The sequence below is a fragment of the Arachis ipaensis genome, chromosome B6 (assembly GCF_059453495.1).
Source record: "Arachis ipaensis isolate K30076 ecotype BB chromosome B6, ASM5945349v1, whole genome shotgun sequence".
In the NCBI taxonomy this organism is placed as follows: domain Eukaryota; kingdom Viridiplantae; phylum Streptophyta; class Magnoliopsida; order Fabales; family Fabaceae; genus Arachis; species Arachis ipaensis.
Window position 1 is genome coordinate 7882764 of NC_142441.1, and position 72089 is coordinate 7954852.

The following is a 72089-nucleotide window of genomic DNA, read 5'->3' on the forward strand; positions in this document are numbered from 1 at the left end:
AAGGTCAGAATTTTCTTGTAGGAGTTTCACGAGCTCCTTCTTTAAATCTGCTTTCATGTTAGCTCCTATGTTGGTGTTTTTCTCGACTTCTTCCCCGATTTGGATTTTTTTCGTCTTCCCTTCAGGTTGTGGCCGTAACTCTTCCCTTCCTCGGACTCCTCCAAGTTTAATGGTATTGACTTCTTTACCTTTACCTTGTAGGTTCAAGCTTTCGTTGTAGCATTTTCTTGCCAGCTTTTGATCTCCTTTGATGGTAGCGATCCCTTCCTTTGTTGAGAATTTCATGTAGAGGTGAGGAGTAGAAACGACGGCTCCCAGTCGATTTAGAGTTGTCCTGCCAATTAGGGCATTGTAGGCTGACGGCACATCCACAACAATATAATCGATACTTATGGTTTTAGACTTCAATACCTTTCCAAAATTAGTATGTAGGGAAATGAACCTTAGTGGCTTAATTGGGGTGTCTCCCAACCCGAAAAGAGTGTTTGGGTAGGATTTCAGCTTTTTTTCGTCCAGCCCTAATTTGTCAAAGGCATGCTTAAATAGTATGTCGACCGAACTTCCTTGGTCCACCAAAGTTCTGTGTAAATTTGTATTGACGAGTATCATGGTGATTACCACAGGGTCATCATGCCCTGGTGTAATTTCCTGCGCGTCCTCTTTTGTGAAGGAGATGGTGGGGAGGTCGGGAAGCTCTTCTCTGATGTGGTAGACTTCTTTCAGATATCTCTTTCGAGACGACTTGGTCACTCCTCCCCCCAGCAAAGCCTCCTGCTATCATATGAATGTGTCGCTCTGAGGTTTGTGGCGGCTGACCCCTTCGGCCAGCTTCTTCGTTATCTCTTTTCCTTTTTTCGTGATTGTCCGACTTTTCTATGAGATATCTATCCAACCGACCTTCCCTGACCAGTTTTTCTATCACATTTTTTAGGTCGTAACAATCATTCGTAGAGTGTCCATAAAGCTTGTGATATTGACAATATTCGCTGCGGCTTTCCCCTTTCTTATTTTTGATCTGCCTCGGAGGGGGAAGCTTCTCGGTGTGATAAATTTCTCTGTAGACATCTACGAGAGAAACTCGTAGCGGGGTGTAGTTACGATACCTCCTAGGTTTTTTTGAGTTGAACTCTTCCTTTTTCTTGGGGTCTTTCTCTTTTTCCCAAGGTTGGAGAGAATTCCCTGGTCGCCAGTTTGGTTCTCGCAGCTTGGCGTTCTCTTCCATATTGATGTATTTTTCAGCTCGTTCATGTACATCGCACAAAGAAGTAGGGTGTCTTTTTGAGATGGACTGGAAAAAGGGTCCTTCTCAAAGGCCATTTACTAGCCCCATTATTACCGCCTCAGTGGGCAGGTCTTAGATTTCCAAACATGCCTTATTGAATCTTTCCATGTAATCTCTCAGGGGTTCGCCGACCTTCTGTTTGACTCCGAGTAGGTTGGGTACATGCTTGACCTTATCCTTCTGAATTGAAAATCACGTAAGGAATTTACGCGCGAGGTCATCGAAACTAGTAACCGACCTAGGTGGCAGGCTATCGAACCACTTCATGGCCGATTTCGTTAAAGTTGTCGGGAAGGCCTTGCAGCGTGTAGCATCCGAGGCGTCATCCAAGTACATCTAACTTTTAAAATTGCTGAGGTGGTGCTTCGGGTCGGTTGTCCCGTCATAAAGATTCATATCGGGGCTTTTAAAGTTTCTAAGAACTTTAGCCCGCATGATATCTTCGATAAAAAGATCTTTTCCTCCCAACGGGGTATCTTCCCGAGTTGTGCTCGAGCTCTTACCCCGGATGTCGGATTCTAGTTTAGATAGCTTTTCTTCCAGCTCTCTCCGTCGCTTGATTTCTTTTCTCAGATTCCTCTCTACTTCTCGCTGCCGCTCTAACTCTTGTTCTAAATGTGCAAGGCGGCCATGGTGTCCATATAGCAGCCCCATGAAGTAGATGGAATGGGATTGTTCTTCCCTGTCCGGGTGGCAAACCTCGAAGGGGATCCTTCTGTGATGCCCTCCTGAGGAGCCTTCTCTGTGGGGTTCCTCCGTTATTGGAGGAGGCACCACAAGAGCTTGGTCATTATTGACCGTGTCTTGGTTCTTAGGGTCTGATTCTGACGCCGTGCGTCCGTCTTCGAGATGATCATCCGCCATGGGTGTTGAATTTCCAGGCCCCCGGTAACGGCGCCAATGTTTTGAGGGTTACCTGAAATTGGGTTGCCTTGGGGTTGGCAAGTAAGGCCCAAATCCTCAATGGAGCGGATTCCGACTTATTCCACGTCTAGTGGCCGTCGTCCGAGTTGTTTGTGAGAAGGTGGGGGTGGTACCTGCAAAATACTCTGATGCTTAAGTTAGTAAATGTCTTAGCAGGTTTTAATGTATTGGAACTTAAGTATACCTGAGGGGTGTCAGTGTATTTATAGGTGATATATGCCAATAACCACCGTTAGAGTAGTTCCACTTCTGATGGTGGATAACCGTCCTTTTATCTTAGGATTGTTAAAATCTCTCTTCTAGAAGTGGGTGAGAGATATTAGGGGTTGGTTATAACTCCTCTAGAAGGGAGTCATCAAGCAGTGCTCTTATCTGACCTCTCAAAAAGTCGGTTACACATTAAATATCTTTTGGGTCAGGCCTATATTTTTGGGCTAGACATAAATAAAAATTATTCTAAAAAATATATATTGTCCTTTCTTGAATATTAAAAATTTGTAAAGATATAAAATCAATTTGATACTTATAAAAATTTTTTATTAGTTTAATGAAATTATCAAATGAATTAAATGATCAAATTGTATAATTAAGTACCATTAGAATTTGAGTAAGTATAATATTTAATTTATGTAGAGGAAACTCCATTAATTAATTACAAGGTAAGAATCAGAATTAGAATCACATCAACTGAAATATTGCTTTAGAATTTGTCCTTGTCTTCCGTCTTCACCCTCCTTCAGTATTAAGTATTAACCACCTCCATGGCGTGGAATCGTTCATATTATTATTTGCTTATAATATAAACTAGCTTTTCCAACCACTTATATTTTCCAATCCGAAAGAAGGTGTCCCATCGTGGTCTCCACAACGTATTGTTCCATGTCATACACAAATTACATGCATCCATGAATTTTCATCTATGACGAGTAATAAAATAGGTATTACCTAATGGTGAATGCTATGGTGCTTAAAAGGTGATGTTTATTTACTAAAAAAGATGAAAAAATAATATTTAATTTAAAAGATATAACAATAAATAATTTTAAAAAAAATCAAAATTTACTACAAAAAATAAGTTAGACAAAATTTAAATACCAATTCATATGCACCATAAAATTGGCCTTACCTAATATACAACAAGTAACAAATTAAAGAAAAATGAATGAAAACATGTAAGCATACATACACAATGTACAGTGAGTGCATCCCTCCTAGCTACTTTCCATAATATATACGGGAGAAATATAGTGAAAGTATATACCCCGTATATATATTGTTTCGAGGCATACTTAAAACGGATTGAATTTATTTTAGTTTACAAAAAAAATGTAAAAAATAGGGATGTTCATGGATCGGATTTGATCTGTATATTTATAGTATTTATTTGAATTTAATTTAAAAATTGTAGATATAGATTCGATCTACAAGACTATCGAATTGGATCGGATCCAATCTACATACTAATCGGATCGGATTGCGGATTTTTTGTAGATATCCGCATATCTGTGTATCCGCAAAAATAAAGAAATAAATAAGTAAATATTCTTTTTTATGTATTATTTCAATTAATAATTATCATATATGTTGTATTATTTTAATTTATTATTTAAGAAAAGTATGTTTAATATTATTTTAAAAGTAAACATATTTAAAAGAATAGAAAAAATGAATTTTATTGATATTTTTTAATAAAAATAAACTTTTAAAAATATTTTTGTGTTTTGCAGATATATCCGATATCCGATCCGATTCGATCCGCAAATTTGCGGATCGGATTGGATCCAAACTTAAAAAACTGCGGATATGAGATCTGATAATTTTAGTGCGGATCGAATCGAAATTTTGGTTCTATCCGATCCGATCCGCGTTCACCCCTACTAAAAGATAATAGTGAGAATTTTAAATGTGTTTTTATGTCAGCTTTAAACGATGATAGGAATACTTATAAATAATTTTAATATTTAAATTAATAAAAGTTCAAACAAGTTTATGCGAATTAAAATTGAATAATATTTAACATTAATATTTAAATTATTAAAAATTCAAACAAGTTTATGCGAATTAAAATTGAATAATATTTTAGTTAAATAGAGTATTTATAGAAAAGAATGGTAATTTATCAAAAAGAAAAGAATGGTAATTTGATCACACTCCTAAAATTTTTTAATATGAATAATAAGTGATTAAAAGTTATTTTTTGATGTATGAAAAATTATTTCGCGTCGTGTAGATATCTTCCTCTATTTTTTATCTATTATATATCATTCAAATCGAGCTTTTCCAATTAATAACATCGTTAACATGTTATGCTTTTTAAGGTATTTTTTTATTTATTTTATTTGATTTATTTAAATGAGTTAATTAATTATTCATTTATTTTATTTGATTGAGATAAATATTAAATTATTTAATATTTTGTTTAATTATATAAATTTTAACTAATCAATTATATTATTATTATTATTATTATTATTATTATTATTATTATTATTATTATTATTATTATTATTATTATTATTATTATCAAAGATAGGAGATTCGAATCCTCAACCTCTTAATTGAGTATGGGAAGACTATGCCATTTGAGTTATAACTCATTGGCAATTAATTATATTAATTATTTGATTTGATTATAATAAATGAATTTATTTTATTTTAATTTATATTAATTTTTTGTCTTGTCTATTTCGATTAGAGTAATACTACACATTCAAATCTTTTTATGAATCATATCCAACTAAGTTAAATAATAAGACTTTAGAATAATGCTAGTTATAACTAATTTTTGTTATATCAAACCAACTTTATTAATAAAAAAACTTGATGTGAGAAAAGTAAGAAGGAAGAAGATGATGGTAGTGGTGGTGGTGAGGTTGGAAAAATATGATTGAGGGTGGTGACGATAGGATGGTGGGAGGACATTAAGAATGAGAAAAAAAAGAAGAGAAAGAATAAAACGACATCATTTAAGTGCAAACAGCAAAACGACGTTATTTAATCGTGCCATATCATTTCTCTGATAACGGAAATGAATGGATAAACCAACTTGAGTCACGTCTTAAAATTTTAAGATACAACTTGAATCAATTAAAAATTGAAAGGTTAAATTGAATCAAGAGTCAAATATTAGAAATTATTTTAAGTAATAACTCAATTTTTACATAACATGTTTATAAGATATTTTTATTTATTTAACTTACTTCATTCAACCAAATCATTATTATTAATTTATTAAATCAATTATTTAATTTATTGAGACCTTAATGTTTAAGTCATTATTTACTAAAAGTTAATCTTCATTTTCTTCTATGATGTTAAATATTTTAATTTTAAATTTTAAATTTTTATTTATTATTCATATTTTTTATTTTAATATTAAATTTAATATTTTTTTTATAATTTATTAGCTAATAGTTCTATGCCTACCATTAATTATATGATTGTGAATAATATTTCTTTAATTTATTAAAAAAACACAATTGTATTTTTTTTATGGGTTTAGCTAACATGTACCTTAAAGGCACGTGATAAAACTACTATTAATAGAATATTTTAAATATTTTTATTTAATAAATAATAATTAGAAAAATAAATGCATTGAAAACTTAATTTTTTTGTGTTTTCAAAATTTTTTTTTTAATTTATTATCTTAACATGTGTTCTTAGATCACACGGTAGATAAATTTTTTTTTATTTTACCTATTTATGTATTTCATAACTTATTCGCTATAAAAAGTCATATATACTATAAGAGATTTTTTTTTCACCAATTGCTCTTTTATTTAGTAATATTTTTTTTCTTATGATGTATTACTTTTACTCTTTAATTTTTTTATGAACTATAAATATTATTATTCGTTATTATACTCTATCTCTTCTATTTCTTTTATTTTGTTTATTTATTTAATTTTTATAATTTTTATTATAAATTTTATCATTTGTATTCCATCCAAATTAATTTATCATAACTTATGTTAAGTCTTCTTAATGTTTAAATTATATTTTTTACTTACTTAATTTCATTTTCAATTTAAAAGATTAGGTGATAAAATAACATCGATGAATATTATTGTGCATCTTCTTCATCTTTTTATTTTTTCTCATTTATTATAGGAATCATAAGTAATTATATGCAATAGTACTTATGCATAAAAAATAAGTATAAATTCTATTATAGTTTTTCTTAGTAAATTTTTTATTATCTATCTTAAAATAAGAAAAAACATTCTAAATTATTTTGACCAATAAATTAGTCATTCTTGTGACAAGATATTGTACATTTTTTCTTATCTTTATCAGTTCTGAAAAATATTTAAACTAACAAAAAAATATAAAATTATTTCTAGGTACAAATACATCAGTTATTTCAACTCAATAATAGATAAATATATTGATAAATTTTAACCGATAACAATGTTTGGTCTTATTATTTTATTCCAAAAATAAATATGATACTAAAATATAAAACAATTTTAGGTAGATTTTAAAAAAAATAATTTTTTATAATAGTTTTTTTTGCTACGATAATAAAAAAAATAATTCAATAATGATAAATTTTATCTCATATTAAGTTGTACTTGCTCATATCAATTTTAACATAAGAGTAAAAAAGTTTGAAATTTTTATTTATAAATCATAAGAAAATATCTATAAATTCAACTACTAATATTATTTAATTTTTTTTAAAAGATAAGATTTAAATATAAATATTTTAATTTAATTATAGATTATATATTACTACTAAGGAGTAATTGTTAAACTCTAAAAACAAAAATAAAATTTATTACCCATTAATTTTATTATATTTAATATTAAAAATAATTAAATTTTAAATTTAATTAACTCTATAAAATTTTTTATAATAAAAATTATTATGCATATTTTTACTTAAAAATAAAAAAATACTTTATATATTTTTATATATTATTATTATGTGCCATACAAAATACGAATACATATACTAATATAAATAATAAATTAATAATAGTTGAGGAAAAAATAACTTATGCCCTTTGGTCTCTACTCTGTCTTGTCTAATGTCTATCTCTCCTAAAATCTTGAGGAGAAAATGGATGTTGTCGAACTCATGAATCATGAGCCAAATGACTCTTTAGAGATGACACATGGCATTGTGGATGATAATGAAATTTGCATAACTGAATTTTGTAACCGCGTATCCATATTTGCAATTTTAAGTATTGGTAGGGGATGAAAAGAGTAATTTCACTTTCTATTGTCTCCTCCAATGAAAAAGTTGTGTTTACTATATAGAGACAATGGACAATTAGAGAGGAACTTCGGTGGCGGTTGTTGTCCACGACTACCATAGCGGCAGCGGCAATAGTTATAGGGAGGATGTTAGTTGGTATTTCTTGATTTTGTATTGCGTGAGTTTGAAAAGTAGGGTACATCATGATGAAGTTATTGCCTATGCAGAATTTGTACCCAGTGTCATACTTCTAGGTTGGGTCTACCCAGCTAACTTTAAGCCAGGTCCAAATAAAAAAGGTTTAGGAGTTTAGCCATGATTCAAAAAATTTACCATAGATGATTAATGAAGTTATCGTCCTTCAATAAATCAAACGATGGGTCTTCTAACTTCGAAGTATCTAGTTGCCTAATTTGAATTGGTGAAAGCAATTTAGCCACCATTGTCACTCTTCTCTTTATGCCACTAAGAGACAACACCATATAAAAATAAACATTGACATCGATAATATAGGTTACATGTTTTTTTATTCGTTAATATTTTCATGATACCGGTATATATAAATTTATTATTATACCGGTATATATATATTTTTCTGTATTTCTGGTGATTAAATTTTGGATAATTAAATATGATTATGTGTTGACTAACTAATAATAAGTTGACATGTGTCACGTACGAAGTATGTTTAATTTGCATATTACACTACAGAGGATTCTTAATTATATCTCTTGTATAGTAAAGAAAAAATATTTTTACTGCATGGCTAGTTGTGAAAAATTATGATAAAGTGGAGGTATATTTGTAACTTGTGTTCACCCAAAATCAAGTGTATGGGGTCACAGTTGCAGGTTGCAAGTATTTGGAAGGAGAGGGGCTATTTTTTTTTATTATTATTATTCAAATCTTACCCGCAACACAAACACACTAATACATAGCTGGGGAAAAACTTTCAACTGCAACTCTTAGACTTGGAATTTCTAGTACCATACTCTTCGATCCAAATTTTGTTAAGTTACTTTTTATTTATACGCTTTCTGCCGTGATGATCCGACACGTGCATTCAAGATCTTTTCACCTTGTTGAATATGATCGAATTGAATGGCATGAGAGGAGAAACAATTCATTCTTCAGCAGTGTGTTTGAGGTCCTGAAACTCAATAATAGTAACAGTATAAAACTTGATCCTAAATTTGAGATTTTTCTCTGTGATCCCAAATCAATCCAGGATACAAAAGTTTATGCTAATGTGCATGTCCTTTCTTGTAATGGTCTTCTTTATTTGAGTTGGTCAAATGATAGAGAAATTTCACTTGTTTGCAACCCAATAACACGTGAGTTCATAAGACTTCCAAAACACCCTCCAACCCCTAAAACCCTACGAATGCCAATTGCCAAATATCTCGAGATTTTGGTTTTTACCCAAAAATAAACCAATACAAGGTAATGAGAATGCATCTTTTTAAACATGATCATCATATGGTTGTTGAAATGCACACAGTTGGAATATAGACAACATAGATAAACATTGAGATAGATTGCCTCAAGAATTTGATATATATGTATGTCGACTTATTCTATTTATTTAAATGGGGGCACATCATTGGATTGGTATGGATGTTGATAGCAATGTGTCAATATGGACTTTCAATTTCGACACGGAGAGGTTCCAATCTTTCTCTATCGCATCCAAGGATCAGGGAACAAAGTTCGCATATTTAAATTCAGGAGTTTTTTTTTTCTTGATATATTTTAATGAGCTGTTTGTCACAACGTGGATGATGAAAAGATATGGAGTTGGAGAATCATGGACTCCCATTATTTAGTATTGTGTAAGTTCTGACAGTAAAACTAATTCTTCCATGATTGTGAAAATAAAGAATTTAGGATTTTTTGGACTCACTATAATTACAACTTTCAAATATTTCGTCTTGTTCCTACTTTTATCCCATTAAAAAATATTATTACCGGATAATCCAAAATTAAGGTTCTGTTATTTAATTTCTACAAAATCATTTCATTAGATATTTTTTTATTAATAGTAAATTTCTGTTTAATTATTTTAGATTGGTTGCTTAACTATTATCTCTAGCTACTCAATAGTCTTTGCAAAATCTTTTTTTTTCTAAACCATTATAATTTAAAATATAATTTAAATTAATTCAATTTAATTTATAATCCTGTTCTAATTTTAAACCACCTTTGACGAACAGTCACCAAAAATATATCCAGTCAGTCACCAAAAATCACCTTTGACGAAACAAAATTTTAAATTTTGAATATTAAAAAATAACGAACAAATTTAAATTCACAAACTGATTTTTTTTAAAAAGCAATTTAATGTTTTTACAATAGTACGCTCCCTACATTAAAAATGAATTCCTATGTATTTATGTATGTAGATAATTTTTTTATTAAATAATCAGTTATCAGAATAATCAAATTTATTTACGGATAGTATAATAAAATTATTTTATAAAATGTAAAATTTGTATTTCTATATAAGATAGTTGATTAGAGACTGATTTTTAGTATATTTATAACATAATTGTATAATTATATATTGACCGCCATTGTTATGACTAACTAATTGACTCATAGTTAGGGTTTATAGGTAAAACAAATAAATTTAAATTTTAAACTCTAATGACTAATTAATTTAACATGAATTTTTTTCAAAAATTAAAAAGAGTGAAGAGGAATATGAGGTAATTACGAATTTACGATCAATTACGTGAATTTATTTAGGGTTTAATAGTTATTAGGTGAACTTAAAATAAACAACTAAGGAACTTAAAATTAAAAAATAACAACTTAAGTAAATAACTTAAAATATAAAAAGTAACAACCTAAGTAAATAACTTAAAATTTAAAAAATAACAACGTAAATAAATAACTTAAAAATAAAAAATAACAAACTAAGCAAATAATAATTTATTATTTATAAATAAAATTTGAAAAATTTTCAATGAACAACCTAAGTAAATAATAATTTATAATTTTAAAAAAATTTTAATGACTGTATCTAAGCAAATAATTAATTCAATAATTTTAAAAACTAAATACTTAACAACCTAAAAAAGCGTATTTAAATTATAAAACGGTAATTGTCAGAAAATTAACTATAGATGAAATCAATTGTAATTAATTAATTAAAACATAAATTTGTTACAAAATAAAATAAAAAATAATATTTTATTATTTTAATCTTTTGAATTTTAAAATTAAAAATAAAAAATGACTTAGTTGACTTATATTACAGAAGCATTTTTGGGATTAGCCTTTTTTGATGGCCCAAACCGATCCTAAAATTTTTAACCAATATTCGAATTTAAATACACTTGTCTTAGCTCGCGCCTAGTTTGGTAAAATTTTTACTTTTTAAAAGTAGCTTATAAAAGCTAACTTTTAAAAGATAACTTTTTAAAAGTTGTAACATTTATGTTTGGTAAATCAAATTAAAAATTGCTTTTAATAATCACAAGCAATAACAATTGCATTTGGTAAAATAGCTTTTAAAATTTTAAAAATACTATAGTAGACATAAATGCAAGCATTAAATTTAAAAATTAGTTAACATATGAGGTTATATTAGACTTTTAAATTTTAAAAAGCACAAGCTAACTTTGAAAAGCTCTATCTTAGGTGCTTTCAAAAGTACCCCGATATTTTAAAAGCTGCAAGCACAATCACATGATCTTTTTTATTTACCAAACACAAAATAAGAAACTTGAGCTTTTAAAAAGCACAAGTACCTCTTCAAAAAGTTTTACCAGACCAAACCTAAATAAGATAACATGAACGGTCTAAACCGATAATCTCTGACTAATATTTGAATTTAAATACCTCCTTTATCTTAGTCAGATAAGATAAGACGAGATAACTATTAAACTACTCTTCCACCTTAACCCATGACAACAATAAAGAAGTCTCGTAGCCCACAAATTCATCCCAATAGAATACATAAATTCAGTTACAATTTTAGTCTTTATTATTTTATCTTATCTTATCTCTAATTGTTCTTATCTTATCTTTATTTACTTTTATCTTTCATAGGACAATGCTCTATATATATTTAGTTTTACCCTTATAATTTACAACAAACTTCAGTTAAATTCAATCAGTCAAGAATCAATAAAAATTATTTTCTCGTCTTTTCACAATTTTATCAATAACTAATATAAAGAAGAGTCAAAGACCCTTCAAATAATCAGGTACGAGATTTCTCCCAATAATCATTATCACGTGAGAGTGATGGTAAAATGATCAAATTCCTCTTCCAATGCTTATTCGCAAGCCGAGTGAGGTAAACTATATTTTGTTTTTCTATGGAGTACAAACAACACCGTAAATTTTTTATTTCTCTTCCTCTAAATTATTTTGTACTTAATTATCAGGAAACTCCAAGTGCGTAGTAGGTCTTGTTTTACCAGTTTTCCAAATGATATAATTACCGACATTTTTGTTAGACTTCCCATGGAGTCTATTCTAATTTGTAGATGTGTTTGTAAGCATTAAAACACGTTGATTTCTGATCTAAACTTTGCCAAGTTATTCTTTACTTATACACCTCTTGCTACCATGATCCGACACTTCCATTCAAAAATCTTTCACCTTATTGAATATGATCGAATTGAATGGCATGAAAGGATAAACAATCCATTATGCTGCAGTGTGTTTGAGGTTCTGGAACCTAATAGTAGTAGCAGCATAAAACTTGATCCTAAATTTGAGATTCCTCTCCCTAATCCTAAGGGTATAAGAACTTATGCTGATGTGCTTTCTTCTAAATCAATCCAAGATACAAGAGCTTATGTTGATGTGCTTTCTTGTAATGGTCTTTTTTACTTGAGTTGTTTAATGAACAGAAATATTTCACTTGTTTGCAACCCAATAACAGGTGAGTTCATAAGACTTCCAAAAATACCTGCAATCCTGAAACCTGCAAGCAAATATCTTAGGGTTTTGGTTTCCACCCAAAAATTAACCAATACAAGGTAATTAGAATACATATTTCTAAACATGATCATCGTATGGTCATTGAAATGCACACAGTTGGAATATCGACATAGATAAATGTTGAGGTAGATTATCCCAAGCATTTGATAGATTTGTTTGATTATTCTACTTATTTAAATGGGGCACTTCATTGGATTGGTATGGATGTTGATGAAAATATCTCGATATGGGCTTTAAATTTCGACACGGAGAGGTTCCAATCCTTCTCTATGGCACCCAAGGATCAAGATCCAAACTTTGCCTTATTTGAATTCAGGGGTTCTCTTTGTTTGATTTATTGTAATGATATGCTGGCCAAAACATGGATGATGAAAAGATATGGAGTTGGAGAATCTTGGGTTCCAATTTTGACCACATCTCAATTACATGGTTGCTTAACCTACCATTATCATCGAAAATAATGTAGAGGTGCAGAATATTTACTCACCGCATAATCCAAATTGAGGAGTTCTACTGTTTGTTAGTTAAAAAAAATTATTTAACTTGATATTTTATGAATAACAAATTTATGTTTAATTGTTTTAGATTCACATTATAATGCTTATATCTTATTTGATTACTTAATTATTGTCTCTAACTACTCAAAAATGTTTGCAAAATTCCTTTTTTTTTAATTAGTATAATTTGAAATATAATTTAAAATTTAATTTATAATCCCTGTTTTAATTTTGTTGGTTTAATCATCTTTGACGAAATAAAATTTTAAATTTTGAATGTTAAAAAATAAATAAATAATTCATTTGGATATATATACACGTACATTTTTTTATTAAATAGTTAGTTACCAGAATAATTAAACTTGTTTATAGCAATATAAAAAAATTGTTTCGTGAGGAAATGCAAAATATGTGTTTATGTATAAAATACTTATTTACAGATTAATTTTTAGTACATTTATAGTATGATTGTATAATTATATGTTGACCGCTATCGTTATAAAATTAAATAAAATATAAAAATATTAAGTGCACATTAAAATTAAATTAATAAAGAATGAGGTAGAAGAAGTTAAGAATAAGAGGATCATTCCTACTTTCCTAGATCAAGAACTAGGCATCAATCTATATAGCTAGATACATATTATTGTAACATTTGCATTATACTAAGTCAAAATAATTAAAAGAAAAATAACAAGATGTATCTTGATAATTGAGTATTAGTATAGCAATAATGGTGGTGCTAATAAGAGATGGCTTAGAGTCATTTTTTTAATAACCGTGATGTAGAAAGAAAGAAAAAAAAGGTTGTTTGTTGTTTATGCCATGACATCTAATCCAATAAAAATGTTAAAAATAATTTTTTATAATAATATTTATTTATTTTCACTTTAAAAATATAACTTATAAAAAAAGTAATGATTTAAAAAAATAATAATGTTTTTAGATAAAAATAAAATTTTTATAACATGTAAAAGTTAAATTTTATAATTTACTATCTAATAATAAAAAATATTTTTATATAAAGATAATTATATAATCTTGATTAAAATATTCACTTTTATTTTATATGCTAGTGTGTATTGCTGCATCACACAATGTAACTTCCTATGTTAGAGAAGATGCTCCTTACTTAGTCTCACTTGACACATGGAGAGGCATTTAATTACATGAAGGTTGAATTTAATGTGATCTGCAATGACAAAATAATTTGTAAAAGAGAATTCTTAAACCAGCAAGGGAAAGATGTAGAAGTTATTTTTCAGGTATAAGCGTTTTTTTATATAACTTATATAAGTTGTTTATATTTACCGTATTTTTATATTTTTTATATTTTTTTTGTGTCTCTTTTTTTTTTTCGTAATTTTTTTCGTTATCAACACTATCTTTTTCTCCTCCTTCTCTTTCTACTTTTTTTTATTGAATTTTTTTTTTATTTTATCATCAGTTATTTCGTTGTTGAAGATAATAAATAATTTAGGTTCAGATTGTCAATTGAATCAAAACAAAATTGATTATTATTTTGAATCTAATTAAGTGGCTAAGGTGTGGTTCAATTTAGAAGAAAAAATATAGCATTAGAGAAAATATTTTTCTACAGCAAATTTGAGTGTAGCACGAAGATATTTGGGTGTAACACGAAGATATTTGAGTGTATCTTAAGCATTTTTTGGTGTATTTTTATTCTCTGCATAATTCAAAACTCTTCCTCTTCATCCTTCTCATCTTTTACTATTTTTTCTTCTTTTTTTTTTATCATTATCACCATTTTCTTCTTTTTTTTTTATTTATCTTTTTTTTTATTTTATCTTCTCAAGTTTTTTCTTATTTTACTCTCTTAACAAGAATAAAAATAAAAAAATCAAACAAAAAAGAAGAAGAAACATATAATGCTGCAGAATTACTTGGAAGATGATGAACTTACATTCATTTAACTAAAAGAAAGAAAGAAATAAGAAAAAAAAAGAAGAAGAAAAAAACGCAACATTAGAGAAAATATTTTTCTGTATTTCCAGCAAATTTGGGTGTAACACGAAGATATTTGGGTATTTTTATTCTAATAAGTTCTGCATAATTCAAAACTCTTCATCTTCCTCCTTTTCATCTTCTATTGTTTCTTAGTTTTTTTTTTATCATCATCACCATCTTTTTCTTTTTTTTTTGTAATTCATCTTTTTTTTTTATTTTACCTTCTCAAGTTTCTTCTTATTTACTCTCTTAACAAGAATAAAAACAAAAAATCAAACAAAAAAGAAGAATAAACACATAATGCTGCAGAATTACTTGGAAGAGGATGAACTTACATTCATTTAACTAAAAGAAAGAAAAAAATAAGGAAAAAAAGAAGAAGAAAAAAACACAGCATTAGAGAAAATATTTTTCTGTATTTATAGCAAATTTGGGTGTAACACGAAGATATTTGGGTGTATTTTAAGAATTTTTAGGTGTATTTTTATTCTGATAAGTTCTGTATAATTCAAAACTCTTCCTTTTCCTCCTCTTCATCTTCTACTGCTTCTTCTTCATTATCATTTTCTTATTTCGTTTTCTTATAATTCTTCTTGGGAGAAAAAATCAAACAAAGAAAAAAAATACATAATGTTGCAAAATCAATAGAAAGAAAAGGAGGAAAAAATGTAGCAACAACAACAATAATAAAAAAACAACGATAAAGATGAAACACGCGAATAAAAAGAAGGAGAAATACAAAAAAGAAGGAGAAGAAGAAGAAGGAAGAGGAGAAGGAGAATGAGGAATGTGAAAAAGAAGAAGTATCTTCCATAATGGTGAGTGAGAGCGCGCTTTAGAAACGGTTGAGTGACGCGCGTGTTATCACGCGTGAATGTAATTTTTGTTAAATTTAGCACAACTTGTAAGACTTGTAAACTAAAAAGACTCGTATGTATAGCATAACTCGAGATGTAATAGCAATGAGAAGGTCTAATGTGACAATTATAACTTAATTTGTCTAAATATTCTTGGGGACTAGTTAGTTTTATAAATAATTTTAGAAACTAATTTATTTAACAATAAATATTTTAGAGGACAAAATTGATTACAATTTGTCAAGATTAATTTATTTTTTTCATAATGTAACACTTAACATTTGACGTAATAATTTAACGTAATACGAACGTAGGATAACTTCATTACGAATTGACAGAATAAAGTAGACTAAAAACTAATACGATTTACTGAATTAAATATTAGAAACTAATGAACTAATTTATTTTAGTTGAAAATTAAAGTATTTAGTCTAAAATTTTTAAAAAATTAAAATGAGTAAATACTCAAAAATAAAATAACAACCCGAATATTTTATGTTTTGCTTATCAACTAGAAACCCGTTAAGTGTTTTGGATAACCACATTAATTACTTTGTGGATTTCTCTAGATTCGTATATTATTATTGACTCATTGAGTCGAATTACCTAACTATTTTACACAAAGTAAATCTGTGACAAGATATGGATCTCTAAGCCCATTCCTCCCCTTAATTAGGCATGAACAATGAGAAGTCTCACAATATCAATATGAAACCAACCGCACACACACACTTTATCATATTCCCTAGCTTCTAGTAATTTCAAGTTGACATTCTCTGTCTTCCCCCTTCATACAGTTTGCTAATATGATGTGTAAGAATCCCTCCTCTTTTGGATAAAGTAAGCTTTCTTGGATATTTTATATATATTCAAGAATTATCCCATCCCTCCCTAAAGTTAATGTGATCACTCATCAGATCAATGCTAGACAAGAGATAATAAAAACCAATGCATCAATAGCAATAATATATATGATATATAATAGAAGTAATTTTAATAAATTATAAAAAAAATTATACGTATATCTAATTATATAATAATAAATTAATAAAAATTATTATTTTTTATATTGACAATACAAATAATTATAAAAAATAGATGTAATTAATAAATGTATAAAATATTTTATATGATCGTCACTAAAATTATAGTTTTAAGAATAAGATCGAATTGATTGGTTTAATCGAATTAATTGAAAATCGATTATCAAATTAATTCGGTCTAAATAAAAAATTAATTGGCAACAAATAGATCAAAGACAAAAAAATTTAATTAGTATATATCAGTTAATCGATCGAATTGGTATCTTTTTAGTAGTTAATCGATTTAAAATAATAAAATACAATTTTTTTTCAAAAACAAATTATATATTTTACATAAAAATATATTATTTTATTATTATCGGTTTGATTTCAATTAAATTTTTAAATTTTTGAATTCTAGCTTTATTAATTTAACAATTTCGTTACGTTACCAACAATATTTCTGCCAACTTCTATCAATTCTAGTTTATAATTGTATTTAATGGAAGTGTCTTTGTGGATGTGTCTAATAAAAATGTCTTTTTTATGACTTGTTTAATAGAAGTGTCTTTATAAATATATTTTCTGGATGTATCTCTTTATACATATGTTTAAAATATAATAATTAATTATTATTGGTAATAAGTTAACAGACTATATGTTAGTACCCTATACTTTTTCTTAATTTAATGATGATCCGTTTTTTAGAACCTTGGTAAAATTAAGCTCTACATAATATGAGTGATTAATTATAGTGTCGTTACATTCACACTCCCCAGTTTCTAAATTTGAAGAATCTTTTTTCCCTCCCCATAACTAAAGGGGCAAATACTCATATCCAAGAATGTCGGACCTAACAACTATTTATGGATTCCGATTCCATGAATCTGATGCAGGGACCAAATATAGATGAGAAAGTAAGAAAAAGTGGAATGGAAAATAAAATAGATAAACTCACTCTTGATGAGTAGTCTTATCTGATCTTCAATTCCTCCACATCACCTTCTCTCTCTTGAAGCCAAGCTAGCAGATAGCTTCATCATGTTCAGAAAACAAATGCATGACACTTGAAGACTTTGTTCAATATAACTGGAATCTAAATTATTATTAGCTCCATAATCATTTGCCCTTTATATAGTTTATGCTTTTTGGGCAGCCCCACTTTTTATTTTGCATCATGCTCTTTTAATTTAGAAGTATAGGCTGTATCTGTAATAACCTTAGAGGATGAAATATGTCATAATTTAACAAAATAATTGCTATAGTGTTTAAAAGATTATGTCTAATTTATTAAAAAAAATTAATATTTAATTTTAAAAATATAAAAATAAATATTTTTAAATGTTTAAAATTTATTATAAAAATAAATTAGATAAAATTTAGACTTCAAATAATAAGTACTGTAGAATTCAAAGTTGAATAATATCTTGGGTTTATCTTTCTTTGGTAGTTATATATCGTTAGTTAGTCGGTTACTTTATGAATACTCATCCTGACACGTATATCATTCTTTTCCTCTGACCTTTCATTTCGTTAATTAATTAATAATATTTATTAATTGTAATCTTTAGTCAATGAATAATAATTTAAATGGTATAGATTCTTCATATTCAATTAAAAGGTTGCGGGTTTGAGTCTCCTATCTTTCTAAATTTTTGCTAATAAATAATAGCTCAAATGGCATAGTCCCCATACTCAATTAAGAGATTGCGAGTTCGAGTTTCCTATCTTTGATAAAATAAAAAAAAAATCTCTAATGCCGATATTTGATTCCATAATTAGTTTAACATATTTAATCGACAGTATATGGCATTGATTTTGTGCCACCTGCCTCTAAGAAGTTTTGCTTATCTAATAATATTATTCTAATTCTGTTGATATATATTATATATAATATACGAGAGTTTTATATGTTGATATTTTTATTAAAATTTTGTCAGTATTTAATTATTAAAAAAATATATAATTTTATAATATTAAATATAATTTTATATTATTAAAAATATTAATAATAATTAATTAATTATTATAAATCACAAAATATATATACTGATCTCTACCACTACTACTGATATAATATATATTTGATGCTAAAAGAGTAGTCTCTTTGGACAAATAAATTAATACACATTGTTTTTATTCCAAGGTTTGATTGCATGTACGGCCATCTATCTATTCCCAAGATAGATTTAAAATTGAATTATTATCACTAACATAGTTAGATGCTAAATGCAACTTGTTCATATAGAATTTGCAGTGTCACCATCGACCAAATGATCACTTAGCAGCATTATTTGATTTATTTCCCTATTCTTATCCAACCAACTATCTGATCTCAAGCAACCCTTTTTCTCTATAATTTATTAATATATGTATGTATGTGTTTCTCTTTCCTATATATCCATTTAACTATACAAACAAAATTAATAAAATAAAATAAAATATAATGCAATAATAACCCACAACCATGCATATGAGTATATGACCAACAACCACTATAAATAAGAGGTGAATGAAATCTCAAAAATCCACCAGCACCAAATAAGCACTTATTTCACAAGTAGCAAGCAAGAAAGAAATCTTGGTTGTAAATGGATAGAGTGAGGGATTTGGCATCAAAGAAGGCAGCAGTAATATTCACAAAGAGTTCATGTTGCATGTGCCACAGCATAAAGCAACTGTTCTATGAGCTAGGAGCAAGCCCAGCAGTGCATGAGATTGATAAGGATTCATATGGAAGGGAAATGGAATGGGCCTTGAGGACTTTGGGTTGTAACCCTTCAGTGCCAGCAGTTTTCATTGGTGGAAACTTTGTTGGTTCATCAAAGGATGTAATATCCCTCCATGTTGATGGAACACTCAAACAAATGCTCATGGATGCTAAGGCCATATGGTTCTAGCTACCTACCTACCTATCATCATCATCATCAAAATTAAACAAATTAAGCTCCTATTATATATACACCAAAAGTGGTGTTATCAAAGGAGCTTTTTGCTTTTTACTTCTTTTTTTTTTTTTTTTCTAGCAGACAATTATCTGGGGCACCCTTTTTCTTTTTCTTGTGTGTGTGTCCTGTTTGTTTGATCACTTATGAAAATCAAACTTGTCTGTATAAAAAAGAATGTCTTTTGTTTTAATTTGGTACCCTTTTTTGTTTTCCTTTAATGATGAGAGTTTAATAAGTACATAGTTCTTTGTGTATGTCTACCAGGGTTATGAATCATGATCATCAATTCATCATCAACATATGATGTTAATGCAAATGTTACACCCAATATAATGTTGCATGCTCTAAAGATACTAAACAATAATACACTCACCACTCCATATACTGTATTGGCATATTGCTATCAACTTTGGTAAGAATAAAGTAGCTAGACAGGGAGAGTATCACTTTCAGGTATCATTCATTTAGTAGTAGATCAGCAGTGGTATTTGTAATTATATACATTTCAGATCTATTTGTGATTATATACCCCCTTTTAATTGACCAACTGACCGAGTTAATATAATTTTTTACCATTAAATGGAATATAAAATTTAAATTCATATTTATTTAATGGTCTAAAAAGTCAAACTCATTATTGTTGTAAATAAATAGTGAATTTAAAGAGTTTTTTTTTTCTCTTTTAATTAGTAATTAATTGTGTTATATATTTAAATTAGTTATCTGTATAAAATTATATATTAAAATATATAGTATATAATAAAAAATAAATAAATCAAATAATATATATATAAAATAATTAATTTAATAGTTAATTTTTGACTTGAACATAACATATTTGTTTGACAATATAGAATCCTAAAGTAGTTAAATAGAAATACCATTTTTGTCAGTAACAAGGAATAAAATGGAGCCATAACAAGTGTGTGACTATAAACAATGCATGACTTTTATTATTCCAAGTGTGTGAAAGATATAAGTAGGGGTTGATTCGTAACCGCTAAATTATTTGGGCATCCGGTCCAAGCTAAGGGATATAAATCATGGCACTAAGCTTTGCTATGTATAAGCCATGTTTTATAATTCAAACTTCATATATAGCTAGGAATGCTTAATTACCTTCATAAGCTTGAGTGTGTGTGAGAGAGAGATTCTACATCTAGCACTTTATGTCTCATTATTATTATTATTATTATTCCTTCATATCCAACAAACTATGCCTGCATATATAAAATTATATAATCCAAAGTTACTATTTCTAAAATAATTTATCTGCATGAGCACTACGTGCAAGTGCAATTGTCAAGCATGCATATTTATTAAGTTGGTGGATACAGTTGAGTTCACACGAAATTGATATCTGAGAGGTATTAGATGAAAATTTAGTCAAATCATCTGACGACTCAGATATTAACTTCACGTAAAATCAATTCCACTTGAATTTTCACCTATTAAGTTACTAAAAAATTTTTAAAGAGAAATTAAGTGAGAGAATAAAAGATGCATGATAAATTTTCATATTCAATTCAAAATTTTAAAGCATCAATTGAATAAATTTTTTATCTTATAAATTTTTTACTTTTTTTATTTTCTTCGATGTGAGACTAATTTTATACACTCTTCACACTTATAAGTTATAACATTAAGATGTAAGTATATACATCCATACCCTTATATATAGGTATAGTATACGTATACTAATTCCATGTATGTGTATGATAAAAAGCTGGTTTGAGTAGTGAGAGAGAATCATACAAGTTGGGTGGGTGGAACATGAAGAATGAAGAATCTCACAGCCACCGAAAGCCAACTCATCCCTTCTGCACAAGGATTCAAAGCTCTTATTAATTATATATGCATCAGAATCGGGTTTAAATTGACCATCCCTATTAACAATAAGCATTTCGAACATTATTCTATTTACATTATGCAAATTCATAAAATTAAATTAAATCATGATGCCAAATTGCATATTATATATCTTTATTCACTCCAGGATATCGTTTTCATTTCATTCGTCCATGCTGAATAAAAATAATCTTATACTATATGGTTGGTGTCATGCATATATAGCCAGAGACTACTATGCAGTATGTATATATATATATATATATAATTATTGAAGGCATATGCGTGTTAATATGTCTTCCCAACTTGCTCAAAACCGAATAGGGATCATTCATCATCATCATCACTAATTAGTTGGGTATCTATAAAGCAAAACCTCTTTTCAGTGTTTGTGTATGTGCCATTGCTCTTATTGCATCAAAGAAAGTGATGGTTCTTATTATAAACTTGTCCCTATAAATAGTCTAGTACATACACCATCTCATTTCAAATAACCTCATCAACCTTCATATATATACATTAAAAAAGAAATTCTATATATATATATATTTCCCAAATTTCCTCCTTTATCACCCCAGAACAAACCATTGGATCGAATTCAAACTCAGTATTGAATTCGGTCTAATGGTTTGGGAGTTCTAAATAAGTCTAAGGTAATCTAAATTCTAAACTCTAAACACTTACATATATAACTTGGATTTTCTTTTTCTTCTTGTATAACATTATGTTTTGTTTTTTTCCTTCTGGAACAGAATTTTGTACATACATAATAGTACTAGCTAGTAGTTGATCATCAAGATTTGAAGATGGAGAAGGTGACAAGGTTGGCATCTGAGAAAGGGGTGGTGATCTTCACAAAAAGCTCATGCTGTTTGTGCTATGCAGTGAACATTCTGTTCCAAGAAATAGGGGTGAGTCCAGTGGTTCATGAGATTGATCAAGACCCTGATGGAAGGGAAATGGAGAAGGCTCTAATGAGGCTAGGTTGCAATGCACCTGTGCCTGCAGTGTTCATTGGAGGGAAGCTAATGGGGTCCACCAATGAAATCATGTCCATGCACCTAAGTGGTTCACTCACTCAACTCCTCAAGCCATACCAAACTTCATTATCTTGAAACAAATGGAAAATTCATGAATGAAGTAGTCCTCATCAGTCATAATAAACTGGCTTGAACTTACTTAATTAGTAGCAGTAGTAGTAGTAGTATTAATTAGTCTCTCTCTCTCTCTCTATGTAGTGTTTTTAATGTATGAAAGTTGTGCTCTCTAGCATTTGATTATTATAGCTATCATGTATCATGTAATCTGATAAATATTATAATTATTCTTAATGAAGTTTGATTTATCCAAAATGCTACAACTTCCCATTTTATTTGATCACTCTTTCTTCAATCTGTTGTTAAGATCAATAACTATGACAAAAGACTAATTAAAAGAATGCAAATCGTTCTCAATGTTCATGCATATGCTATAGCCTCATATGCAGAAACAGGATGAGAAAAAGTGTAATGTAAAATAGAAAAGCATTTCAAGCTTTGACAATTGTTTCAAAGAGAGAATAGAATAGAATAGCATAGTGACTTATCAGGCTACATAATAATAATAATAATAATAATAATAATAATAATAATAATAATAATAATAATAATAATAATAATTAACAATGATATAATAATAAGAAATATTGTTCTGGCATTAACTTTTTGTATCTGATAGCTAGCTTTGTCCACACATTTAAAAGCTTACAGGGAAGTTCTCACCTTTTTGTGGTGTGGTCTTGCAGATTCTTCAACTTTATCCCTCATAAAGAATGGCATTACATTCCTTACCCCCCCTCCCTTTTTTTTAGTTATCATGCATTTGGTTTTATTCTCTTTTTTGCCTTTTTCGTTTTTTCCACTAGCATCAGTCAATATCGAATTCTGGGGAAAGCATTATCTCTGTTCTATGAACTAGTGCTGTGAAAACTAATCCACCATTTTTCCACAAAATTCCTTTCATAATGCTAGTTTATTTATATATTTATGCACATACACACACAAGATTATCTAGTTAAAACATGACATGAAGCACCAAACAATGGCTAATTAATATATATATATATATTTAAGTGAATATTATACACGATACTTTTTTATTGTAAAAATATTTATTGATTTTTCTATACCAATATATATACATACAACAAAAAAAAATGAAACTTTATCTCATTAGTTGGGATTGATTATATAAATTAAATGATATTATTGTATTTTATCAATATGTATCGTTTTACTGTGAAATAATTTAAATTTAAATTTTTTTGTTATAGTCTTTTTTAATTTTTACCACTAGTCTACTTTCAATCTGATATGTTATTTTAATCAAATGCTATGCTTCATTTTTTATTCACATATTATTCAAATTCTTTGAGACAAGATTTTATAATCTTTTTAATAATAATGCTATTCATTTTATGAAATTCTATGATAGATATTAAATTTAAAAATATATCAAGTATTTTAAATATTTTAATAATTTTAATTATTAATCTCAGTTATAAAATATATACAAAATTAAAATTAATGGTTAAAATAACTAGCACACTTGAAAATATCAGAACTCTTCAAATGTTTGCTCTAATTTTTGTTTTTTCTCCTATTTTTGAGTGGTCGATATTATAGACATAATCAATGAAAGAGTAATGCTAAATATTTCTTATTTTTACTTGGCTTGTGTGGGCTTTTTTTTTTTTGTATATTGTATATGGAAATAAAAGTGGTGATATATTTTAATATTGTAATTTTTTGTGTTTTTCAAAAGTGCGAAAGATACACAAATTGGAGGGTCTGATTTCTATACTTTAAATTTTTTAATTTTTTTTAACAGAAATCTCTCGGTCCGATTTCTGTTCTCTCACAAATCCTTCGATCCGATTTCACAAATTTCTCAGTCTGATTTCTGTATCCTCATAAATCGGACGGTCCAATTTCTGTACTTTTCACAAATCGAATAGTTTGATTTTTGTTTATCTAATTAAACGGTTCTACATTTGAGAATAACACCCCATCAAGCCACATTTTGAAAAAACACAGTTTGCTATTCCAATATCAAAAACAAAATCTGGCTTGTGTGTCATAAATAAAGCATACTTTTCCCAACAGTATGGGAAATAGCTGTCAGAATAGTAGCTAAAAAGTAATGGTCTATTTTTTTCTCAGGAGTTAGCTCAATGAGTATAAGAATCAAGGCTACAAGAGTCCGTTACTGTCACTGGCAGATGAATGACTTGTTAGTGAGTGAGAGACAAGTAAAGACTAATAAGAGTGGGGTGTGGATGTGTGATATTCTTCTATCTTTGAAGGCATATGCTTTTGCAGATTGCAACTTTCTGGGTCCATGCATGAGATATTGATTACTGGTCCAACCCCTCCTCCTCTTATTATTGTTTAGAATTTAGTATCTTTGATATTATATAGCACAATATTTCATTTCTGTGGGCTTAAAACAACTGGAATATGTTGGAAATTATTTCCTTATTATGTTACTTTATGTGGATAAAATAAAAAGGAATTGCTTAATAATAGACAATAGTCTAAAATTTTTCCCTTGAAAGCAGATCACCTAATGAAGATTTTATATGCCATGCTCTATTTGGATGTTGAGATTAGGCAACAAAATTATTATGTAAAGCGCAACATTGTAATTTAGTCAATAAAGTTTTATAACATAATTTATTTCAGATGCTATCATAATATCATTTAACTAATAAAAAAAATTAATTTGATATAAAGTTATATATTTCAAAGACCAAATTGTTACGCACATAATTATTTTAAAACTATTTTAATTTGACGAGACTAATTAATAGTGTTAGAGAATCATTAGAATCAATTAGTATCGTCTATATTTATATAGTATATCTGTACATTAATTGTAGAATTCTATGTCTTTATTACTTTGTTTCATTTAGCACCTATAAATACCCCTTGTATATTGTACCTTTCATCACAACTCAATAATACACTTTTCAAATTACTCTCTCAATCTCTTGTCTCTAACATGGTATCAAGAGTTTAGGTCTTTTTTTTTTCAATGAATATTAGTTCATAGCCCCATTATTTTTTCCTTTCCGACATTGTTTTTTGGTCTCTTTTTTTGTTCCCTTTTCGACGCTTTGGTTCGTCACCCATGTAACCATCTTGTTCGTCTTGTCGCCGTGATTCCAACGCAACCAGAACTGCCGCCATCCGCCGCCAGACGTGCCTCCACGCGCTGCCGAAAGACGCTGCCACGACCAGGTTGATCTTTCTTCCAGATTCCACCCGTGCCTCTTTGCTCTCATTTTTCGATCTGTTTCTGACGCTTTGGTTCGTTATCTCCGACATCATCGTGTTCTTCTCTTCGTCAGCTTTCCAACACCGCCGAGATCACCGCCATCAGCCACCGGACGCGCTGTCACGCGCCACCGGAATCCTGCTGCCCGCCTCCATTATTTCTCCTTCAGAAGGTTCAGCAGCCTTTGGATCTCGACACCAATCAGACGATCCTCACGCTGCCACGTGTCAATTGAGCCTCAGACGACCTACGCACGCCCGACCCGACCTGCGCACGCCTGGCCCGACTCGCGCTTCCACCTGGCTACCAGCGTGTCTCTCTCCCTCCTCTCAGGTGCCGCCACGTGTCCTTGTCTCGCTGACGTGGCTGCTGATGTGGCAGACAAGTGGGACCCTCCCTAAGGTTTTTTGGTGAGCTCTTTTCGATTCTGCACTCCGATTTCTCATTTTCTGCTCCGAAATTACCGTTTTCTCTCCTCTCTTTGATCTTTGTGACTGCTATCATGGAAAAGCCAGATGTTTTTACTGCCACCGACAGAAAAGGTAAATTCTGTCGCAACTGTAACCGTTCTGGGCACCTCTTCCTTGAATGTCCTTCTGTTGAATGTCGCACATGCCACCAGAAAGGTCATCTTAGCTACCATTGTTCATAGTTGTTCTGCCGTTACTGCAAGCTCTCGGGATATTTAATTACTGCCTGTCCTACTCGCCCACCACGTTCTAGTCCACTCAACTCGTCTCCTGTCTCTCTTTCTGATATTGCATCTCTTCTTCAGCGTCTTCTCTCTGTTTCTGGTAATACCCTGCTGCTTTTTCCACCTCTCCAGGTAATTCTAAATGGTACTTTGACTCGGGTTGCTTTAATCACATGTCTCTGTTGCGTAATATTTTCTCATCCATGTCTACCACTACAAATGGATCTTCTGTCAATACTGCAAACGGCTCCCTCTTGCACGCAACACACAAGGGTTCTATATCCCAGTCAACTCTTAATCTTCCTGATACTTATTATATTCCCAAATTAAACTTCAATCTTATTTCTGTTGGTCAACTTGTTGATCTGGGTTTTGAAGTCACTTTTTCTGTTTCTGGTTGTCGTGTACAGGATCCTCGGACGGGACAAATCATCGGGACTGGACGTAAGGTCGGAAGGTTGTTTGAACTCGAGAATCTTCATATTCCTCCGGTACCAAATCTCTGTGCTGCTTCTCCCTCTACCCTCCACTTATGGCACCAGCGTCTTGCCCACACCTCCTTAAGAAAACTGCGTCCTCTTGTCTCTCATGGTGTTTTAGGTCAGGTTCCAAATGAATCTTTTGATTGCATTTCTTGTCAAACTGCCAAACAACCTGCTTTATCTTTTCACAATAATTCATCTCTTGCTTGCTCTCCTTTTGATCTCATTCACTCTGATGTTTGGGGCCCCGCTCCCACTGCCTCTATGGGCGGAGCTCGATACTTTGTCGTTTTCATTGATAATTATTCCTGTTTTACTTGGGTTTATTTGATGACTAATCGCCATGAGTTACCTCAGATCTATATCAACTTTGCTACTATGATTAAAACTCAGTTTTCCAAGGTCATTAAGGTTTTCTGACGTGATAATGCTATGGAATACCGTGATTCTAAACTCTTAGCCTTTCTTGCAGAATAGGGTACTTTGTCTGAGTTTTCTTGTCCTGGTACTTTATCATACCTCCCCAGATTATAGTTCTCTTCGAGTTTTCGGTTGTGTATGCTTTGTTCTTCTTCAGCCTCATGAACATAGTAAACTTGAACCTCGGGCTCGTATGTGTTATTTTCTTGGTTATGGCACTGAACACAAGGGTTATTGTTGTTGGGATCCTCTCTCTAAACATATTCGTATATCTCGTCATGTTGTCTTCTAGGAGCACCACATGTTTTCTCGATTCTCATCCTTTGAGTCGATTCCTACTACTCAGTCACCTTTGTTTACTAACCCCAATGTTGATCTTTTTCCTAATGATGATTCTATAGATTCTATCTCGAGTGACCCTCCACAGCCTCCTGTTCTTCCGCCTTCTCCATCTCCCGATGATTCCAGACCGGACGATGATCCTGCTCCTACCGTCATGCCTCCTCCTCCCGCTCGTTCTTCTAGGGTAAGGAATCCACCTCCTCATCTTCTTGATTACCATTGTTTTTCTACTATTCTTCATCAACATGAACCTAAGACATTCAGAGAAGCCTCCTCAAACCCAAATTGGCAACAAGCAATGCAAGAAGAATTACATGCACTTGAAAAAGTACATACTTGGGATCTGGTTGATCCTCTTTCTGATCAGGAAGTTGTGGGCAGTAGATGGGTATACAAGATCAAGACTCACTCTGATGGCTCTATTGACCGTTATAAGGCCCGCTTGGTTGCTCAAGGTTGTACGCAAGAGTATGGTATTGATTATGAAGAGACTTTTGCCCCTGTCGCTCGTCTTATGTCTGTTAGAGCTCTTCTTTCCATTGCCGCGGTTGAAAAATGGTCTCTCAGTCAGATGGATGTGAAGAATGCATTTCTTAATGGGGATTTGAAAAAGAAAGTCTATATGAAACCACTGCCGGGATATCCTTGTCCTTCTAATAAAGTTTGTCTCCTTCGCAAGGCACTTTATGGACTTAAGCAAGCTCCTCGTGAATGGTTTGACAAGTTCAGCACTACCATATGCAGTCTTAGTTTTACTTCTAGCCCTCATGAGAATGCGCTCTTCATTCGTAAAAGCGAACGTGGAGTTGTTCTTCTACTTTTGTATGTTGATGACATGATCATTACTGGGGATGATGTTGATGGTATCTCTGATCTCAAGGCCTCACTTCACCGTACCTTTGAGATGAAAGATCTTGGTTCTCTCAGCTATTTTCTTGGTCTCGAGGTCATCTCCACCGATGACAGCATCTATCTCTCTCAGGCTAAGTATGCTTCAGATCTTCTTGCTCGCGCTGGGATTACAGATAGTCGCACTGAGTCTACTCCTGTTGAGCCTAATGTTCGATTTACCCCTATGGATGGCACTATTTTGGATAATCCGACTCTCTATCGACAGTTAGTTGGCGGTCTCGTCTACTTGACTGTCACCCGACCAGACATCGCCTATCCGGTTCATGTACTTAGCCAGTTCTTGTCAGCTCATCGTACTACTCACTATGCGGCACTTCTACGCATTCTTCGCTACATCAAAGGCACTTTATTTCATGGCCTTTATTTTTCTGCCCATTCCTCTTTGTCTCTTCAGGCTTACTCCGATGCTGATTGGGCTGGTGATCCCACTGATCATCGTTCTACTACTGGTTACTGTTTGTTTCTTGGCGACGCTCTCATTTCTTGGCGTGCTAAGAAGCAAACGTTCACTGCTCGCTCAAGTACAGAAGCTGAGTACCGTGCCCTCGCTGACACCACTGTTGAAGTTATCTCGGTTCGTTGGCTTCTCGAAGATTTGGGTGCTCCTCAGTTGTCCCCTATTGATGTTTTTTGTGATAACCACAATGCTATTCAGATCGCCCATAATGATGTGTTTCATAAACGCACCAAACACATTGAGATTGATTGTCACTTTGTTTGGCAACGTATCCTTATTGATACTGTTCGTCTCATTACTGTTGGAATACTAGATCAGACTGCTGATATCTTCACGAAAGCTCATCACCCAACTCGTTTCCGGACTTTATTATCCAAACTCAAGTTGGTATCCTTAGCTCCCACTTGAGTTTGAGCGGGGATGTTAGAGAATTATTAGAATCAATTTAGATCAATTAGTATCGTCTATATTTATATAATATATCTGTACATTAATTGTAGGATTCTATGTCTTTATTACTTTGATTCATTTAGCACCTATAAATACCCCTTATATATTGTACCTTTCATCACAACTCAATAATACACTTTTCAGATTCTCTCTCACTCTCTTGTTTTTAACAAGTAGTAATAAAGGCAAAATTGTCTTTTGTCCTTAACATATATATTTAAGTGAGTTTTAATTTTATTTTGGTTGCATCAATTCATGATATCTTCTAACCCACTAAATCAAGAACTAATCAAAGTTTATTTGTTGATATAATGAGTATGTATATAATATATTTAGAACATATAAAAGCCACATATCTATACCAATATATAAAGTCAATACTAGAATTTGGTGCTCAATTTTTTAGACACTATTTATCTTTAAATAATTCATTTTACAAACCAAATTTATGAATAAAATAGTAAGAGTACATTTATATTTTTTAATTAAAAATATCATTAATCCATAAAAGAGTTAAATAATTACTGCAATCGTGAGGAAATTAAATAACTGCTTCACTTACAAACATCTATCACTGATCTTTTTTGTGCGTCTTGCTATCTTTTAGTTCTGACATGCATTTATTAAGAAAGGGAGAATTTAACAAATCAATAATTATGTTATCACCAGAGCACAAATGCAACGTCACTTCGCTAGAAGGCGTACAAATCATCACGAGATGATTTGACAAGGGAGTTGATACAACTCCTATGCCAAACATAGGTATTTATATTTTGCCTTTTGAAAAAGAAAAAGTATGAGGAGCCAATGGAATATTTGTACAATGTGAACAATGGATGTTTATGGAGTATTAGAGATATAACCATTAGTGTTACCTTTTTCCATCAGCTGAAACTTTTGGGATGAGTGGTATCATGACATGGTATTAGAGCGCTAGATCCGAAAGGTCAAAAGTTCGATCATTGGTGAACAAGTTCGATCCATGGTGAACCCCAAAATCAGTTTAAGCTTTTGGGAAGATGTTTATTATCCTTAGTATTCGGATGGTTATTCTATATAATATGGGGGATGTTCATTTTGTAACTCAATAGCCCATTATACACATTGTACAAATAGTCTATTGTGAAAAATACAGGGATAGAAACACGATAATAGAACTGGTCCAAAGAATAGACGTTATGATAATATAAGTGGTTGGTATTTTATATTCACGGTTTATTTTATTTTTGAGTACTAATTTTAAATTCAAAAGATAAGTACTTTAAAGTTTGTATTTTTTTTGTATAACTGATCGAGCACTACTGCTCAATATCTCAACAAGTTTCTTATATGAACGAGTTTCAAACAATATATAAAGGCAATACTACAATTTGATGTCCAACTTTTGAAGAAATCATCTGTTTTCAAACAATTCATTTCACAAAATAAATTTAAGGGATAAAATAGTAACAATAATTTTTTTAAATATTTTATCTTTATCATATAATATATAATATTTATTCAAATAATTTTTCGTAATGAATAAATTTAAAGATATATTATAGCGCACTACTATTATATAAAATGCCTAATAAAAAATAAGATTATAAATTTCATAATAAATAATTAAAATAAATAATTAACAAATAATTTTTTTTAAAAATAGACAATACATTCATAATACTAATAATAGTAATTATAATAAAGTTAAATATTTTATATTTTATATTTTTAATTAAAAATAATATTTTAATATAATTTTTTTAATATTATAAAAAATTCATGACATAATAATTGATAATGAATAAAAAATATTTATATTTTTTATATAGTTATACGAGTTATATTTAATTGAGTAAAGTATCGTTTTGGTCCCCAATGTTTGGGGTAAATTCTATTTGTATCCCTAACGTTTAAATCGTCCTATTTGTATCCTTAACATTTGTAAAAGTGATTCAATGTTACCCTGTCGTCAATTACACATCATGAGCGCTTTAGTTTGAGTTTTAAAAATCTCTTCTTGAAGTTAGAATACAAAAGTTTAGGATAGAATCGATGATCCACTCAAAAAAATAGCTCATTAAAAGTTGAAACTAATTCCTACAACATTTACATAATTCACTTTTCTAGGGACATAATTGAATCTAAACACAAATAGTGGGTATAATATTAAAATCGAACACATCCAAGTGAGACCGAATTGAGAATGAATACATCCAAGTGAGAATAATTGAAAAATATAATCTGATTTATTAGTATAATTGATAGTAGGATAACATTGAATCACTTTTATAAACGTTAAGGATACAAATAGGACGATTTAAACGTTAGGGACAAAAATAAGACTTACCCCAAATGTTGTGGACAAAAACGATACTTTACTCTATTTAATTTATTTAAAAATAAAAGAGATTATATTCTCTCATTTCAAGTTATGTGTAAAAAAAAATATTTATTTATTTACCTATAAATATATTCTATATTTTTTAAAATTTATCAATATTTTTTTTGTTACATCATTTAATACGTATTATTAAAACATATGTTTATTAAAGTCGATTAATACTTTTATTTATATATTAATATGTATTAATTTAGAATGACTTTAAAGGACGCATCACATGATAATTGTTGGTATGAACGAAGTACGAGTAGTTGTTAAAAATAATGGGAGTGGCAAGAATAAAAAAAATAATAGAATATTAGACAATAGTTTAATGAATTTTGGATGTGTGGAGAGCAAGTAATAGATACCATGAGATATATATAAAAGGTTTAAACCAAGGTTCTAAAAACCGGACCGGTCATCCAATTACTCTTCCTCAATGCGTTGTAAAATTACCTTATAAAAGGAACTTTTATTTCTTCATTTTTCATTGTATCTCGTAGTTTATTTTTCTCTTCTTCATTTTGATTTTACAATACCACACAATTTAATTCTACTCCTACTGGCTACTACTCTCCTCTTATTTTTCTTTTCTTCACTGTGATTCCTACAATATTACACAACAACACTATCTTCTCTTCATGGCTCATCAAGAGAGTAAATTATCAAAATATTTTTGAGTTATTACACATTGTATATTATATACTCTCACTAAAAAATAATTACTAAGCCTATTATTGATAAAAAAATAATTTAGGTAACAAAAAGACTATTCTCCTCTCTTCATTTTTTATTGTGTTTCTCATTGTTTATTTTTTTCTTCTTCTTTTTGAATTTACAAAGAATGTGCTGAATGTTTTATATTTTTTTAGAAAAATGCCAATACATTATGAGTATAATCCTAATATTTCAAATATTTTTATGTATATACATCACAGACTCCCACCAACAGACCAATTGTTCTTCCTCAATGCATTGTAAAATTACCTTATAAAAGAACTCTCTTCTCTTAGTTTATTTTTCATTATTTCTCATAGTTTATTTTTCTCTTCTTCATTTTGATTTTTATAATACCACACAATTTGATTCCACTCCTACTACTTTTCTCTTATTTTTTTTTTCTTCATTGTGATTCCTACAATACTATACAACAACATTATCTTTTTTTTATGGCTCATCGAGAGAGTAAGTTATCAAAATATTTTTTTGAGTTATTACACATTATATATTATGTACTTTTTATGTACTCTCAGTAAAATATAATTACAATGATAAGCCTATTGTTGATAAAAAAATAATATAAATAACAAAAGGACTATTCTCCTTTCTTCATTTTTTATTGTGTTTCTCATAATTTATTTTTTTCTTCTTCTTTTTGAATTTACATAGCATGTGCTGAATGTTTTATTTTTTTTTTTTAGAAAAATGTTAATACACTAATATTCCAAACATCTTTATATATATACATCACGACTCCCAGCAACAGACCAATTACTCTTCCTCAATGTATTGTAAAATTACCTTATAAAAGGAACTCTCCTTTCTTCATTTTTTATTGTTTCTCAAAATTTATTTTTCTCTTCTTCATTTTGATTCTTACAATACCACACAATTTGATTCCACTCCTACTACTCTCCTCTTATTTTTTTAAGGTATCAAAATATTTTTTAAGTTATTACACCTTATATATTATGTACTCTTACTAAAAAATAATTACTAAGCCTATTATTGATAAAGAAATAATCTAGGTAACAAAAGGACTACTCTCCTCTCTTCATTTTTCATTGTGTTTCTCATAGTTTATTTTTCTCCTTCTTCTTTTTGAATTTACATAGCATGTGCTTAATGTTTTATATTTTTTTTAGAAAAATGCCAATACATTATGAGTATAATCCTAATATTCCAAACATCTTTATATATATACATCACGACTCCAGCAACAGACCAATTACTCTTCCTCAATGCATTGTAAAATTAACTTATAAAAGGAACTCTCCTCTCTTTATTTTTCATTGTTTCTCATAGTTTATTTTTCTCTTTTTCATTTTGATTCTTACAATATCACATAATTTGATTCTACTTCTTCTACTCTCCTCTTATTTTTCTTTTCTTTATTGTGATTCCTACAATACTACACAATACTATCTTCTCTTCATGGCTCATCAAGAGGATAAGTTATCAAAATATTTTTTTTAAATTTAGAAAAATTATAATTTCATAAAATGACCAACAATATATACAATAATGAACCTAATAATAAAATCAACCCTCATCTCTTAAAATCAACCCAAGAATGAAAAGAGAATAAGGTAATATAATAATCGCAACGAGACAATAGTAAAAATGTGTATAAAGAATAATAGGAAGAGAAAAGAATAGTATGTGGTATAAGAAGAGAATATAATAAAAATATAAATTAATAATTTAAAAAATAATAAAACTAAATATAATTTAAAAAATTGAATATAAAATTTAAAAAATAAAATATTTTTTATTTATTAAAAATATGTATGAAGATAAAGACAGCATTGCATAAAAAATTTATTTTTACTTTAAGTTAAATATTGTTGAAAAAATAAATAAATAAATTTAATAATATTTATAAATAATTAATTATAAATAATGTTTGTAAATCTTTATCTTGATTTTATTATATATAATAACAACATAATAAATTTTTTAATATCCTATTTTAATTTAAATTTATAAAATTTATACATTCTAAAAATTAAATAGTGTATAAAATTTTTATATTTATTTTTAAATTTTTATATTCTTAATTTTTTAATTATTTAACAATTTATAAATAAAAATAAAATTATAAAAATTAACCTCTTTAAAACAATAAAAAAAATGGCTAAACAAGCATGATCCCTAGTGTATAAGGGACTACTCATTATTCTTGATAAAGTAACATATAGTTGTCCATAAATAAATCTAATTATACATCATATTTTATATTTTAGTATTTGTATACAAATTTTTAAGATAATTTAAATCAAAATTAAATTTTTATAATGATCAATTAAATAAACTTAAATCACAATCTAATTATAGTTACCACTTATTTTAAGATATGATGTTATTAAATAAAATTATAGGTACTACAATAATTGTTATTGCTAACCAAAATTTTATTATTCAAAAGGTTCAAAGGCTTTTCATATGGTACAATTCTATTGTAAAATCATCAATTGAATATCTCTTAAATTAACAAAAATCATCTATTATTTTTTAACCAAAGAATTAAAACTGAAATTGTACCATTGTGTAATAATATTCTTAAAGGGTACTTTTGAGTATATTAAATTATATACCTAATAAATAAAAAAGATTTATTATCTATAGCCATATCTTAAGTTATGAATCCTTAAATTTCTATCGCTAAACTATATTAATTATATTTAATATTTTAATATTTTTTATAGATATCGATCAGTGATGCAAATTCTCTTTCTTTTAATATCTTTTATAGAAATAATAATTGATATGGTCACCATTAATACAAGCTATAACTCGGCCTCATAACCGTTACTGACCATCACCATAACTCGCCATTTTGCCGTTATTGCTCGGTCCTTATGAGCTATAATTCGGTGGCGTTAATATTACCATAACCGACGTCCCAAACGGAAAGATAAAATCGGTTACGAAACCGATTTTATTACCTACAATGTAACGGACGAACATATTTTTATAAAAGGAAGGTAAAATGTCTTTTCTAGACAGATCTTTTAGCTGAACTTAACACCATAACTGACTTAAGCATTGGAGTGTCTTTGCAGGTACACTCCACTCCCTTTGTATTGCTCGTACCTTCACATCTACAACGAACATAAAGAACTCGGACTTTGAGGAGCGGACGCCTGACCTTGTAGCACATAGCTCGGCTAGTCTCGAGGAGTTGAAGCCGACCTATTTCCCAGGCAAGATCAATTGGCGCCCACCGTGGGGCTGAGGAAATCATATTTTTTCTTTTGGTCCCATCACCTCCATCTGCATCCATGGCTGACGTACCGCCTCCGTCACTGTCCGAACTCATGCGAATGGTAGCTGAGCTACAACAAGCTAATCAACGGATGGCTGACGAGAACCAAATAATGTCTGCTCAAATTGCTGAGCTAAATCATGCTCGGATCGAACACAATGATGCTCACCGCCAACAGGCGGAAGACGAGGAACATCAATCCCAACCGACTCATGTTTCGGAAACCGCTCAACATGAAGAGCAGCAGCCCGAAGACGAGAAAGAAGAATCCGAGGACCTTGTAGGCCCCTTTACAGAAGAAGTAATGAACTTCGAACTGCCGAAGAGGTTCACTCTGCCGTTGACCCTCACGCCTTATGATGGACTCGGAGATCCGAGGAAGTTCATAAAGAAATTCCGATCAATAACGATCGTCAATGGTGCATCAGATACAGTCTTATGTCGTTGTTTTCCGAATTATTTAGACGGTCCTGCACTTGATTGGTTGTGTGCTTTGCCTGCAGGTTCCATTTCACGCTTTCACCAACTGGCGAAGTTATTTGAAGAACATTTCGCCGGATCTGCAATATACTTGCACGACTCCGATTACCTGAACACCATCAAGCAAGGACCAAACGAAAGCCTAAAGGACTATATGACTCGCTTTACCAAAGTCGCAATCAGCATACCAGATCTCCACCCCGAGGTCCATCTGCATGCAATTAAAAGCGGCCTCCGACCCGGGAAATTCCAGGAGACGATCGCAGTGGCAAAACCAAAGACTCTAGCAGAATTTCGAGAGAAAGCAAAAGGACAAATTGACATCGAGGAACTCAGACAAGCTCGGAAATCTGACAAGTCACACTTCCGCGAAGAAGATAAGAACTCAACCACTAAGAAAAGTTTTAAACTAACACCTCGATTTGATTCTTATACGCAGTTTAACACTAAAAGGGAAGACATAATCAAGGAGATCCTGAACTCCAAATTAATCAAGCCACCAAGAAAGGCCGGCACATACCAGGATGCAAAGCATGTAGACAGATCAAAGTACTGCGCTTTCCACCAAAAACACGGCCACAATACCGATGATTGTGTGGTCGCCAAAGATCTCTTAGAACGACTAGCAAGACAAGGCCACCTAGACAAATACATTGGGGGTCACATCCAAAAACGCGGCCCCAGTTCCACAACAAACGACCTCTCTGAACAACACCGAGGAAAAGAAAAGGCATCCTCAAACCAATATGAAAGACCACGAGGTATAATCAATTGTATTTCAGGAGGATACGCAAGTGGGGGATACTCAAACTCGGCAAGGAAAAGGTCATTCAGAGAAATATGCTCGGTAGAAGGACCAAAGGAAGATGTAGCAATCAATAACCCACAACCAGAGGTCACCTTCACACAGGCCGACTTTAACTCCAACATACAAAATTTGGACGACCCTGTGGTAATCACCCTCCAGCTAGGGGATCTGTTAGTGAAAAAAGTACTCCTGGATCCCGGGAGCAGTGCCGATGTTCTGTTTTACTCAACATTTCAAAAGATGAAGCTCAGCGACAACATGCTACAGTCCACAGGAGGAGACTTAGTCGGATTCTCGGGAGAACGCGTTCCAATACTCGGATCAGTGTGGTTACAAACCACACTGGGTGAGCATCCTCTTTCAAAAACTAATGATATTCAATATCTAGTAGTTGACTGTTTCAGCCCATATAACCTTATCCTTGGCCGACCTTTTTTAAATAAGTTCGGCGCCATTGTCTCTACCGTCCATCTCTGTGTAAAGTTTCCATTGCAGGATGATCAGGTTGCAACAATCCATGGAGATCATAAAGAGGCCCGACAGTGTTATAACACCAGCATGAAGTTCCAAAACCGCTCAACACAACAAGTCAACAATGTCGAACTCAAGCAAAACGAAGACACACTAGCTGACCTCGACCCAAGAGCCGATTTTCTCGAGCGACCAAAACCATCCGATGACCTGCAAAAAGTGTATTTTAATAATGACCCTAACAAATTTACATATGTAGGTACATCAATCAACCCAGCTGAGTTACAGGCCATAAAAACGTTTCTACAAGAAAACGCCGAGCTTTTCGCCTGGAAACCTGCAGACATGCCCGGCATCGATCCACAAATCATCAGTCATAAGCTAGCAATAAACTCGGCAGTCCGACCAGTACAGCAGAAGAAACGAAAACTCGGCGAAGAAAAGAGGAGAGCATCCCTAGAAGAAACACAAAAACTCCTCAACGCTGAATTTATCAAAGAGATCAGATTCACTACATGGCTAGCCAATGTGGTAATGGTAAGGAAACAAAACGGTAAGTGGCGCATGTGCGTCGATTTCACCGATTTAAACAAGGCATGCCCAAAGGATTCTTACCCCCTACCATCCGTAGACTCTTTAGTAGACAATGCATCAGGTTACGCTACTTTAAGTTTTATGGATGCGTATTCAGGGTATAATCAAATACTCATGCACCCCTCCGATAAAGATAAAATAGCTTTTATCACTTATTTCGGTAACTATTGTTATAAAGTTATGCCATTTGGATTAAAGAACGCAGGTGCAACTTATCAACGCCTTATGGATAAAGTGTTCGCCAAACAAATCGGCAGAAACATGGAAGTTTATGTCGATGATATGGTCGCCAAAACAAAAACCGGACATAATCACATCAACGACCTTACAGAAATATTCGGCCAGATCCGCCAGTACAACATGGCCTCAACCCCGAGAAATGTGCCTTTGCCGTTCAAGGGGGTAAGTTTTTAGGTTTTTTACTAACGTGCAGGGGAATAGAGGCAAACCCAAACAAATGCCGAGCAGTGCTGGACATGGCCAGCCCCAAAACAGTAAAAGAAGTTCAGCGTCTCACAGGACGCCTTGCCGCACTTTCCAGATTTGTTCCCTGTTTAGCTTCAACTTCTATTCCCTTTTTCCAAACAATTAAAAAGAAAAACAGATTTGAATGGAACGACGATTGTGAGAAAGCATTTTCCAAATTAAAAACAACTCTCTCACAACCGCCAATTTTACAAAAACCCCTACAAGGGGAGGACTTATTTCTATATCTGTCAGTCACTGACTGGGCGATAAGCTCGGCCCTTGTATCAGAAAGAAACAAAGTGCAACATCCGATATACTTCGTCAGCAAAACCCTCCAACATGCCGAGCTCAATTACCCAAGGATTGAGAAGCTCGCACTGGCACTAATATTCTCGGCACGACGTCTCCGACCTTACTTCCAGAGCCACGTTATCTACGTCAGAACAGATCACCCACTAAGACAAGTGTTACACAAACCAGAAATCGCAGGACGACTCATAAAGTGGGCAGTCGAACTGTCTGAGTTCGATATCAGATACCAATCCAGAGGACCGATCAAGTCACAATTTTTAGCAGATTTCATCGCCGAGTTTACTACACCATCCGAAGAAGATCATGCAAAACAATGGATCTTATATGTCGACGGATCTTCCAATAATGGAGGCTGTGGAGTAGGAATACGTCTGGAAGCCGAGGACGGATTCATACTTGAACACTCAATACACTTCGCTTTCAAAGCCAGCAATAACCAATCCGAGTATGAAGCACTGCTCGCTGGACTCCGACTCTGTTTAGATCTCCAAATCTCGACGATCAAGGTATATTGTGATTCTTTGTTAGTAGTACAGCAGGTAAACGACCTTTTCCAGGTAAAAGATCTTCTACTCTCTAAATACCTGCTATTAGTCAAAAAATTATTAAAAAAATTTGTCAAATTTGAAATAGAACATATACCACGCGAACAAAATCAAAGGGCAGATATCTTATCAAAGCTCGGCAGCACACAATCCGAGTTATCCACACTGCAACAATTCACAATAACATCACCCACTGTTACTCTGACAAATGTGTTAAGTGTTACACAGGTAAAAGATTGGAGGGACGACTTTATACACTATTTACAAACAGGTAATATACCAGAAGGGGTCGAGAACGATAAAAAGTTCCGACGGCAAGCATCTTCCTTCACAATACTCAACGGAACATTATATTGACGTGGATATACTCGCCCCCTACTAAAATGCCTCAACAAGCCAGAAGCTGACATAGCATTAGCAGAAGCACATGAAGGAATCTGTGGCACACATACAGGAGCTCGGAGCCTAGCATCAAAAATCCTCCGAGCTGGATTCTTCTGGCCGACGTTGAAACAGGACAGCCAACAAAAAATCAGGACATGCCAGAATTGCCAAAAACACGCACCACTGATACATATACCTGCCGAGCAAATGCATCATTCAGAAATCAGCTGGCCATTTAACCAATAGGGTTTGGATATACTCGGGCCGTTTCCTACGGCACCGGGCCAGGTAAAATTTCTTATTGTCGGCATTGATTATTTCTCCAAATGGGTGGAAGCCCAACCTTTAGCAAGAATAACATCTCAACAAATGATTTCTTTCGTTTGGAAAAACATTATTTGCCGATTTGGCATACCTCAACATATCACAACTGACAACGGTCGCCAGTTTGCCGACCAAAGTTTCAATCTTTCTTGCAGAATCTCAAAATAAACCAACACTTCGCCTCCGTTGAACACCCTCAAACGAACGGACTAGCAGAGGCTGCAAATAAGGTCATCCTGCATGCACTAAAAAAGAAACTAGATGACGCCAAAGGACTCTGGGCCGAACTAATTCCTGAAGTCCTTTGGGGATACAACACCACCCCACAAACATCAACAAAAGAAACGCCATTCAGACTGGTATATGGATCGGAAGCCATGATCCCCCTCGAGATCTCCCAGAACTCAATCCGAACTTACATGGACAACCAAGACGAAGCTCGGAAATCCGAGCTCGACATCATTGAAGAAATCAGAGACATCGCCGCCTTGAAGCAACGCGCGGCGCAGCAAGTAATTGCTCGACAGTACAACAAGTCGGTCAAAAGCAGATCATTCGTGAAAGGAGGCTTAGTCCTCCGCAAGACCGAAACTGCTCGGAAACCACCAAAACATGGAAAGCTCGCAGCCAATTGGGACGGTCCATACCGAGTATCAAACGTACTCGGTCAAGGAGCGTACAAGCTAGAATCCTTAGATGGTAAACTCATGCCTAGTACATGGAATGTGTCTTCCTTAAAGAAATTTTATAGTTAAAAGACAGGGACAGGCTTGTACTCTTTTTCCTACTACCAAGATTTTATCCCAAAGGGTTTTGCTTGGAGAGGTTTTAACGAGGCTAGCCTACCTGCACCTTTGTATTCAAAAGGTTCATAAAACTCCGAATATATAGGAGACAAATATTATCTTCTTTATCAAATAACTATACGACTAGTATTGTCGATCAAATATAACCCTATCAAACACAGCTCAGACAAAGCCCAATACATGTCTAAGCTACAACCTGCCATAATCAGATAACCACACCAACAAAAATAGCAATAAGCTCGGAACACTTTCCGGCAAATATCAAACAGCTTTTATAAAAAGCATCACATTCAAAATTCAAACAAGTCAAATTCAACAAAGTTCAAACAAAACTAACTAACTATCACATATGCAAAATAAATTCAAACATGTTTCTAACAGAACACATTAAACATTATCGGCTTCATCTTCTGCATCGCCATCATCTTCGATCAGTTGACCATCTCGAACTATTTTTCCAGGATCCATACCAGAAAGATCGGCATCTGGAACCAAAAACTTAACCTGCAACCTCGCCCTTTCAAAACCTTCAACAAAAGAATCTAATATCTCATCCGCCTTTTTCTTCTCCATCTCCTTAAATTGAGCAGTAACCTCAATCAAACGAGTTTGTATGTTCACCAGATCACTTTCCTTTTTCTTCAAATCTTCCACATCTCTCGAGTAACTTTCTTTAGTCTCCTTCAACAACTTCTCGGTCTCAGTCAAACGAGCTTGAAGTTCAGCAGCAACACTCTTACTCTTCACCAACTCCTCCTTCAAAACAGAAACCTCTCCTTTCTCTGCAGCAACCCTCTTATTTTTTAACTCTTGGCTACGCCCAAGACTTGCAAGACGAAGACCAACAACCTAAAGAAAGAAATAATACCAAAACTAATAAGACTCCCAGAGGAAGAGCAAAGAAAAAACAAGTAAAATCATTACTTGCATATACTGCCCAATAGCCATGTCCCCGACTTCCTTTGTAAGAGTAACGTCAGCCGACGACTGACAATACTCGTCCACCACAGCCATATAGGGATACTCCTTTCCCCACACCAAAAATGCCTCACTTTGTTCCGAAATTTCATGAAGCCTTTTTTGATTGCCCATAAAAGCCTGTATCTCTTCAAGAGGAACCCCTATCTCCTTATCGTCAGAATCATCCGACAAATCAATAAGGTCGGATTTCTTTCTCTTCTTCGCAATCACCTTCCTCCGACCTTGACGAGGCTGCGTAACCTCGCCGACACCAGCAACTTTCTCAGCATTAGACGACGATACCTCCTTCTCCAGATTCTTATTCTTGAAACGCGTCCTCAAAGACGCAGCTGAAACACCAGGATATTTACCACCTGTGAAAACAACAAACACATCAGACATACGACAAGAAGCAATAAACACCTTATAAAAACCCTATGACTCACCCAAATAGGCTACCACAGCATCTTTATCCTCCTCCCACTTCAGAAGCTCATACATTGAAATTAAGTCTCCCCGACCGATATTTTCAACAAGAAACTCAATCACACAAATGTTCCTCGGGGAAATAACCTCAGGACCGAGTATATTCTGAGGTTCCGAGCACCAATACAATGGGAACTTCTCAGCCAGATTTTCATCCACAAAAAACAGAAAATCTTTTTCCAAAGCCCTAACCTTTAAATACATCTCTTTAAAATCTTTAAAAGAGGATTTGTACAATTTGAAAATGCCAAAACCAGGGGTGCTATTGAAGTTTATCCAACCACCTTTCCACACCCCTTTGGCTTGAAATAAAGAAAAGAAAAGGTCAACAGATGGCACCACTTCCAGAAACTCCATTAAAATTTCAAACGAACGGAGAAACGCCCACCCATTGGGATGAAGCTGCGACGGAGCACAGTTTAACTGCCTCAAGACTTGACATTCGAAATCAGTGAAAGGTAATCTAACTCTCAACTCCTCAAGAACACAGCTGTGCATATAGAAAAATTCAAAGCCTTTGCCCCGGTGATAAACCCTATCATTAACACTACAGGGCAGCAACTCAACCCCAACCCCAGAATTCCGCCTCACCACCCTACTAGCATCTACTTCCTTAACAGCAGCTTCATCACAGAACAATGACACCCGAGACCTCACGTCATCCCCCACCCAGTCATAAGACCAGTCTATTTCACCTTTCTTCTCCTTCTCAAACCCCATTAGAAACAGTAAACAAACATGCAACCAAGAAATACAAAGAGTTGAGAGAAGAAACGAATTAGAAGAACACAAACATGACCATACCTCTCTTGCTCATTCTCCAGACAAGAAGCAGAAAACCAAAAACGCCCAAAATTCCAATCAGCAAAAACAATTAATCACAACCAAAAAACGTTCCAAATATCAAAACTCCCTCAGTCACATCAAACGACGAAAGGAGCATTGGAAAACATCAAAACATTAATGAAGCACCCACTCCTTCTCTCTCCTGAACAAAAAACACGCACAATTTTCCACGTGGCGCAAACGGGAAGTTACTTTAATGAAGTACGTTGAACTGGGGGCTCACTCAGTAACCCACTTAACTGAGTTATAACTCATTACAAAAGCTCAACCTGCTTCATTAAAAAACTTTCCTCAGGCTAAGCTTGGGGGCTATGATATGGTCACCATTAATACAAGCTATAACTCGGCCTCATAACCGTTACTGACCATCACCATAACTCGCCATTTTGCCGTTATTGCTCGGCCCTTATGAGCTATAACTCGGTGGCGTTAATATTACCATAACCGACGTCCCAAACGGAAAGATAAAATCGGTTACGAAACCGATTTTATTACCTACAATATAACGGACGAACATATTTCTATAAAAGGAAGGTAAAATGTCTTTTCTAGACAGATCTTTTAGCTTAACTTAACACCATAACTGACTTAAGCATTGGAGTGTCTTTGCAGGTACACTCCACTCCCTTTGTATTGCTCGTACCTTCACATCTACAACGAACATAAAGAACTCGGACTTTGAGGAGCGGACGCCTGACCTTATAGCACATAGCTCGGCTAGTCTCGAGGAGTTGAAGCCGACCTATTTTCCAGGCAAGATCAATAATCTTTTTTGAGTTGAACTTTAGTTTATATTAGATATCGATCAGTAATACAAATTCTCTTTGTTCTTTTTTTAAAGTTTGAGTTGAAACACAGTTGTAAATGGATTTTCCAAAGAATCACATTGAGAGTAAACTTATGCTCTTAAATTAATCGCTTCAAAGAATCACATTGGCTTATACGAATTTAAACTTTATCTATAGCATATATTATATTTTTCAACTCAATTACTTAAAAATATGTTGTGTTTTTGTTTGTTGCCCTTCTATATGATTTGAATAAAAATAAAATAAAATAAAATAATCCTAAACTCTACTTGTGAATGAATGAACCTTTTAATTTACATGACTATGTTAAATACCAAAAACACTTTAGGTGAAATTCAATTTTTCTTTCGTTTTTTTTATCACCGTTGGATGCATATCTTCAGTGTAGTGTTTTTGGAAAATCCTCACCTTTCATTATGTTGTCCTGTTTTTGGACATATTTGTATTTTATTTTTCAATAATTAATGAAATATAACCTACTATCTTTGAAAAAAAAAAACACTTTAGGTGAAATTCAATTTTAAACTATTACTTATGAACCATTTAATTTAATTTCTATCTGGTAAGGTCTCCAGTACATAGATAATTAAGCTAAGAATACTGCAGGCTAATAAAAAAAACCTTAAACCCTACTTGTGAATTGAAGAACCCTTTAATTTATATGACTAAGTTAAACACTGTAAACACTAACAAATTATTTAGGTGAAATTCAATTTTAAGCCATCATATATCTATTTAATTAAAAAGTTATGATACTTATGATATCTCAGTTCTTGTTATTATAAACAGTAAATTAACCCGAGTAATAACGTATAACATTATTGTTAAATAATGATAATAGTTGTGAAAGAGAGATGAACTTTTTTTTTTTTTTTAATGATCATATCAGAAATGCAATAGAAAGTTTCCCGACCTAAATGAACACGAGTTGCTTAATTTAGTATTTCCTTACAAAATTAGATAGACTCACATGGTCGAAACACGTTAGGTTTTGATCAGCTTCATCAAGTTTGCTAATAATTCAGAAGTAAAAAATGTGACAATAAATTCTCAATATTATATACCACTATATCTACTGATCAAAATATAGCACAAAAACTTGATAATACCAAATCAAGATTCTTGCTCTAATGAACAAAGCTAAAAAAATAGCAAGTTTCAAAAATATCAATAATTTAATAACTATTTAAGGCTTTTTCAACTATCATCATCGATCACCAGCCATAATCTATATCATACATCAAATATATTAAGATTTTCCTAACTGCACGAATCATGACAATGTAGCAACCACGGCCATAAAGAGCAATCATCAGTTAGTTTGCATTTTGCAATATTTTCTCAAAAAAAAAAGGTGAAACTAGCTTCAAATGTACTCAATCGTGTCAAGCTTAAGTAAGTTTTATATCAAGAAAAGCTAAAGAATTTCTTTTATACTATTAGAAACAAAAGATGTTTACTTCGTTTTTTGGGAGTTAGAAAATTAAGTGCACCGAAAAAAAAAATTCAGACTAAGACAGTAATTGAAGGAAACCAAACAAAATTTTGAACACCCACTTATTAAAAAACATGCAATCATGCAGTTAGAAATATAATCACAACTACAAACACCACAACTAAAACACAAGCATAACAATCACGGAAACAATGCATTAAGATTTATTCTCAACCATAAAGGGTTAACCGCAATTACTTAATCAAAATACTATATGATCATAGATGCACTTTGGGGCGTTTGTAAAAGAATTATAAAAGCATAATATCCAAATACATTGATAGAGTAAATAATAAATATCACACAGGAAACCAATTCACAACCTCAACACTATTATATGAGGATAGATTGTAAAGAGAATGTTGCAATTCTAAGTTATTGTTCTTTAAGCATTTATTATTTAGTGATCATGCGAAAGTACAATTCTAACATACCTTGCTAACATTTTTTCCTCCAAGGATCATATATCCACAATAACAAAACTAATCAAACGTCCTTCTATTTATCCAATGACAATACACTCCTTTAGTGGTGAATCTTAGTCCTCACATTGTGACTATCAACAACAAAATCTTATTCATGATTTTATAGTGGAGAGTTACATTTATAACATGCTGGCAGTACGCCAGCACTGCATATATTTCAAGCACTATGTGAAAGACTAAAGGTACTTTGAAAATTGTTCTCAGGATGAAAGTGTATTAGCGTAAATTTGATGCTTCTTTAAAAATAACCTCAATGTCTAAACTTCATATCAAAAATTGCTTCTTATATCCGTTGTTATATAATAGAGCCAGTTATTCGTGACACATAATAAATAGTACCGCACGAATAATATATTTAAAATATTTTAAAATATTTTAATTAATATTAATTTATATATTTTACTGTTTTTTTGAATTGGTAAATTATAGTTTATTTTAATTAAATTTATTTTTTTTAAAAATTATTATTATATAAAAATAAAATCAACTATTGAAATTACTGTTATATAATCATACTTGTCAAAATTTAGAAAAATTATCTCAACTTAATATTCAATATATACCTAATTAATTATTTTTAAATTTAGAATTCTAAGAGCAACTCCTAACAAGTCATCTTTAGGATCAAAATAGGCTAGGATAAAACTTTACTTTCCATTAAACCACCACAAACTTTTTTCAATTTCATATTGTTATTTACAGATAAAATAAACATATATGTGTATTATTTTATACATAATCTCAACAAATTAGACCGACTCTTTTTAGTATGACTTTGTTATAAAAAAATTATATAATTTTAATATTTTTACTATCATTATTTTATTTTTCAAGGACTAAGACCATAAATTAGCCCAAATCTAAGAAAATCAAACCCTAATTTGCTAACCGATTCAATTTTAGTGTTTTATTGAACAGAAAATTCCTTTTGATCCATTTATATCAGATCTCTTGATTTTTTGTTTGAAAATTGAAGTCTTCCATAGAAATTTTCAGTCCGATCATTTAATTACTCAACCAATCAAAATAACAAATATTAGTGAGATAATCAACTTTTCCTAATACAAATAACATTCAAAATGAAGTTGGTTAATATCAAATGCAACTTTTGAGTGCTCTCGTCGATGGATTAATGCTGCAAGTTATATTTAAGATAATTGACAAACTATCACAACAAAATACAAAATAGGACTCTTTTACATATTTTTACATAGAGAAATTTGTGATGAGTAACCATTAATTAGCTATCATCAATATTTTTAATGGTATGAGATGATATCTAATGGTATATGATTACTCATTCTTCTTTTAATGGTTAAGTGTTGGCCAGATTTTAATAAAAATGCTAGTCCCTAAACTTTCTCTTTTCATATATCAAATCACTAACCCTAGTCTTTTGTCGAAAATTGAAATACACCCAGCATTGCCATCCAATTCCCAAAATAATAAATTAATAATTATCTATCCTAATTATATACACCAAAATTAATCTCATTGAAAACATAAATCTATCTAATTTGTATAAAAATTTTAAATATTTTATTTAATAAATATAAATAAATACATTAAAAATTTAAATTTTTTATATTTTCAATAAAAAAGTTTCTTAATTTATAAACTTAACATATTAGCTAAACTCTTTATAAAATTACAGTTATGCTAGGAAGACAAAAAAAATCATAAAAAATTTATCTTATTTAACATTTATTAATTGTTATAATAATTAATAAACATTAAATAAAATAAATTCTTGCCATTTTTTACTAATTTATTTTGGTTACCAAATATTTCCGATAGAATTATAGTTCAATAAATCCGATTGCATAAAAACAAAACTACGATATCTTACCGAGCAGCTTTGATACATGTTCAGGAGGACTTTTTAGTCTATATTTAATTTATTTTGTTGTTAGAATTTATTAAAAAATTTGATTTAGTTTAGTAATATTTTTAAAAAATTTAAATTTAAATCAAATCTGATATAATCCAATAAAAATAAATCTAATTTAAATTAAATTATTTTTAGATATTTAAATTTAAATTAGATATTTATAAAAATTTGACTCATTTTTAGGTTGATCTGTTAATAGCTTATTTAAAGATTCTGTTAATTATTTTGAATTAATTTGTATGAATGACAATTTTTTTGAATTTTTTTTGAAAAATTTAGGTGTAAATAAGTGAGGTAGAATGATTCTCTTAACTGTTGCATCAGAAAATCAAATTAAAGTAGATAATTTTTTTTTTAATTTTTCAGCTTATTTTGAGTTCCATTCCATATCAAACTTGCAAAACAAAACTATGAACATGAGCACCAAATGAACTCAGATGAAGAATATTAAAGTTTAGAAAAGTATGGGGAACCAATATTAATTGTGTAAAACGTGTACAATGAATTAAAAAAATGTAAAATTAAAATTAAAAATTAGATCATTAATTAATTATTTAATTTTAAATTTTAAAATTTGAAAATTAAGATTAGTATTTAAATCTATTCACAATATGTACGGTTATTTCTAATTCACGTCCAAAACTCACCGTCATCTTCTCCTATTTTTACCTCGCGTCACTGAATTTCTCCGACCATACCGAGGCCGCCGCATCCTCCCACCGACACCGTCCTCACCTCCGCCGGTCAGCCCGATGTGCCTCACCCTCCGACGCTCAACCTAACGTTGTTGCCGCTGTTTTCGTGCCTTTCTTCCAAACTGGCTTCGCTTTCTCCCATTCATTCAAGCCTCTTCTCAACAATGATACCACCATGCTCTTCTTCTTCTTCTTCTTCGGATCTAGCTTCTTTCATGATTTGAGCCCTATACTTTACAATAGTGTCGCTTTTGTCATAGTCTTTCAAAATTATGTTTCACTACAATAATAATTTTTTTCTGTTTATTCATCTTCTTCTTCTATTTTAATGGTCAATTTAGGATGGTCATTTTAGTAGGTATGCGAATGGTTATTTTATTTTGATGTAGATGATTGTTTTGATTGGATTGAGTTTAGTTATATATAATTTAAATATGTTAGATGTTCAATTCATTAGGTATGTGAATGATTATTTTTATCCTTAAGTGTATGGTTATTTTTATTAAGGGTGAGTGGCGTGTGGCAAGCAAAGTAGCGATGGTGAAATGGGATGATTATTGATGAAGGTGGGGTGGCCGCCGGTTGAAAAAGAAGAGAGCATTGGAGGATTTCAGATGGTTATTTTTTTGAAATAACTAACTGGATTTTTTAAAAATTTGAAATTTAAAATTGGAGAATTTGAAATTTGAAATTTGAAATTTGAAATTGGAGAATTTGAAATTTAAAATTTGAAATTGGAGAATTTAAAATTTGAAATTTGAAATTTGATGTGAAATAACTGAATAAGAGTTTTTAAATTTATTATTTCGTGGATAATTTTAATTTTTAACTCATATTAGGCTAAATAAACAGTCCATTGTACATATTGTACAAATACCTCATTATCTTCCTAGCGAGACTCTTAAAATTTACAATAAAAAATAAAGTTAGTCTGATTGTTTAATTACTCAATCAATCAGAATATATTTTAGAGATATTAGTGACTTAATTAGAAAAATGGATATTAATTACTTTTGCTGTTGGTTACTACAATATGTTAGTTTTTTTAGTTACTATCTTATATATAATGTGTATCTCTAATGTAAAGTTCTAGCTTTCTTTCAATTTTTTTCCTCATTTATCTGCTACCATGGATTATAATAATAAATGAATAGCATAATATTTAGCATAATATTTTTTAAGTTAAAAATCAAAATCAGCTTATGGAAGATCCTCACTTTAAAATTGATATGAAAATGGAATATAATACATTTTACATACTCCGCTTTGCCCTCAACACGCATATTATATCAAATTCAGGTAGAGAATGTATTAGAAATCTTACCCAACTTGTTGAAGAGTATCAAATCTAGGACACGCTTTTAAATAAGAGCAACATTCTACTAACATTTTTAAGCATTATCTGTTAGTTACCTACTATGGTACCAGGACTTTAGTCTCAAGCTAATTTCTACTATCTCGAGATCTGATTCAACTAACTTTTATTTAGCATTATCCGTGTGCTCAGCAAGATGGGGCTTACATCAGTATCTCCTCACCAAGTTCAGAAGTTTTAGCTTATAAGAAAGGGACAAATATTTCATGACCGTCCTCGGTTTTACAGTGTATTTGGTTGAAAAGGAATTCTAGAGTTCTAAAGGTGTCTTTTGTTTCAAATATTAGTTTTCATTTTTAAGAATATCATTTTTAGAAATATAATATCTTGGAATAAGATTATTTGGTATATAACATTTTTCAATTTGGTTTACAAAATCTAATATTTTAAAATCTTGTGTAATATTCTTGAGAATGAATAATTTTTTGTTTGGTTGGATTTAAAATTCTTGCTTATATTATGTAATATGTCAAAAATTCAAAATTATCCTTACTCATTTAAATTAAAAGATTAATGACTAAACTTAATAAATACATAAAAAATTTACATATAAATATATTTTAAGATAAATTCAACATAATTATTTTTAGATAAAATTGTTTATTTTTATTTCCAAAAATAGCCCCAATATCAATTTTTTTTAATTTTCATAAAAAATTAAATATAAAACTAATCGAATATTATTATCTTCTTTAAATTGAATTTTTTTTTTAAATTTACAAAAATACCTCTAATAATAAATTTATTATAATATCCCTAATAATAAATTTATTAAAATTATTATGGATTTTAATTTTTTTAAATTTACTAAAATACTCCTAATATCAAATATCTTTAATTAAAATTAACATTATCACAATTAAAATTAACACAAAATACTTACTTAATTATGTAATATGTCAAAATTATCCTTAATCATTCAAATTAAAAGATTAGTAATTAAACTTGATAAACAACAACAACAACAAAGCCATGTCCCACTAAGTGGGGTCGGCTACATGAATCAAACGACGCTATTATGCTCTGTCATGTATCATGTCTACAGAGAGACCGTTTATATGTAGATCTCGTTTGACCACCTCATGGATGGTCTTCTTAGGTCTTCCTCTGCCTTTCGCCCTTTGTCCATCTTCCATCTTATCCATCCTCCTGACTGGATGTTCTATCGGTCTTCTTCTCACATGTCCAAACCACCTATGACGCGATTCAACCATCTTTTCCATAATGGGTGCTACTCCAACTCTCTCCCTTATATCTTCATTCCTTATTTTATCCAATCGCGTATGACCACTCATCCATCTCAACATCTTCATCTCTGCCACACTCAGCTTATGTTCGTGCTCCCCTTTAGCCGCCCAACACTCCGTACCATACAGCATAGCCGGTCTTATAGCGGTGCGATAGAATTTACCTTTAAGCTTTAAAGGCACTTTTTGTCGCATATAAAACCAGATGCACTCCGCCATTTTGACTAACCTGCTTGGATCCTATGATTTACATCCTGTTCAATCTCTCCATTATCCTGTATGATGCACTCAAGGTACTTAAAACTTTTAACTTTTCGTAGGATGTTTTCTCCAATCTTCACCTCTATATTGGGGTTTTCCCTTCTCAGACTGAACTTACATTCCATATATTCCGTCTTACTACGGCTTATGCGCAGACCATACACTTCTAGAGCTTCTCTCCATAACTCCAACTTCTTATTTAGGTCTTCCCTTGACTCTCCTATAAGGACGATATCATCGGCAAAAAGCATGCACCATGGCACATGCTCTTGGATGTGCTCTGTGAGTATTTCCAAGACTAATGTGAAAATGTATGGACTTAAGGATGATCCCTGGTGTAATCTTATACCAATAGAGAATTCCTCTGTCACACCACTTTGAGTCTTCACACTAGTTGTGGCCCCATCATACATGTCTTTAATTGCCCGAATATATGCGATCCTTACTCTCCTCTTTTCTAAAACCTTCCATAGGACCTCCTTTGGTACCCTATCATACGCTTTTTCCAAATCAATAAACACCATATGTAGATCCCTTTTATTACTACGATACCTCTCCATCATCCTTCTTAATAGGTATATCGCTTCAGTGGTAGATCTGCCTGGCATAAATCCAAATTGGTTCTCTGTTACTTGTGTCTCTTTTCTCAACCTCCATTTTATCACCCTTTCCCATAACTTCATAGTATGACTCATAAGCTTAATCCCTCTATAGTTTTCGCAACTTTGTATATCCCCCTTATTCTTGTAGATAGGTACCAAGGTGCTCTTTCTCCACTCATCAGGCATCTTCTTTGACCTTAAAATCTCATTAAAAAGCATGGTTAACCAGTTGATGCCTTTTTCTCCAAGACCCTTCCAAACCTCAATCGGGATATTATCAGGTCCTACTGTCCTGCCATTTTTCATCTATTTTAGAGCCTCTTTTACCTCGAAGTCTCGAATCCTTCGATAGTAGTCAAAGTTTTGATCTTCTTCCCTTGTGCATAATCGACCAAGGCTCGGAAGAGTCTTTTGTCCCTCATTAAATAACTCGTAGAAGTAGCTCTTCCACCTTTCATTAATCTTCTCCTCTTGAGCCAATACCTCTCCATCCTTATCCTTTATGCACTTAACCTGATCCAAATCTCTCGTTCTTCTTTTCCGGCTCTTTGCGATTCTATATATACCTTTTTCTCCTTCTTTCGTGTCCAAAGACTGGTAGAGACCCTCATATGCTCTTGTTCTTGCTTCACTTACAGCCACTTTTGTCTCTTTCTTAGCCGCCTTATATTTTTTCCAATTATCTACATTGCGGTATAAAGACCACTCTTTAAAGCATTCCCTTTTTATCTTTATCTTTTCTTGTATACTCGCATTCCACCACCAGGACTCCTTGTCTCTTGGTCCTATTCCTTTAGATTCACCAAAACTTTCTTTTGCTGTTCTTTTAATAACTTCTGCCATCTCCCTCCACATCTTTTCCGCGCTTCCATTCCCATCCCACTTTGCCTCTTCTCCTACCCGTCTTAGGAAGCTTCTTTGTTCCCCACCTTTCATCCGCCACCACCTCGTCCTTGGATTCTTCGTATGATGTCTTTTCCTCAACTTTTGCTCAACGCGAAAATCCATGACGAGCACCCTATGTTGTGTTGTCAAACTCTCTCCCGGGATAATTTTACAGTTAATACAAAATTTCTGGTCGACTCTCCTCAACAAGAAGAAGTCGATTTGAGAGCTTGTCATGCCACTCTTATAGGTTATAAGATGTTCGTCTCTCTTTTTAAAACATGTATTTGCGATGAGAAGATCAAAGGTTGAGGAAAAGTCCAAAATAGTTTTACCCTCGGCATTGATCACCCCGAAACCATGGCCTCCGTGAATACTCCCATATCCAGTCACTTCTCTCCCAACATAGCCATTTAAATCTCCTCCTAAAAAAATCTTATCTCCCAAAGGTATGCCTTGAACCAAACTCTCTAGATCCTCCCAAAATCTTATCTTGTGTTGTTTGTCCGAACCCACTTGCGGTGCATAGGCGCTAATCACATGGAAAGCACCTCCCTCCACCACAAGTTTGATAGAGATGATCCAATCTCCCACTCTCTTGACATCCACTACGTCCTTCTTCCACTGCTTATCCACAATTATTCCAACCCCATTTCTATTCTTCACCTTTCCTGTATACCAAAGTTTGAAACCAGAAGTATCCAACTCCCTAGCCTTTGTACCAACCCATTTCGTTTCTTGTAGGCACATGATGTTAATCTTCCTCCTTGTCATGGTGTCCACCACCTCCATGGACTTTCCTGTTAGAGTGCCTATGTTCCATGTCCCAAATCTCAACCTTCTGTCGCTTCGACCTATACCTTTTACTTTGTGAACTAGCTTATTTACCCTCGTCCGTTCACGAAAACACGAGAACCCTTGCTCATTTAACACTACATCCGGGCACCGATGTAGCGGCTCTTGCTTTGACACCGTACTCGAGCCATACGGCGCGTTGCTTCCGGGCAACGACCTAGCTTTAACGCAATAATGTCTTTGATTCATGTCATGGGGGTTCAGCTATATTTTTATATTGGTTGCCGAAGACCTAACACAACCCTCCTCCTTTATCCGGGCTTGGGACCGGCTATGTACCGCAAGTGTAACATAGGCGGAGTTAATTAAACTTGATAAACACATAAAAAAATTTACATGACTATATTTTTTATTAAAAGCTTAATATTATTATTTTTAGACAAAAAATATTTTAATTTCCAAAAATATTCCTAATATCAAATATTTTCAACCAAAATTATTCTTGACTCTAGTTTTCTTTAAAAAAATAAAATATAAATCTAATCAAATATTATTACTTTTTTACATTTTGAATTTTCAAAAATAAATCTAATAAAAAAATTTACTAAAATATCCTTAATAAAAAATATGTTTAATTAAATTTATTATCGATTCTATTTTTTAATTTACTAAAATATCCTTAATAACAAATATCTTTTTAATTAAAATTAACATTATTACAATTAAATTTACTAAAAAAATTTTACTATTATCCAAATGAAAGTTACAAAGAAATCTTAAAAATAAAGAATTACTAGCACTAATAAGCATACATGCACAACTCTTATATAAGAATACAAACACATCAACAAAATAAAATCAATGTTATGATAGACAGTCTCATACATAGAAAAATGATCACAATTATCGAATGTGATGTCTTCTCCTCCATTAGTTCTACATTTCTTGTGCAAGTTGATCCCTCTATCTACCCCAAGTATCACTCGTCTCAATATAGTGGATCATCTCAATATGGTAGATCACTAAAATAAATAATCCTATCGACACTAACATCTCTTATTACTTACCTACTGTAGCTATCATTTTATTTTCTTTTCTTCAACTTAACTATAAGGTCATTCATTAATTCAAAACGTAAAATCAAACAGGTAATAATTCTCATCTTCTATTTGAAATCTATTTTATAAAAAAAAAATATTAAAATATTTAGCTAAAAGATTTTATTTATTTATTGTATATAAACTTTTTTCTATTATTTAAAAAATAAAATTAATAACCAAAAAACATCCTACAACACATGATATATATCGGAAGTATAAAACGAGTCACATGGCTGATTATATAATTTACTATGATGGTTTTGAAATGACTAAGTTCTATGGATGACAAATATTTAATAAAAGAACCATATACTAAAGATTACATGAACCATATCACAATGATACGGCCTTCAATCCTCAAATCTTTTTGTTCAAAGAGCCAAATCTGAATGGGAGCTTTCTGCAAAAAAACACAATTCACATAAAAAAAATCAAGTTATAGAAAGGATAGAAGAATTCAAGAATAGAGGTAGGTACTACTGAGTATAGGCAAGGACTTACACTTTGAAGGAACCTGAAAATCAAGTTCTGCAAAATGCGAAAAGGAAAGATGTTAGGTCAAACAGAAACTTTAAAACCACCCAAATAGTGTAAACATGGATTGTGTTTTAGGATTTCATTGTCCACAAATAATGAAGTTATACAAGTATAGGAGCATAGAATAACATAGCATATATAGCGCAGATTCATTGCAATGCAATACAGAGAATGTAGCAACCAAAATTTATTGATTATCATTATTATATTAACAACCAAAATCACAGTCATAATCTCAATTACAATCAAGGTGAAGGTGAATATAGAGAAAAGAAATAAATAATTGGAGGAATAAAGGAATCGTGAATCCAAATACAAGCATACCAGGAAATGCGGTGGGATTGGGCGTTAAAACAGTCAACAACAGATTAAGATAATAATATTTCAAATCTAGCACAAACCCTCATGTCAATAAATCATAGCACAAATAGAATTCAGCAAAAAATAAATAACAAAAATGCAAAATGCAAAATGAAGCAAAATGAAGCAAAATGAAGCAAAATGAAAAATATTTAAAATTATGCAAACACCTCAAAACTTCAAAATCAAGGGCTGCGTAAAAAATAAATTCCATAAAAACTAAGTAGAATCAAAACCAATTCATTAGAACCATTTACACAAACAGCACAAACGCAATCATTGAACAAGATATGGGCATTGATTATTTTAGGGACCATTGCATTTAAACTGCAAGCAAACGATAGTTTAGAATATTTAACAAAATCATAACGAAGCAAAATGCAGAATCAACAAACTCTAACAAAAAAGATGCAAAAATCAGAAAGCAAATCCTAACGAAGCAAGAAATAGAAATTCAAAAAATCAGTAAACCCTACAGTTCAGAACACCCAATCTCCATCCAAAAATAATTTAGAGAACGATCAAAAATGAAAACACACTTTCACTGTTTGGTTTGGCTCTCAGTTCGCAAGGCAGTTCACCATTGCCATCGTCATTCTTCTTCGTTCTTCGTCACTGAAAATGAATGAAATAGAGAGTGAATGATACAGAGGAACGTGAACGCGAACGCGAAAAAGAAATCGAAGTGACTCCTACCTCTAGAATGACGTGCGCAGTGGTCGTGCAAACCTAAATCGAAGGCGAGGTGACACCGACACTGGTGGAGCTTTCTTGAATTTGGGAAAAAAGCTCTGCTAGGATTTTGGTTTTTAGTGAAATGAGAAGGGAGAGATCTAAAAGAGGGTTGGATTTTGTTATTTAGATAAGGGTAGTTTAGTTTTTTTCTTTTATTATACAAATTCTGTTTCTATTGGAATTAAATATACCCAAGAGGATATAGGAATATTCCTTGGAATAAAACATACCTGAGAATAATATTTTAAACCTTGACCCAAATATGGAAATAAGATATTCTCATCTCAAAATTCCTGAAAATACACTTGTATTCCCTCTAATCACACACACCCTAAAGCTTTTTCATTCTTGAATATATTTGAGACAGAATTACTAATTTGGCATCACTTTAAAGCAACAATTCAGAGGGACTATCATAGTTCCTACATGGTTTATCACTTATCTTTCCAATAGGTCTAAGCAGATAATTTTTTTTTTGAAAATAAAAATATATTTGCAAGGATATGGCTAAAGAATTTTAATATGAAATAAGAGATGTATTTTATCACTTATCTTCCATGTCGCCAAGCTATTGCTTGTTGTGCTAACCAGTGACTGGATTGGCAGGTGTATGTCAGCGATGTATACAAGATGTCAGATATTTACAAGGTCTACAGAGTTAAGTTTGTCCCGTTGGACGACACGGAGACATGGCTTGATTACCCGGGACTGAGGATGGTCGCAAATCCTGCCTTGAGATGAAAGTCAAAAGGTCGTCCCAAATCGACTCACTATCTGAATGAAATGGATTCACGGAAAATGCGTGGTCCCCAAATATGCCGTCTTTGCGGGAGACAAGGTCATAGTCGCAGTAGATGTCCTCAAGGTACTGGACCAAGTAGGGTTGGTGGTAGTGGTGGTTCGTATGGTTTTGTTTCTAGTTGTGGTTCGTAAGGTCATAGTCGTAGTAGATGTCCTGGACGTTCATGTATTTTTCAGTTAATGTGTTTCAATTCTGAATTTCAAAGTCTTTGTAATTTTAAGTTAATGTATTTGAGTTAATGCATTCAATTCTAAGTTCGACTCAAACTGAAAGTTAATACAACAAATACAACGATGAAAGCAACAAAGTTAGACTACTGGAAATTAAAACAAGAAATACAAGGATGAATTAAACAAAGTTCTACTAAACTAAAAACTAATACAACGATGAAATCAACAAAGTTCGACTAACAGCTTACGACTTCTTCATAAAACATCCCATCGCCTTGTTCGCTATCTTGTTAATACTTGAGAGAGTAAACCTGGTTGGTGAATGGACATCTGTTCATAGGTTGTACTAATGGCCTCGACCAACTGTCTGCCCCTCTGTTGGACTTGATCCACCTGCCTTTGCCTGTTTTGCAACTGGACCTGACCCTACCTGTCGGGGCAGAAGGACCGGGGATATACTCATCAACAAGCTCCTGTGTCGACTCATTCAAGTCCAGACCGCTATTGGTTTATTCAAACGACACCGATCGATCCCAATATGCGACTTGATGCATACACTGGCTTGCCTATCAGGTGTGTCCATATGATGGGTTCGATGAGACGAACCGTCGACTGATACCCGGTGGGATTGCACCGACTGCTGTGATGGGATGGTTGGGATGAAAGCATTATGAAGAACAGGACCACCGCTATCAAGGAATCGATGGATGGTATCCTCGTCCCCAAATGTATCTACCTGTGGTGAGAATGGGGAAATGTCTGCGTAATCGAATCCAAGATTGCTTTGCTGGCTGTGATGCGACTGCTAGGCCTGATGTGATATGCGATGAGACTGATGGCTGTGATGGTATGACTGATGGCTGTAATGTGATCTGCAATGAGACTGATGGCTGTGATGGCTCGATGCCCATGATCCAAGCTGTCGTGCTGAGATAGTTGTAGGCGATGATAAAGAAATGGCTGCTGGGGGAATACTGGGGTGGCCGCTGTGGTGGATACTAGGGTGGATGCTGAGGAATGACATCTGACAGCCTCAGTTACATCCCGTATGATCCAATGTACCAACTCTGGTAATCGGTAGACGGGGTAAAGTCAAAGATTGGTTGCAGGTCCCAATCTCGCATACAACTGTTACGTCGGTTCCCCCATTGTATCCCGTGCCAATCATGGGACTGTACTCCGCGAAGAGTATAGCAATGTGTGTCAACTGGTATGGCTTGTGCTGCCAGAGGGAGGGACTGTGCATATCTGTATTGGCGAACCACTCGGTCTGCAGGAAGCCATTCGACACACTCGAATGATACCAATGGCCCTACCGTGTCACAGACATCAAGGTGTGCGTGTAGTTCGGCAGGTATGATGAGACTGACATACGGCCTCTAGCCAAACTACAAAATATTGCGAGAGCCATTAGATTATTAATAATACGTAAATTATAGTGAAAACCTCAATACTCATACTCACCTCTTCCATAAAGTCGATTGCGTGCCTAATAGATGCTGCACTCCTATACATCCATGTTCGGGTCCGTGGATGATGACTCAATCTACAACACAGAACATTATTCACAGAGTTTGAATTACATCTTGCCAGTAAAACATAATAATATACAAGTCAAATTTCAATAAATTATTTACGGTTACCTGCGTGCCACCAGTATATCAGCCGGCGCAAGTTGCTGTCGGGGAATGGACGCAAGCCACGGCATACGCTCCCACGTCCAAACAAACAACAAATCAAGTGGGTCATCCATCTCCTTACAATAGTATTGTGAATCACGACACAGTGACCTATAAAGATGCGCGAGACAAGTAGACCCCCAACTATAATTGCCGATCTGATCAAAATTCTAGAGCAGTGGTAGATGCTTCGCGTGGGCATATGCCGTCGACTTATCCGCGAAGAGGATGGTACCCAGCAGACAAAAGATGTGACACCTAACATAGCGCTTAACAGACTCCCATGTGTCTAAAGGTTGTGTATCTCTAATATGGTGAACCCATGAAAGCTTTATATAACTTTTGTATGAACTGCTCACGACGGGTTCGCTGTCGAATATCGCGAGGCTCTCGGTGACTAAGAAGTCGTGACTATTATCGGTCCAACCAGTCACAACCTTGGTGCACGAAATTGTGATCTCCAGGCTCGAACAAATCCTGGTAATGGCTCCAAAGCTTGGTGCTCTGATCTTAATTCATAATTGTCACAACTTCGATACAACTAACCAGCAAGTGCACTGGGTCGTCCAAGTAATACCTTACGTGAGTAAGGGTCGAATCCCACGGAGATTGTTAGTATGAAGCAAGCTATGGTCACCTTGCAAATCTCAGTCAGGCAGATATAAATGGATAATGGTGTTTTCGAATAATAATTAATAAGATAGGGATAGAGGTACTTATGTAAATCATTGGTAGGAATTTCAGATAAGCGAATGGAGATACTTTCGTTCCTCTGAACCTCTGCTTTCCTGCTATCTTCATCCAATCAGTCTTACTCCTTTCTATGGCTGGCTTTATGCAAGGGCATCACCGTTGTCAGTGGCTACATCCCCTCCTCTCAGTGAATAATATGCTTACGCACCCTGTCACGGCATGACTATTCATCTGTCGGTTCTCGATCATGCTGGAATAGGATTCACCCTCCTTTTGCGTCTGTCACTAACGCCCAGCAATCGCGAGTTTGAAGCTCGTCACAGTCATTCAATCATTGAATCCTACTCGGAATACCACAGACAAGGTTTAGACTTTCCGGATTCTCTTGAATGCCGCCATCATTCTAGCTTATGCCACGAAGATTCTGGTTAGGAGATCTAAGAGATATTCATTCTAGCTTAATTCATGTAGAACAGAAGTGTTTGTCAGGCACGTGTGTTCATAAGGGAGAAGGATGATGAGCGTCACACATAATCATCACCTTCATCACGTTCTTGGGTGCGAATGGATATCTTAGAAGAGAAATAAGAAGAATTGAATAGAAAACAGTAGTACTTTGCATTAATCTTTGAGGAACAGTAGAGCTCCACACCTTAATCTATGGAGTGTAGAAACTCTACCGTTGAAAATACATAAGTGAAGGTCCAGGCATGGCCGAGATGACCAGCCCCCAAAACGTGATCACAGGATCATAAGGTAATCCAAAGATGGTCAAAAAGACGTCTCATACAATAGTAAGAGGTCCTATTTATAATAAACTAGTCACTAGGGTTTACATGAGTAAGTAATTGATGCATAAATCCACTTCCGGGGCCCACTTGGTGTGTGTTTGGGCTGAGCTTAAGTGTTCCACGTGCAGAGGCCATTTGTGGAGTTGAACGCCAGTTTTTGTGCCAGTTTGGGCGTTCAACTCTGGTTTTGGATCCTTTTCTGGCGCTGGACGCCAGATTTGGGCAGAAGGCTGGTGTTGAACGCCAGTTTACGTCGTCAATTCTTGGCCAAAGTATGGACTATTATATATTTCTGGAAAGCCCTGGATGTCTACTTTCCAACGCAATTGGAAGCGCGCCATTTCGAGTTCTGTAGCTCCAGAAAATCCACTTTGAGTGCAGGGAGGTCAGAATCCAACAGCATCAGCAGTCCTTTTTCAACCTCTGAATCTGATTTCTGCTCAAGTCCCTCAATTTCAGCCAGAAAATACCTGAAATCACAGAAAAACACACAAACTCATAGTAAAGTCCAGAAATGTGAATTTAACATAAAAACTAATGAAAACATCCCTAAAAATAACTAGATCCTACTAAAAACATACTAAAAATAATGTCAAAAAGCGTATAAATTATCCGCTCATCACAACACCAAACTTAAATTGTTGCTTGTCCCCAAGCAACTGAAAATCAAATAGGATAAAAAGAAGAGAATATACTATAAATTCCAAACTATCAATGAAACAGAGCTTCAATCATATGAGCGGGACTTATAGCTTTTTGCCTCTTGAATAGTTTTGGCATCTCACTTTATCCATTGAGGTTCAGAATGATTGGCATCTATAGGAACTTCAGATTTCGAATAGTGTTATTGACTCTCCTAGTTCAGTATGATGATTCTTGAACACAGCTTCTTTATGAGTCTTGGCCGTGGCCCTAAGCACTTTGTTTTCCAGTATTACCACCGGATACATAAATGCCACAGACACATAATTGGGTGAACCTTTTCAGATTGTGACTCAGCTTTGCTAAAGTCCCCAATTAGAGGTGTCCAGGGTTCTTAAGCACACTCTTTTTTTTTTTTTGCTTTGGACCTTGACTTTAACCGCTCAGTCTCAAGTTTTCACTTGACACCTACACGCCACAAGCACATGGTTAGGGACAGCTTGGTTTAGCCGCTTAGACCAGGATTTTATTCCTTTAGGCCCTCCTATCCACTGATGCTCAAAGCCTTGGGATCCTTTTTATTTGCCCTTGCCTTTTGGTTTTAAGGGTTATTGGCTTTTTCTGCTTGCTTTTTCTTTTTCTTTCTATTTTTTTTTTCTGCAAGCTTTGTTCTTTGCTGCTTTTTCTTGCTTCAAGAATCATTTTTATGATTTTTCAGATTATCAAATAACATGTCTCCTAGTCATCATTCTTTCAAGAGCCAACATATTTAACATTCTTAAACAACAACTTCAAAAGACATATGCACTGTTCAAGCATTCATTCAGAAAACAAGAAGCATTGTCACCACATCAATATAATTGAGCTAAGTTCAAGGATAAATTCGAAACTCATGTACTTCTTGTTCTTTTGAATTAAAACATTTTTCATTTAAGAGAGGTGATGGATTCATAGGACATTCATATCTTTAAGACAAAGTTACTAACTACTAATGATCATGTAATGAAGACACACACATAGATAAGCACATAACATAGACAAACGAAAAACAGAAGAAAGAAGAACAAGGAATGAGTCCACCTTAGTGATGGTGGCGTTTCCTTCTTGAGGAACCAATGATGTCCTTGAGCTCCTCTATGTCTCTTCCTTGTCTTTGTTGCTCCTCCCTCATTGCTTTTTGATCTTCTCTTATTTCATGGAGCATGATGGAGTGCTCTTGATGTTCCACCCTTAGTTGTCCCATATTGGAACTCAATTCTTCTAGGGAGGTGTTGATGTGCTCCCAATAGTTTTGTGGAGGAAAGTGCATTTGAGGCATTTCCGGAACCTCATGGAAATGAGCTTCTTGCGCCTCTTGAGCTCCATGACTGGGCTCTCTTGCTTGCTCCATCTTTTTCTTAGTGATGGGCTTGTCCTCTTTGATGAGGATATCTCCCTCTATGTCAATCCCAGCTGAATTGCATAGGTGGCAAATGAGGTGAGGAAAGGCTAACCTTGCCATGGTGGAGGACTTGTCAGCCACCTTGTAGAGTTCTTGAGGTATAATCTCATGAACTTCCACCTCTTCTCCAATCATGATGCTATGGATCATGATGGCCCGGTCTATAGTAACTTCAGACCGGTTGCTAGTGGGAATGATTGAGCATTGAATAAACTCCAACCATCCTCTAGTTATAGGCTTGAGGTCCAATCTTCTTAGTTGAACCGGCTTGCCTTTGGAGTCAATCTTCCATTGAGCTCCTTCTACACATATGTCCATAAGGACTTGATCCAACCTTTGATCAAAGTTGACTCTCCTTGTGTAGGGGCGTGCGTTCTCTTCCATGTATGGCAAGTTGAACGCCAACCTCACATTTTCCGGACTAAAATCTAAGTATTTCCCCCGAACCATTGTAACATAGTTCTTTGGATCCGGGTTCTTACTTTGATCATGGTTCTTGGTGATCCATGCATTGGCATAGAACTCTTGAACCATTAGGATGCCGACTTGTTGGATGGGATTTGTTAGAACTTCCCATCCTCTTCTTTGAATTTCATGTCGGATCTCCGGATACTCATTTCTTTTGAGTTTAAAAGGGACCTCAGGGATCACCTTCTTCTTGGCCACAACATCATAGAAGTGGTCTTGATGGGCTTTGGAGATGAATCTTTCCATCTCCCATGACTCGGATGTGGAAGCTTTTGTCTTCCCTTTCCCTCTTCTAGAGGATTCTCCGGTCTTGGGTGCCATCAATGCTAATGGAAAAACAAAAAAGCTATGCTTTTACCACACCAAACTTAGAATATTGCTCGCCCTCGAGCAATAAACAAAAGAATAGATGAAGAAGAAGAAGAAATGGAGGAGAGGGAGAGGGAGATGTGGTTTCGGCCAAGAGGAGTGTAGAGGGGTGTGTTGTGTGAATTTGATGAAGAATGGAGGTCTTTATATAGGGAAGGGAGGGGGGGTTAAGGTTCGGCCATATGGGTGGGTTTGGGTGGGAAATTGGTTTTGAATTTTGAAGGTAGGTGGAGTTTATGAGGTAGGTTTATGGGGAAGAGTGGATGGATGTGAGTGGTGAAGAGGTGATGGAGAAGAGAGATTGAGGTGATAGGTGAAGGGTTTTTGGGAAGAGTGTTTATGGGGTTGTGTGAAAGAGAATGGTGAGAAGAAGTGAGTGGAGGTAGGTGGGGATCCTGTGGGGTCCACAGATCCTGAGGTGTTCAAAGAATTACATCCCTGCACCCATTAGGCATGTAAAAATGCCTTTGTACCCAACTCTGGGCGTTCAGCGCCAGGTTGGTGGCCATTTTGGGCGTTCAGCGCCCATTTGTGTGCCATTTCTAGCGTTGAACGCCAGAACCATGCCTGTTCTGGCGTTCAGCGCCCAGAAGCTGCCCATTTTGGGCGTTCAGCGCCAGAACCATGCTCTGTTCTGGCGCTGAACGCCAGACAGATGCTCCTCCAGGGTGTGATTTTTCTTCTGCTTTTTTTGATTCCGTTTTCAATTTTTATATTTATTTTGTGACTCCACATGATCATGAACCTAAGAAAACATGAAAAACAATAAAAAATAAGAATTAGATAAACATTGGGTTGCCTCCCAACAAGCGCTTCTTTAATGTCAATAGCTTGACAGTGAGCTCTCATGGAGCCTCACAGATGTGCAGAGCTTTGTTGAGACTCTCCAACACCAAACTTAGAGTTTGGATATGGGAGTTCAACACCAAACTTAGAGTTTGGTTGTGGCCTCCCAACACCAAACTTAGAGTTTGACTGTGGGGGCTCCGGTTGACTCTGCTTTGAGAGAAGCTTTTCAAGCTTCCTCTCCATGGTTGCAGAGGGAGATCCTTGAGTTTTGAATACAAGGGAGTTCTCATTCCATTGAAGGACTATTTCACCTCTGTCAACATCAATCACAGCTCTTGCTGTGGCCAGGAAAGGTCTTCCTAGGATGATGGATTCATCCTCTTCCTTTCCAGTATCCAGGACTATGAAATCAGCAGGGATGTAAAGGCCTTCAACCTTTACTAACACATCCTCTACTTGTCCATAAGCCTGTTTTCTAGAGCTGTCTGCCATCTCTAATGAGATTTTAGCAGCTTGCACCCCATAGATTCCCAATTTCTCTATTACAGAGAGGGGCATGAGGTTTATTCCTGAACCAAGGTCACACAGAGCCTTAAAGATCATGGTGCCTATGGTACAGGATATTATGAACTTTCCAGGATCCTGTCTCTTCTGAGGCAATGTCAGTTGATACAGATCACTTAGTTCATTGATGAACAAGGGAGGTTCAACTTCCCAAGTATCAATGCCAAATAATTTGGCATTCAGCTTCATGATTGCACCAAGAAACTTGGCAGTTTGCTCTTCAGTAACATCCTCGTTCTCTTCAGAAGAGGAATATTCATCAGAGCTCATGAAGGGCATAAGGAGGTTCAATGGGATCTCTATGGTCTCTAGATGAGCCTCAGAGTCCTTTGGTTCCTCAGAGGGAAGCTCCTTATTGACCACTGGACGTCCCAGGAGGTCTTCCTCCTTGGGATTCACGTCCTCTCCTCTCCTCACAGGTTCGGCCATGGCGCTTATGTCAATGGCCTTGCACTCTCCTTTTGGATTCTCTTCTGTATTGCTTAGGAGAGTACTAGGAGGGATTTCAGTGATCCTTTTACTCAGTTGGCCCACTTGTGCTTCCAGATTTCTAATGGAAGACCTTGTTTCATTCATGAAACTTACAGTGGCCTTAGATAGATCAGAGACTAGATTTGCTAAATTAGAAGCATTTTGTTCAGAGTTCTCTGTCTGTTGCTGAGTGGATGATGGAAAAGGCTTGCTATTGCTAAACCTGTTTCTTCCACCATTATTAAAGCCTTGTTGGGGCTTTTGATCCTTCCATGAGAAATTTGGATGATTTCTCCATGTTGAGTTATAGGTGTTTCCATAAGGTTCACCTAAGTAATTCACCTCTGCTATTGCAGGGTTCTCAGGATCATAAGCTTCTTCTTCAGGAGAAGCCTCTTGAGTACTGTTGGATGCAGCTTGCATTCCATTCAGACTCTGAGAAATCATATTGACTTGCTGAGTCAATATTTTATTCTGAGCCAATATGGCATTCAGAGTATCAACTTCAAGAACTCCCTTCTTCATAGGTGTCCCATTGCTCACAGGATTCCTTTCAGAAGTGTACATGAACTGGTTATTAGCAACCATGTCAATGAGTTCTTGAGCTTCTGCAGGCGTTTTCTTTAGGTGAATGGATCCACCTGCAGAAGTGTCCAGTGACATCTTTGATAGCTCAGATAAACCATCATAGAATATATCCAGGATGGTCCATTCTGAAAGCATGTCAGAAGGACACTTTTTGGTCAACTGTTTGTATCTTTCCCAAGCTTCATAGAGGGATTCACCTTCTTTCTGTCTGAAGGTTTGAACATCAGCTCTAAGCTTGCTCAGCTTTTGAGGAGGAAAGTACTTGGCTAAGAAAGTCGTGACCAGCTTGTCCCAAGAGTTCAGGCTGTCTTTAGGTTGAGAATCCAACCATAATCTAGCTCTGTCTCTTACAGCAAAAGGGAAAAGCATGAGCCTGTAGACTTCAGGATCTACTCCATTAGTCTTAACAGTATCACATATCTGCAAGAATTCAGTTAAGAACTGAAAAGGATCTTCAGATGGAAGTCCATGAAACTTGCAGTTCTGCTGCATCAGAGAAACTAATTGAGGTTTCAGCTCAAAGTTGTTTGCTCCAATGGCAGGAATGGAGATGCTTCTTCCATGTAAATTGGAATTAGGTGCAGTAAAGTCACCAAGCATTCTCCTTGCATTGTTGTTGGGTTCGGCTGCCATCTCCTTTACTTGTTCGAAATTTTCAATCAAGTTGTCTCTGGATTATTGTAATTTAGCTTCTCTTAATTTTCTCTTCAGAGTCCTTTCAGGTTCTGGATCAGCTTCAACAAGAATGCCTTTTTCTCTGTCCCTGCTCATAAGAAAGAGGAGAGAAAAAGAAAAGAAGAAGAATCCTCTATGTCACAGTAAAGAGGTTCCTTATTGTTAGTAGAAGAAAAGAAGAAGAAATTCGAACACAGATAAAAGAGGGGGTTCGAATTTGGTGATGATGTGAGGAAGAGATGTTAGTAGATGAACAAATAAATAGAATAAGAAGAGAGAGAATGAGGGAATTTTCGAAAATATTTTTGAAAAAGAGTTAGTGATTTTCGAAAATGGTTTTTGAAAAGTGTTAGTAATTTTCGAAAATTTTTGAAATCAAAAATAAAAAAATAAAAATAATTAATTAATTAAAAAGAGATTTTTGAAAAAGAGGGAAGATATTTTCGAAAATTAGAGAGAGAGAATTAGTTAGGTGGTTTTGAAAAAGTTAAGAAACAAACAAAAAGTTAGTTAGTTAGTTGAAACAAATTTTGAAAACCAATTTTGAAAAGATAAGTAGTTAGGAGGTTAGGAAAGATATTTTGAAAAGATATTTGAAAAAGATAAGATGAGAAGATATTTTTGAAAAGATATGATAGAAATTAGTTTTGAAAAAGATTTGATTTTTAAAATCTCAATTAATGACTTGATTCATAAGAAATCACAAGATATGATTCTAGAACTTAAAGTTTGAATCTTTCTTAACAAGCAAGTAACAAACTTCAAATTTTTGAATAAAAAAATTAATTGTTTATGTTATTTTCGAAAATTTGGTATAAAAATAAGAAAAAGATTTTTGAAAAATATTTTTGGAATTTTCTAAAATAACTAAGAATTTTGAAAAAGATTTGATTTTTGAAGAAGATTTTGAAAAAGATAAGATTTTCAAATTGAAAATTTGATTTGACTCATAAGAAACAACTTGATTTTAAAAATTTTTGAAAAAGTCAACTCAAATTTTCGAATTTGATGAGAGAAAAAAGGAAAAGATATTTTTTTGATTTTTGAAATTTTTATGAAAAACATGAAAATTATGCAATGCATGAAATTTTTAGATCAAAACAATGAATGCATGCAAGAATGCTATGAATGTCAAGATGAACACCAAGAACACTATGAATGTCAAGATGAACATCATAGACACAATTTTGAAAAAATTTTTATGCAAAGAAAACATGCAAGACACCAAACTTAGAATTCTTTAATGCTTACGCACTAAGAATTCAAGAATGCATATGATAAACATGAGAAGACACAAAACAAAAAATCATCAAGATCAAACAAGAAGACTTACCAAGAACAACTTGAAGATCATGAAGAACACTATGAATGCATGAAATTTTCGAAAAATGCAAGATGCACATGCAATTGACACCAAACTTATAATGTGACTCAAGACTCAAACAAGAAACACAAAATATTTTTTATTTTTATGATTTTTTAATTTTTTTTTTAGATTTTTATTTTATATTTTTCGAAAATAGTTTTGAAAAAGAAAAATAAGGATTCCAAAATTTTTAATATGAATTCCAGGAATCTTGCCATGTTAGTCTAAAGCTTTAGTCCAGGAATTAGACATGGCTTACTAGCCAGCCAAGCTTTCAATGAAAGCTCCAGTCCAAAACACTAGACATGGCCAATGGCCAGCCAAGCTTCAGCATGCAACATAAGAGAATATACTGCTCATTACTTATCCAAGTAACTTGCCTCTATGTTGATGGTTTGGAAGCCTCAGTCCAAAAGAATTTAGATATGGCTTTACAGCCAGCCAGGCTTCACATGCTTCATGAAACACTAGAATTCATTCTTAAAAATTTTGAATAAAAATTTTTTTGAAAACATTTTTATTTTTTTTCGAAAACAGATGAGAAAATCTTAGAAATATTTTTTTGAAAAATTTTTGAAAATAAAATAAAAAGAAAATTACCTAATCTGAGCAACAAGATGAACCGTCAGTTGTCCAAACACGAACAATCCCCGGCAACGGCGCCAAAAACTTGGTGTTGTTGCCGGGATTGGGATCTCAGACGATTCTAGGCGCCAAACAGGAACAATTAAGTCCCCGGCAACGGCGCCAAAAACTTGGTGCACGAAATTGTGATCTCCAGGCTCGAACAAATCCTGGTAATGGCTCCAAAGCTTGGTGCTCTGATCTTAATTCATAATTGTCACAACTTCGATACAACTAACCAGCAAGTGCACTGGGTCGTCCAAGTAATACCTTACGTGAGTAAGGGTCGAATCCCATGGAGATTGTTGGTATGAAGCAAGCTATGGTCACCTTGCAAATCTCAGTCAGGCAGATATAAATGGATAATGGTGTTTTCGAATAATAATTAATAAGATAGGGATAGAGGTACTTATGTAAATCATTGGTAGGAATTTCAGATAAGCGAATGGAGATACTTTCGTTCCTCTGAACCTCTGCTTTCCTGCTATCTTCATCCAATCAGTCTTACTCCTTTCTATGGCTGGCTTTATGCAAGGGCATCACCGTTGTCAGTGGCTACATCCCCTCCTCTCAGTGAATAATATGCTCACGCACCCTGTCACGGCACGGCTATTCATCTGTCGGTTCTCGATCATGCTGGAATAGGATTCACCCTCCTTTTGCGTCTGTCACTAACGCCCAGCAATCGCGAGTTTGAAGCTCGTCACAGTCATTCAATCATTGAATCCTACTCGGAATACCACAGACAAGGTTTAGACTTTCCGGATTCTCTTGAATGCCGCCATCATTCTAGCTTACGCCACGAAGATTCTGGTTAGGAGATCTAAGAGATATTCATTCTAGCTTAATTCATGTAGAACAGAAGTGTTTGTCAGGCACGTGTTCATAAGGGAGAAGGATGATGAGCGTCACACATAATCATCACCTTCATCACGTTCTTGGGTGCGAATGGATATCTTAGAAGAGAAATAAGAAGAATTGAATAGAAAACAGTAGTACTTTGCATTAATCTTTGAGGAACAGTAGAGCTCCACACCTTAATCTATGGAGTGTAGAAACTCTACCGTTGAAAATACATAAGTGAAGGTCCAGGCATGGCCGAGATGGCCAGCCCCCAAAACGTGATCACAGGATCATAAGGTAATCCAAAGATGGTCAAAAAGACGTCTCATACAATAGTAAGAGGTCCTATTTATAATAAACTAGTCACTAGGGTTTACATGAGTAAGTAATTGATGCATAAATCCACTTCCGGGGCCCACTTGGTGTGTGTTTGGGCTGAGCTTAAGTGTTCCACGTGCAGAGGCCATTTGTGGAGTTGAACGCCAGTTTCTGTGCCAGTTTGGGCGTTCAACTCTGGTTTTGGATCCTTTTCTGGCGCTGGACGCCAGATTTGGGCAGAAGGCTGGCGTTGAACGCCAGTTTACGTCGTCAATTCTTGGCCAAAGTATGGACTATTATATATTGCTGGAAAGCCCTGGATGTCTACTTTCCAACGCAATTGGAAGCGCGCCATTTCGAGTTCTGTAGCTCCAGAAAATCTACTTTGAGTGCAGGGAGGTCAGAATCCAACAGCATCAGCAGTCCTTTTTCAACCTCTGAATCTGATTTCTGCTCAAGTCCCTCAATTTCAGCCAGAAAATACCTGAAATCACAGAAAAACACACAAACTCATAGTAAAGTCCAGAAATGTGAATTTAACATAAAAACTAATGAAAACATCCCTAAAAGTAACTAGATCCTACTAAAAATATACTAAAAATAATGTCAAAAAGCGTATAAATTATCCGCTCATCAAACCTCTGCATCGATCGGTTGGCCGGATATGTATAACACATCCTTCAGTGTCACTGTAACCTCATCCACTGGCATTACAAATGTATGTGTCTTCGGCCGTCACCTTTTCACAAGAGAAGATAGTATCACGAAATGCCTTCCAATCACTCTAACTCTCGAGAGAAGATAGTATTGCAGAATTCGGAGATTAACCAAGCCTTACGAACCACTGGATTCTACAGCTCTCGAGAGTTGGAGTGATCAGAGGGCATTCCACAATACTATCTGCCCTTGTGAAAAGGTGGCGGCCAGAGACACATACATTTGTAATGCCAGTGGGTGAGGTTACAATGACATGGGAGGACATGTTATACATATCCGGCCAACCGATCGATGCAACGATTGTGACCGATAATAGTCACGACTTCTTGGTCACCCAGAGCCTCGCGATATTCAGCAGCGAAACTGTCATGAGCAGTTCCTCCAAAAGGTACGTAAAGCTTTAATGGGTTTGCCGTATTCGAGACACACAGCCTTCAGACACATGGGAGTCTGTTAAGTTCTATGTTAGGTGTTACATTTTTTGTCTGCTGAGTACCACCCTCTTCGCGGATAAGTCGACGACATATGCCCCTCGAAAATAATTAATATATTTTTAAAATTTATAATGTTTTACATTAATGAAAAATTATTTTTTTTGTGGAATTTTCATGGAATTTGGCACAAAGTATAATTTTACGGAATATATAATATGTATATTTAAAAATTTATAATTTTTATGCTTTGACAAAAGTTTTTTTTGTAAAATTTAGTGTAAAATATAATTTTAAAGGAGTACTGAGTATATTTTAGAAATTTACAATTTTATTCTTCTGACCAAAATATTTTTTTTAATTTAGAGCAAATTATAATATCATAAAAATGAAACCAACAATATATACAATAATAAAACTAGTAATGAAATCAACTCTCATCTCTTCATACTTTTAAATTCAACAAAAAAACAAGGCATATAACCATCTTCAATAATTGTTTTCCACTTTATTTTAGAATTGAACCTTTAACATCGTCGATCCAATAATTTTTTTTTCACTAATTATTTTTGGTATCCCGTGACTATGTTGTAGAGGCTGAATCCCCACCACCAACCAGTCCCACCTCCACCACCACCGCCCATCACCGCCACCGCTATCAATGCCGCCGCCGCACCACCACCACCCCACCGCCGCCGGTGCCACCCCCGCCAATGCGGCCGACATCGCCACCATCCCCCACCTTTGCCACCCCCACACCCGCCGCCACGTCCACCCCCATCACCAGACAACGCCAACATCGCCAACCCCATCATCTCCACCTCCGTCATCGCCACCAATCAGTTCTTACAAGTGCGATCCGGTGACAGAGATCTTGAAACTGCTGTAGACATTGGAGCTAATAGTGGAAATCCACCGCCAACACCGCCACCCCCATCACCCTCACCTCCG

General features: G+C 33.5%; 4 protein-coding genes and 1 non-coding gene across 5 annotated transcripts; 4 read left to right on the top strand and 1 right to left on the bottom strand.

Annotated features, from left to right (window-relative positions):
- The first annotated feature begins 19236 nt into the window (after positions 1-19236).
- LOC107647945 (glutaredoxin-C11) lies at positions 19237-19904 on the top strand. Its single transcript, XM_016351990.3, has one exon. The coding sequence runs from the start codon at positions 19310-19312 to the stop codon at positions 19616-19618; it is 309 nt and encodes a 102-aa protein (XP_016207476.1). The 5' UTR covers positions 19237-19309; the 3' UTR covers positions 19619-19904.
- Positions 19905-22023: 2119 nt separating this feature from the next.
- Positions 22024-22866, top strand: LOC107645599 (monothiol glutaredoxin-S11). Its single transcript, XM_016349653.2, has 2 exons — positions 22024-22167; positions 22267-22866. The coding sequence occupies exon 2, from the start codon at positions 22321-22323 to the stop codon at positions 22627-22629; it is 309 nt and encodes a 102-aa protein (XP_016205139.1). The 5' UTR covers positions 22024-22167; positions 22267-22320; the 3' UTR covers positions 22630-22866.
- A 13091-nt stretch (positions 22867-35957) lies between these two features.
- On the top strand, positions 35958-41082 carry LOC107632647 (uncharacterized). The gene is made up of 4 exons (XM_088490363.1): positions 35958-38231; positions 38493-38647; positions 38728-39580; positions 40483-41082. Exons 1-4 carry the CDS (start codon positions 35958-35960, stop codon positions 41080-41082), a joined length of 3882 nt encoding a protein of 1293 aa, XP_088346489.1.
- A 438-nt stretch (positions 41083-41520) lies between these two features.
- Positions 41521-43299, bottom strand: LOC148554530 (uncharacterized). The gene is made up of 3 exons (XM_088489886.1): positions 42540-43299; positions 42058-42467; positions 41521-41982 (listed from the first exon to the last, which is right to left on the bottom strand). Exons 1-3 carry the CDS (start codon positions 43297-43299, stop codon positions 41521-41523), a joined length of 1632 nt encoding a protein of 543 aa, XP_088346012.1.
- A 22994-nt stretch (positions 43300-66293) lies between these two features.
- Positions 66294-66401, top strand: LOC148554531 (small nucleolar RNA R71). The gene has a single exon (XR_015887250.1). It is a non-coding gene; the product is annotated as a small nucleolar RNA R71 (small nucleolar RNA).
- Positions 66402-72089: the final 5688 nt, after the last annotated feature.

What these genes read in the sequence shown, in the direction of transcription:
- LOC107647945 (XM_016351990.3), top strand. Translation starts at nt 19,310, where the DNA reads ATGGATAGAGTGAGGGATTTGGCATCAAAGAAGGCAGCAGTAATATTC.
- LOC107645599 (XM_016349653.2), top strand. Translation starts at nt 22,321, where the DNA reads ATGGAGAAGGTGACAAGGTTGGCATCTGAGAAAGGGGTGGTGATCTTC.
- LOC107632647 (XM_088490363.1), top strand. Translation starts at nt 35,958, where the DNA reads ATGGCTGACGTACCGCCTCCGTCACTGTCCGAACTCATGCGAATGGTA. An exon ending in CTACATGGCTAGCCAATGTG is followed by an intron (nt 38,232 to 38,492) that starts GTAATGGTAAGG and finishes TTTGGATTAAAG; the next exon opens with AACGCAGGTGCAACTTATCA. An exon ending in ATATTCGGCCAGATCCGCCA is followed by an intron (nt 38,648 to 38,727) that starts GTACAACATGGC and finishes ACTAACGTGCAG; the next exon opens with GGGAATAGAGGCAAACCCAA.
- LOC148554530 (XM_088489886.1), bottom strand. Translation starts at nt 43,299, where the DNA reads ATGGGGTTTGAGAAGGAGAAGAAAGGTGAAATAGACTGGTCTTATGAC. An exon ending in TGCTGTGGTAGCCTATTTGG is followed by an intron (nt 42,468 to 42,539) that starts GTGAGTCATAGG and finishes TTGTTTTCACAG; the next exon opens with GTGGTAAATATCCTGGTGTT. An exon ending in CTATTGGGCAGTATATGCAA is followed by an intron (nt 41,983 to 42,057) that starts GTAATGATTTTA and finishes TTCTTTCTTTAG; the next exon opens with GTTGTTGGTCTTCGTCTTGC.